Genomic DNA, 72,089 nt, shown 5'->3' with positions numbered 1-72,089 from the left:
GCATTCCATTTGGGAGCAACTTTGAGAAAGTTGGTTGGGTTCCAAAAACTACAACTTTAGCTTTAGTAGAAAAAGGTACCAGTGTTTACACATATCCAAGAAACAAACTGAGAGTGGACACCAGCATGTTTGTTGTGAGATAAATCTTCTAGGATCTCAAAAGAATGTTCTCTAGAAAGATTCCGGGCAGGATTCATGAAGGCTTGCACGGAGTCTAAGAGTAGTGTAAGACTCCATGCAGCCTTCGCGATCCAGGAACAGCCCTAAATTCCGTGTAAGAGACCAGCTAAAACGTCTCTTACACGGAGTGGGCGTGGATATGCTAATCACGTCACTTGCAGCCAAAAGGCACGCAAATGAGGTAGATTAGCGATCCAGGAAGCCCAAAGCAGCCCGTGTAAGAGCCGTTTTAGCTGCAGAAATGTACTCAGTTGACAACTGAGTACGTTTCTGCAAAAAACACAATGGAGCCATGTCAGCTCCAAATAAAGGGTGCATATGTGTCAGGCAGCATGCCAATGGCCAAATATGTGGCCATTGGCAAGGTACCCCGATGCAAATATACAAAATAAATATATATATCGCCGATGTTTAAACGCAGCGCAGCCCTGCGCAAACGGGCTGTGCTGTATAAAACATAAAAATGAAGGTTATAAACCCACAAATGTGGGTTTTATGCAATACATGGATTTACATGGATTTACAATGCAGGGACCAGCAGACCAAAAACAACATGGCCACCGTTTAGTGGTTGCTAAGGGGGGAAGCTGAGTCTAAGACATGTAACTAAGCATTAGTAGGCAATCTGATGTAAATGAGTGTTAGGATACTGAATTCCACTGTCACATAGCAAATGAGCACATTCTGAGTAGTGTAAGAGATACATAAGGGGGAGGAATAGAGTAGGAGATAGGTGACATCACAGGGGGGAATGGTAGAAAGAAATGCAGTTCATTGGAGGTCAGTGTTACATGACAGATGTCAGACACATATTATGGAAAGAGGAGTGTCACAAGATAAGCATAGGAAAGTCAAGAAATGGAAGGTGTACACTGTCGCTTACACCAAAGTTTCTTGCTGGGCGTGCATGCGCACGTGCGCGCGCAATGAAGCGCGAGTAGGGCAGTGTCCGCGCGTGTAAGGCAGACTGAGCATGTGGGAGCCTGTTGGCAGACTTGTAAGACTGCGCGCGTTTTAACCCGAATAAGCAGATTCTGCACCTTGTAAGCCTGTGTGCGCGCATGTAAGCCACTGTGAGCGTGTTTCTGCTGGTATGCACATTGCTCCCCCCTGAGGAAACAGAAAGGAAAAAGGAAGCAACAGAATTAGTAGGAAGCTAGCAGGGAATACTGCTGGAGCTAGCAGGTGAAAACAATTAGAAGCAGGCAATTACACAGGCAGAATAGTTGCTCAGCCAAGCACTTAAAACTCTGCAAACAGCAGTGCAGGATGTTTCTCTCAAGAGACACTGCAAGACAGGAGTAAGCTATTAGAAGTGAAAACTGAAAAAGCTGAACTCAGAGCAGAAATGCTAGGGGCTGCCGTAGCTGTCATAAGGAGACATAGGCTACTTGCTGAGGGTGGTGACAATGCAAATAGTGCCAGACAACCCACAGTGAGGAGACGGAGAAGAGTGTACAGGCCCAGGGTCACCTACCACGGGTTACATGAGCTGGAGATAGTAGAGCGCTATAGAGTGGACAGAGACCTCCTGCAGCAAATTGTCGAGCTGTGCAGGCCACGCCTCACACACAGAACCAACAGAGGGGAACCCATCCCAGTGGAAACCAAGGTATGTGTTGGCCTAAGAATACTAGCAACAGGTACCTTCCAGAGACCAACTGGTGATATGATGGGGATATCACAGGCATCAGCCTCCAGGGTACTACACCAGTTCCTGGATGCCATGTCAGCACATGTCGGTGATCATGTACATTTCCCCAGTGCCCGTGAGGTATTGGCCAGCAATATGCATCTCTTCCAGCAAATAGCGGAATACCCTGAGGTAGTGGGTGCAATAGACTGCACGCACATACGCATCAAAGCACCAGCCGGTGAGTGGAGTAGGGCCTACATTTACCCAAAGCAAAGCAGAATCACTGTTCCGAAAATAACCAATAAGCACAAGAGGGGGCAAAATCCTAGTCTGCAGGCTATATAGTTTAATTAAAACCACGACTTCAGTCCTCCATCAAGTAAAAAACAAAAAACAAGATCAGCCACCAAAATTCCATAGAAAAAAATGATTAAAAGACTTTTCAGTCCCACAAAATTCACATTAACGCAATTCAGCACACTGCATTTTCGTTTCCAAAAACTTCATCAGATGGAGAAAATGCATACCTTAGTAGAGATACTTCTAGAAGTATCTCTACTAAGGTATGCATTTTCTCCATCTGATGAAGTTTTTGGAAATGAAAACGCAGTGTGCTGAATTGCGTTAATGTGAATTTTGGTGGACTGAAAAGTCGTTTTAATCATTTTTTCTATGCGAATTTTGGTGGACTGATAAGTTGTTTTATGCATTTTACTTGATGGACTGAAGAGTCATGTATTAATTAAACTATAGCTTCCAGACTAGGATTTGTGCCCTCTTCAATCTGTTCTGGTTTTGGTGCTTATAGGGCCTACATTAACAGCAAGAGCTTCCCCTCCATCAACTGCCAGGTCGTGTGTGATGCCCAGGGCATAATAATGAATGTGTGTGCTGGCTACCCTGGGAGCTACCATGATTCCCATATCTGGCATTTGACGCAGCTGTACCAGACATTTGCCAATGGGGACATCCCACATGGACACCTAGTGGGGGATGCAGGTTATGCACTGGAGCAGTGGCTGATGACACCCATCAGAAACGCACACACACCTGAACAGGAACGCCATAATGAGGCATACGCACAAACACGTAATGTAATAGAGCGTGTGTTTGGCCTGCTCAAGTCACGGTTCCGGTGTCTGGACACATCTGGTGGAGCCTTGCAGTACTCACCAACTACATGTACCCAAATTGTCATGGTATGTGCTATGCTACATAATATAATCTTGTGAAAACAGCTGCAGCAGGACCAGCATAGGGCCGGGCCAAACAGCCCCCCACCATTGTGAAGGCCATCACAGGCAGAGCGTGATTCGGAGGAGGAACAACCTGAGCCGGCCCCAGTAGGCAGAAGGAGGCGTGCCCAGTATGCCCTGGCCTTGGCAAAGAGGCAACGCATAGCACATACACTGGCTCAGTAGGAACCCTGGGAATGATACCCCTCTCTGACTCACTCATATAATAACAGGGATGCCTAAAATGACATAACCTGCTCTCAAACATGTACAGGGAGTGTAGTATGTGCATCCAACAGAGGCAGCCCTGTAGCACCACCTGAGGCATGAATGCCATGTGTTAAGCAATGTAACACCATGTAGTATATGCACACTTGATGACCCTGACTAACATCCTACCCTCACCAAGCATGATGCCACAATATGATGATGGGATGATCAATTGCAATAAATGGTTGAAGTATTGCAGTTAGTCAAAGGGGATCCAATGTGTACCAGCCTGGGATGACATGCTGAGCATGACATGATGCTCCACCTGTTAGGGGTGGCGTACACCTATCAGTCCAGGCCTTATGGATACTGGCAAAGGCTGTTGTTACCCACAGTGTGCCCTGAACAGGTAAGGCTCAAAACACAAACCCACCTCCATAGGTATCACAAGGGATAAGAACCTAGATGTAATGCTACCCAATGCCAGAAGTCTAAACAGCAAGATGTATGCAGTCTAAACTCCCCCAGTATGGAGAATGTTAATATCTGTCCTGTAACAGAAAACTGGGTCAAGGCTCACAACAGCACCCTAACACTACCAGGTTACACCTCATACTGTGCTGTACAGCCTCAAAACATGGAACAAGCTACAAAAGGAGGGTGACTAGCAATAATTGTCAAGGATAACCACACCCCCATGTTGGTACCACAACAAGAAGCAGCATGGACTAGCCATGGTCAAGTAACAGTGGCTAAAACTGCCTCCCAGTTTATAGCCTGCTACAGACTACCGTCCTAACACCAGGAACTGCACCTGGCCTATGTTGGAATACATGAAAATATCAAGCCCTCCAAACCACATTATATTGTGTGACTGAAAATACCTAGACATAGACTGGGAGCATTATACTAGCTCCAACACTGTAGGACAAAAGTTCCTAGAATCCATAAACCAAAATGCCCAGGAACAACGTACCACTCCCACAAGAGGGGTAAGCATACTGGATGTGATAATCAGCAACATGCGTACTGGATGGCAAGATGAGAAGTGTATCCCTCACTGGTAAGACCAGACCATAGAGTAATCACACTGGATATACACATCCTGACCACAGTCCCTGGCCAGAAAACCACAGTGAAAAACATGTGTAAAGCAAAGGTTGCACTCCTCCAAACTGATGTGGAATCCATTAAAGGCCCTGTGCAGGTGCAAAATATGGGCCACACCTCAGAACCTGTTATACGGGCATTCCATCAACACTGCCAGGAATGCTTGGATTATGCAATCCCAAATAAAGCCAAGACAGAATGCCATACACGCAGGCATCTGGCATGGTGGACTCCAGCCATTACCAAACCATGCAAGAGAATGCGGAAGCTACTACATGATAAAGCAAACATAAAATGGGAAGTAATCACTGATCAGTAGTATGGCAATAAAATATGTCCACACATACAATCCACTAAGGCCAGCTACAACAAGTTGAATCTGTGAATCTTGAGGCAATGTTACACCTGCCCCAAGTACACAGACAACCCTCAACTCCCCCCAAGAAATACAAATATATGTGAGAGATGAAACCAATTATCAAAACCAGAGGCTGAGCTCCCTCAACTCAGTACTGTCAAAACTAGTCAGGAGGAGAAGGTAACCACACACACCACAAACCCAGTCCCACATAGAACTATCACAACTGCAAACCAAAGACATAAACACAGAAAAACATTCCCGGAGGCCCTAATTACAACCACACCAACAGAGGCCTCCAAAGCAGACACCCAAGCAACCACAACCTCCAAACATAGCACATGCAACACATAGTACACAAAGCTGGTGTGCCAAACAGTCACAGGCCAAAAGGAGAACCAACATGCCTGATACAGTTGTAATAGGTGACTCCATAGTCAGACACACTGCTGTCCCACTCACCAGACTGAACAAGGGAAAGGGTACAGTAAGCTGCCTGTAGGCTGCTACAATACGCCACATAACACAAGTACGCAGGTCACCCCAAAGCAAGTAGAAATATGATGCAGTCATTGTCCATGCTGGCGTGAATGACCTGAGATGTACCTCCCCGGACTACATGAAAAGAGACATAGATGAGCTCTCTGATTATGTAGTCCAGGCCGGTATGACACTGACCGTTTGCAGCATCCTACCCTCACCAAGAATTATGCTACAGTACAAACACAGAATGATCAGCTTTAACAAGTGGCACAATTACTGGTGTCATTCCAAGGGGATCCAATGTCTGTCTGCTTGGGATGTCATGCTTGACAAGCCATGCTGCTGTTCCAGGGATGGCTTGCACCTGTTACCCCTGGGCGTCTGGATATTGGATAAGGCTTTTGCCACCTCCATAGAGCCTTTTGTAGGCAAGGCTGAAAAGACTAACCCACCACCCTAGAAAACATAAGTGGAAAGAAACATAAGGGTAATGCTGACCAATGCCAGACATGTAAACCTCAATATGCATGCTCCCGAGGCCCTCCCCAGTATGGAGAACATTGATGTCCATGCAGTGACAGAAACCTACAGCAAGCCTCCTGACAGCACACCAGCACTACCAGGTTATACCTCATATCATCCGTTATGGCCCCAAAACCTGGACCAAAACATAAAAGAAGGGGGAGTATCCATATTCAGCACAGACACCCATACGTCCAGGTAACTGACAATGCACGAAGCATCGGAGACCACCCATGTGCAACTAACCATAGGCTAAACTGCTGTACAGTCTGTAGCATGCTACAGACCACACTCTCACACACAGGAACCCCACCCAGCCATCCTGAAGACACTGGACAGTATGAATGTCCCACCAAATACCAAACAATGTACTCACAAATTACCACATAGGTGGTAAACCATTATGTATGGAAGGATTAATCAGGGACCTAGGGACACAAGTGGACAGTAACCTGCTATGTGACACTCAAATTGCCAATGTGGCTAGGAAGACTGTCTATATTGGACACCGTATCATGAAAGGATTCACATCCATGTCAACAGAGGTCATTGTGCCCCTATACTGTTCTCTTATCAGACACATAATCTAGTACAATGCCTCATTTGGGATGTACCTTATCTGACACCTGCAGCAGTTAGAAAGACCTCAAAGGTACCTCACCAAGAGGATAAAGGGTCTCAAATATATGTCATATGCTGCCTGGCTGTAGACACCCCAGCTGAATGCAGTCACATACTGCCTACACAGAGGCGTTGTATGCCTGTTGTAGAAGGTCATGTCCAACACAGGAGTAATGGACATGCTCCACCCCAGAAAACTCAAATCCATCGGAGTTGTGAGTGAGAGATGTCAACCTCAACACATAATGAAATAGGATGTGCTGGAGGGACAGATACATAACCCAGAGGCTCCCTACACCCTGGAACAGAATCCCACTCCATGTTAGGCAGAGCCCCTCACTGACACTCTTCAACAGGAATCTTGCCAAGTGGATGGATGATCGTAGATGTACACTGGGGGTCTTCACTGTGTCACGTCCAGACAGAGGCACAGTAAAGTAAATCATAAATGGCCATAATATTCACATAGCAAGGGGTGGCGAAAGCCACACACACTCTGGCTAGGCTTATAAATGCCTTAGGGTGGATAGCCTAGTATGAACCTATGAAGATACAAATTGTACAGGACACTAAGGATAATCACAAGGCTTTCTTAACTGATGGTAGGATCCTTGTTGGGAATTCACAGATATGCTCTGAATCACTCAAATATTACAAACAGCATACCAAACACACACACATATTGCCAACATCCAACCTGACAGGTGCAGTGCAACCCCCCCCCCGAATGCAAAATATCTATCACAGCAGACTGCTGGCCCCCTGACATTGCAGATGCTGAGGTAACAGCCAGCATCTACAAAGCAAAACACACAGCAGCAATGGTATGAGATGGTGTCCTGGGCTGAGTCCAACATGGACTCCAAGAAGAATGGAATGCCAAATCAAACTACTGCTCAATGTCAGCCTTACCACAGGATATGTACCCAAAGAGCAGTGTACAACAACAGTGGTCCTTCTCAACAAAGGTGTTGCCTGAATGGATACTGCAAACTACCACCCCAGAATCCTGACAAGCTTGGTCTGCACAGCTATGGAAAGGATCAGCATGTACCGCAGACATAAAGATATTGGGGACCTACTGACACCGGACCCTACCCAGTGTGGCTTTCTTAAGTGCAGATCCTGCCCCTAAACATGTTTGACTCATTTGAAACAGTCATTAAGGTCATTGATGAGGGCAATGTGGTCCACACAGCGTAGCTGGACCTTCCAAAGGCTTCCATACAATACTCCACATGTTCATTATAGATAAGCTCTCCAGCTTAAATATAAACCCCTATGTCAGTAGAGGGGTTGCAAACCAGACCATGGACAGAACTGACATGGTCAGACATGCTGCAGCCATGTCAGACTACAAACCAGATATAACTGGCATCCCACAAGGCTTGGTCCTGGGACCTCCCTCGTTTGGTATATATGTCCCATAGGTACAGGCCAACATGGAAGGACTGTGTCTGAACATGTTTGCAGAGAACTACAAACTGGCCACCATATCTGACCCTCCAGCTGACACAAGCATCCCACAAAAGGGCCACATAGAAACAGACAACTGGTGCCATAGCCATGTTAGCAAGCTAATTGCAGAAAAGTGTATAGTCAACCCTGTGGATATACAGTAAGTGCCCACCAATTACCACATAGGTGTTAACCCATTAAGTACTTAACATGTAATGAGAGACCTGGGGACACAAGTTGATAGATATCCTGCATTGGACAAGCATGTGGCGGTAGTGGTTACAGAAACATACCATATACCCACCTAATCATGAAGGTTGTCAGATCTAGATAAGGGAAGGTCATTGTGGCTCTGCAGTCATTCTTCATCAGCGTTACAATTGACTATGATAGCCCCTGTGGGATGTAACTCAGCAGACACCTCCATCAACTGTAAAGTCCCCAAAAGTACCTCACCAGGAGTATCAAAGAGCTTGAACAGATGCCATGTGTTGCCTGATTAAACAAACTGCAGCTCCACACACTGCCATACTGCCCACCCAGAGGCAAGCTGTGAATGATGTATAAAGCCATGTCCAAGCTGGAATCAATGAACATGCTGCACCTTGTACAATCTGAATGGCAGTGAGCTATGCACATGAGAGACCTGAACCCCAGCACTGACATACATAGGACAAACTGTACTGAATGATCCATAACACAGAAGCCACCCCCACTCTTGAGTAAACTCCCAGTACAGGTTAGCCAGAGAGTCACTCATCGACTCTCCTCAAGAGGAATCTTGATGAGTGGATGGGAGATGGTAGGTTTACCCTGGGTATCACTGTTATGTCACGGGTAGACGGAGGCACAGTATACTAACCATGACATATGTCATGGCAAACTCCACTTACAATGTGCGTCGAAGGACAAACACACTCTCCGACTAGCATTAGAAATGGCCTAGGGCACATCACTAGTGTTTGCCAATGTACACCTATGTTGTGGAATACATTACCAATGTTGGATAAGCCTGGTTTAAGTAGTTCATATCTGAACATAATGCAACATGGTCAGATGTGCACAACTGGCCCCTAACCAGGCTGTTGTGCTCACTATGAAAATGTAAAGCAGTGATAGGACTAAAGCCCAGGATACTGTCCACCACAGTGAAAGTACTGAACCAGTACACTATACGGTACTACAGTGTTAGGTCAGTATGAAAGGATGTTGACAACTGTATGCAAAGTATCCCATGCAAACCCTGCAGGCACAGTATAATCCCTGTTGTGTTCAGACACAAAGCAGTTGGACAGTAACTACACAACATGACACACAACACACAACCATAAACGTGAGATATTGTTGAAGTTCACACTCATCCACAAATGTTGTGGGCTGCAGAGTTCAACATATGGAAAGCTCACACTGGGCATGCTCGCACACTTTGATAAATGAGACATATGTCAGACAACATGCCATGGAAAGCCTGAACTGGGCATGCTCACACACTTAGGCCAAATCTCAGTTTAGCAGTTGGCCACACATATCCGGTATTTGTACTTGTTATTCCAGGAACCAACCACATTACAGCAATCTGCCCAGTGCACACAGTTAAATGACTACAGAGACATACGTGATATAGTGGATCCCTCTCATATTCAAACATCTTCCACAGATACACAAGTTGTTCATAGAAACATGGAATGCTATGGCAATAAAGACCTGCAAACAGTCTATCAGCAACAAATATTGTGCATCTGACAATTAAACATATGGGTGTAGAGGTCATCACTAGGTTGTTTGCCCTAGGGAATGACAGCTTAGCCAGAGTGTGCTTGGTGTCTGCCTCCCCAGTACAGTAGGCTACTGTGCCACTGTAAAGTAGGTCACATAAGGCACCGTGTGAGGCTAGTGTGCTGTGCCTCTGTCAAGCAGGGACACAGTGGAGATCCCAGGGGTTGAATTTGCTAAGCCACATCCATGTTGTTGGTGTGTGCTGGAAGAGGGTTGGTGAGGACCTCTAACAGTAAGTGGGTGTCAATAACAGACTGAGGGAGCCTTATCTGCATTGTCTGGACAATTTCACTGTCAACACTTTGTCGTGATGATTATGAGGGATTGAAGTGTCATGCCAGTACTGTTCAGAGATGTCCTCCCTCTGTGGGCTACTGCTCTGCAATGTATTAGCTCACTCCGTCTGTTGGACAGCTCATATATGGCTGGTGTACACCTGACAGGTGTCCTGTTGTGGAGCAGTCATGGGTATATTTGGGATAGCATGATCAATGCAAACCTTCCACATGCTCATAGAATGCAATTGTCGAGGATTATGCAGAGTGGCCTGTATACTCCCCCAGCATGGGTCCTTTGAAGTCTTCTACCCCAGTCTTCACAAGTGTAAAGTCTGCTTTTGATAAATACACTTTGTTTGCAGTGACAACCTTGCCTGGGGGTGGGGATGGGATATGGATGTCCAGGGAAAGGTGGGTATGGTCAGATATCAACAATGGTGGTCTACCTCTGGTGTGGAACAGTGATTACCCATGTTGCAGATGGTCAGGTGCAATATGTATTCCCCCTTGTGGCTGTGGTGAGTGGTTCTGCCATAGCACATAGACTCACAAATTGTAGTGGCTGTAGTGTAATGTTGTAGAGGCCTGAGTAGTTCCCACACACAATATACCTGTACCTGACGTTAACAACTGGAATGGTGTATGTGAACACCTGCACATCTTGGCACTGTTCCCAGGGAAGCAAAGTGTGTGTCCTGGATGTGGGAGGGGTGGTCCTAACTGGTTGTGTTGTGTGTTACAGGTCCTGTGGTCATGAAGCATGGTATAGAACATAACCTGCCAGTGCGATGTGCATATCTGACCCTGAAGTAGGTGGCTGCAAATGCATATATATGCTATCCCCCACCTGACAGGTAGTACTAGATGTACATACCTCTGTAGAAATAATGATGTCAGCACCCTATAAATACTGCAGGTACAGAACAGATGCCCAGTAATTCGAATAGTGCGCTCTGCTAATGCGTCTCCCTCAAGTGTCATAATATAGTTAGGTAGGGGTTTGTATCCTGCAAATGCTCAGTGTGTGTGTGTGGGTGAGTGGGGTTGGTGTGTGTGCATGTCTGTGTGAGGGAAATGTCCCTTTTGGCAACTGGAAAAACACACTACAGGATGCGCATTCACCTTTCTAAACACTGATGATGTCAGCACCCTATAAGTACAGCAGGAGAAGAAAAACCTCCCAGTAATGCGAATAGCATGCTCTGCTAATGCGTCCGTCTCGAGTGTCATAACATAGTTAGGTAGGGGTTTGAATCCTGCAAATGCTCAGTGTGTGTGGAGGAGGGTTAGTGTGTGTGCAATTCTGTATGAAAGAAATGTCCCTTTTGGCAACTAGGAGAACACACTACAGGATGCACATTCCCCTTTCTAAACACTGACGATGTCAGCACCCTATAAGTAAAGCAGGAGAAGGAAAGCCTCCCAATAATGCGAATAGCAGGCTCTGCTAATGCGTCTGTCTTGTGTTCCATAACATAGTTAAGTAGGGGTTTAAATCCTGCAAGTGTGTGTATTTGGGTAAGGGGGGTTAGTGTTTGTGCAATTCTGTGTGAGGAAAATGTCCCTTTTGGCAACTAGGAGAACACACGACAGGATGTACATTCCCCTTTCTAAACACTGATGATGTCAGCACCCTATAAGTATAGCAGGAGAAGAAAACCTCCCAGTTATGCAAATAGTGTGCTCTGGTAATGCATCCGTCTTGAGTGTCATAACATAGTTAGGTATGGGTTTGAATCCTGCAAATGGCAAGTGTGGGTGAGGGGGTTAGTGTGTGTGCAATTCTGTGTGAGGGAAATGTCCCTTTTGACAACTAGGAGAACACACTACAGGATGCACATTCCCCTTTCTAAACACTGATGATGTCAGCACCCTATAAGTACAGCAGGAGAAAGGAAACCTCCCAGTAATGCGAATAGCGCGCTCAGCTAATACGTCCGTCTTGTGTTTCATAACATAGTTAGGTAGAGGTTTAAATCCTGCAAGTGTGTGTGGGGGGGGAAAGGGTGTGTGCAATTACATGTGTGAGAGAACTGACCCTTTTGCCAACCAGTACAACACACCAGCTGCTGCATATTCCAATCTCTACACAGAAATGATGTCAGCACCCTACAAGTACAGCGGAAGAGGGCAAATCTCCCAGTAATGCAAATAGCATGCTCTGCTACTGCGTCTCTCACTACTGTCATAGCACAGTTAGTTATGGCTTTGAATTCCACACATGCCACGTGTGTTTTTGTCACACAGAATGCCCATGTGTGTGGGTTGTTGTTCACAATAATGCATGACATCGATTAAACCAGTAATGGCAATGGACACAAATGATGTATGTGTGTGCCAAATACACATATGTACCTGTGACCTTCAATAGTTCCCATGTCTGACGCCTGCCACATGTGAATACATGGTATTTGCACTGGATAACATTATGACTGTGGTCTTCTGTGTGGGTGCCGCATGTGGTATGTGTATATACAGTGTGAGATGTATATGGTATCATCCCAGCAGCAAGGGATACACATCTTGTCTGGGGCATATAGTCTACATGTTGTTGGTGAACAGGTGCTGCATGTTTTCACCTGTTGTGGGAGTGGTAACAAGTTGTTCCATAGCAATGCAGTGACTACATGCTAGGAACCTTTCAGCTAGGGTGTTGTAGCTACAGTAATTCATCAGCATTCAGTAATACGTCAGCATTCCTGGTGAGGGTATGATGTCAACCAAGGTCATGGTCATACCAGCCTGTGCCACATGCTCAGAGAACCCTTCCATGTTCCCTATCATGTAGTCCAGGGAGGTACATCACAGGTCAGCCATAGTGGCATGGACAATGACTGAGTCATATGTGTCCATGCCTCTGACTGACCTGTATGCTTGTGTTATGTGGTGGACCATAGTGCCCCACGGGCATATCACTGTGACCTTCACCTTTTCCAGCCTGGTGAGCGGGACCTCACTGTACCGGACAATAAAGGTACCTAACACAACTGTAGCAGTACAGGCTGTGACTGTTTGGCATACAGGATTTGTGTGCTATGTGTTGCACGTGCTGTGTTCCGGCTTAACGTATGCCTGTGTGCCAGCTGCAGACGTGTCTACTGCTCAGGCAGGATGCTATTCTGAGGCTCCACGAATGGCCCAGTGTGTTCATGTGTTTGGATTGCTGTCAGTGTAGGTCTACATCAGACTGGTATTGTAGTCACTGTAGTATTTCATGCCACCTGACAGGTTATGCCAGCACTGGGTTCAGAGTGCTTAGTCCCCAGTTTGGCTATGTGGTTGCATCTCATACATGTGTTGTACATCCATGTGTAGGGGAGAGGGTTGACTGTGTACATGTGGCAGCTGTGACATTGCCACATGACCCACATATTCCACAACTGTACCATAGAGGTGACTGACAAGTGACCTTTGCACATGCTACCATAGTATTGTGATTGCCATGGTGATTAACAGCACATAGGGCCAATGGGGAACAAGGTACATAGGTTCATAGGTTCATACTAGGCTATCTGGCCTAGGGCATTTATAAGCCTAGCCAGAATGTGTTTGGCTTTCGCCACCCATTTTAAATTTATTTTGCTATGCCCTTTTTCGAGGTTAGTATACTGTGCCTCTGTCTAACAGTGACATAGAAGTGATACCCGGGGTAAACCTACGATCTCCCATCCACTCATCAAGATTCCTCTTGAAGAGAGTCAATGAGGGACTCTGCCTAACCTGGACTGGGATTTTATTCCAGAGTGAAGGGAGCCTCTGGGTTATGAATCTGTCCCTCCAGCATGTCCTATTTATTCCAGTGCTGAGGTTCAAGTCTTTCGAGAGTGTAGCTCGATGGGATTTGGATTTTCTGAGGTGCAGCATTTCCATTAATTCCAGGTTGGACATGGTTTTATACGTCAGGCACAGATCGCCTCTGAACAGGCGGTATGCCACTGAGTAGAGCTGGAGTTTCTTTAACCGGGCAGCATATGGCATCTGTTTGAGCCATTTGATCCCCTTGCTGAGGTACTTTTGGGGTCTTTCCAGTTGCTGCAGGTGTCTGTTAAGGTACATCCCAAAAGGGGCATTGTACTCAATTATGGGCCTGATGAGGGATGAGTAAAGAGGCACGATAACCTCCCTTGATCTAGATGTGAATCCCTTCATGATTAGGTGATCTATATAAAATGTTTTTCTAACCACTTTGGCCACGTGGTTGTCAAATGAGAGATTGCTATCAACTTGGGTCCACAGGTCCCTAATTACTTCTTCTGTACTTAATGGATTACCACCTATGTGGTAATTTGTGGGCACTTTGTTTTTGCCAAAGGGGATGACTATACACTTTTTGGCATTTAGCTTGAGGCCATGGCTCTGGCACCAGTTGTCTGTTTCTATGAGGCCCTTTTGGAGGATGCTTGTGTCGGCTGGAGAGTCGATTATGGCGCCCAGTTTGCAGTCATCTGCGAACTTGGTCAGCCACAGTCCTTCCGTGTTGGCCTGTACCACCGAGAAATATATACCGAACAAGAGAGGTCCCAGGACTGAGCCTTGTGGGACACCACTTGTAACTGGTTTGGAGTCTGACATGGCTCCAGCAATTCTAACTATATGGGTTCTGTCCTTGAGCCAGTTTGCAATCCATCTAGTGACATAGTGGTTTATATTTAAGCTGGTGAGCTTATCTATAATGCCCGAGTGGGGTATTGTATCAAAGGCTTTTGCAAGGTCCAGGTAGGCTGTGTGGACCACCTTCCCATCGTCAATGGCCTTGGTGACTGTTTCAAAGAAATCAACCAGGTTTAAGAGGCAGGATCTGCCCTTAACAAAGCCGAACTGGGTAGGATCCAGTGTCTGTAGGTCCCCAATATCTTTATTTATGAGGTCCATGATGATCCTTTCCATAGCTTTGCAGACCAAGCTACTCAGGCTTATGGGACGATAGTTTCCAGGATCCGTTGAGGCACCACCTTTATGGAGAGGGACCACTGTTGCTGTATGCCACTCTTTGGGCACATATCCTGTAGTAAGGCTGAGATTGAACAGTAGTTTTATGTTTGGGTTTAGCTCTTCTTGGAGTTCATGTAGGACACAGCCTGGGACACCGTCTGGTCCCATTGATGCTGTGTTTTTTGCTTTGGAGAGGGCGGCTCTTAGCTGAGCATCTGAGATGTCAGGGGGCAGCACTCTGCTGGGATAGATATTTGCCCTTTTGGTGGGAGGTGGGGAGAAGTTTGCGCTGAACCTGTCAGCTAGGATGTTGGCAATGTCTGTGGGTTCGGTGTATTTTTTGTCATTTTGGACTAATTCTGAGCATATCTGGGAATTACCACCCAGGTTCCTAACATAACTAAAGAAAGCCTTGTGATTATCCTTAGTGTCCTGTGCAATTTTCTCTCAAAGCTGGCCTTAGACAATTTTATGAGTGCCCGTAGTTTTTGCTAATACTGATCAGTGATGCCTTCCCTTTTTGGGATTTTGCTCTATCATTTAGTAGCTTCCTCCTTCTATTGTATAGTTTGTTTATGGCTGGGGTCCACCAGACAGGACGTCTGCCTTTGGAGGATTGGGTCTTGGTTTTATTTGGGATCGCATGATCCATGCATTCCTGAAGGTGTTCATAGAATGCATTTATAAAGGATTCTGCAGTCTGGGCGTATTTTCCACAGGCCCAGGGGCTTTGAAGGATTCCACCTCGGTTTTGAGGAGTGTGAAATTTGCTTTAGAGAAGTTTTTCACTGTGGTTTTCTGGGCAGGGGTGGGGTCGGGATGTGAATATCCAGTGAGATTAGTTTATGGTCTGATCTTACCAGTGAGGGATACACTTCTGGTCTGGAGCATAGAGTCCCCATGTTGGTGATGATCAGGTCCAGTATGTTTTCCCCTCTTGTGGGAGTGGTAACAAGTTGTTCCATAGCATTTGAGTTTATAAATGCTAGGAACCTTTGGGCTAGGGTGTTGGAGCTAGAGTAATGCTCCCAGTCTATGTTTGGATAGTTGAAGTCACTCAATATAATGGTGTTTGGAGAGACCTTCATAATTTCCAGTGTTCTCAGGAAGGCTGAGTGGGGTTCCTGGGTTTGGGAGGGTGGTCTGTAGCAGGCTATAAACTGGAAGGCAGTTTTACCCACTGTTAGTTGCACATGGATAGTCTCTGATGCTTCGTGCTTTGCCACCAACCTGGAGGTGTGGGTATCTTTGATGAATATCGATACTCCCCCTCCTTTTGTGGTTCGGTCCAAGTTTTGGGGCCGAAAAGCATGGTATGAGGTATAACCTGGTAGTGCTGGGGTGCTCTCGGGAGCCCTGAACCAGGTTTCTGTTACTGCACAAATATCGATGTTCTCCATGCTAAGGAGAGTTTCGAGTGTGTGCATCTTGAGGTTTAGACTTCTGGCATTGAGTAGCATTACTCTTAGTTTCTTATCCCTTGTGATACCTATGGAGGTGGGTTTGTCTTTTGAGCCTTGCCTAAAAAAGGCACTATGGGGTAGCAAGAGCCTTTGCCAATATCCGAAAGCCCACGGGTGACAGGTGCAAGCTGTCCCTAGCGAAGCAGGTGGTTCAACAGAAGGTGAGTATGTGAGGGTGTAGTGCCTGTGATTAGTTAGCACTGGCATATATGACTGCTCACGTGGACAAATGCCAGGTAAGTCATATGCAATGTGTCACAGGCAACGTACATGTGAACAGGACAAACAGTGACGTTCTGTCAAGTGAGACATGGACATACATATAGTAAGCTATGCAGATTTCACTAGGAGTCCACAGAAGCTCTGTAACTGCATTGCAGGTGGGATCAGTGTTCCAGGGTAACTGCAAGCAAACATGCATGCAAACAAAGCTACAGTAAGCAGGGCTGCATGTAGTCCATTGTACAACAAACAAGCTGTACCACTTCCAGTAGGTAACAGTGCAAATATGCAGGCACTATACACATGTACAAGGAAATACACAGGTCAGATGGCTAGGGTCCAGTCTCAGCGCACACAAGTGTACAGACCATGTACCGTCAGGATGTACAATAACTGGATGGAAACCCAGGTGCTCATACTTGCAGTAATACACATGTCAAATAACAGACACTGAGCCTTCACTCAGTGGTTCCATACTTAGTAGGATGTATGCTACCTGGCCTGCCACCACAGTATCCCTGACATTTATGGGACTCTCCCTCCTGTGACAGTTAGTTTTGTGTGTTGGGGCTGTCTAGCATGGTATGAGATGTGAGCTTGCAGTGCTAGGATGCTCCTGTGTGTCCTGTACCAGTCGTGTAGTACTGCACACATATCAACAAAAAAAAAATTTTTTTTCGTCTTTTACTATTATGTATTACATATTGAACTACGTAATACTTCCATTCTTCCATATTCTGTACTGAAAGTAGTTAATGCCTTACTTATTACTTTAGTTGGTTTTATTTGTTTTCTTTTTAGATTTGTATTACCTGTACTAAAATCTCTGTATTTTTGCTTATTGCTTTGTCATAAGTGTTTATTGTTTATGTTTATTTTTATTATCTTGCTTTCATCATTGGAGCTTTTCTCCCCGGGCCTCCACTGAAAATGGACATTGATCCAGCTGGACTAGCCCGGTCAACAAATGTAAAATAAAATAAAAATAAAATAAACATCCTCAAACATCCGCATTGCAGAGTCCAGTGTGGGCAACATGCCACTTTCAGTTTACATGTCCATCATTGCGTATCAATACTTTCATTACTTTATCCCCTGTGCTACCTATGTATGTAGCCTTCTGTTGACATCCTTACCACCAGTATGCCAACATGTGCAGATGATACACTATGGTACTTACCATGGGTGTAGACAACAGTACAAGACAATCATACCCTTACTGCATCAGGCATGCTGGGATATACCCACAATTATATCAGCACACAGTACTGTTAACAACATGATACTATTACTACACGTCTATGTAGTCACCCTGTGCATCAGCAACATGTTAACCTGTACCTGCACTGATGTTACAGATTGCAGGAGGTGGCACAGTTTCATCATATGCACAGGGTGTGAACTTGGTATGCCTGAGTCTGCCACTGATACCACTAATTGACATGTATGTGTATGTGTGTTGGTGAGGGACAGCAGTACAATGTGGGGCAATGTTGATGCAGTGTGTGCGTGTATGCGGTAGCCCTAGGTGTTGTCAATTCGCATGTGTTTATGGATGCACACAGTTCCACCTCATGGCTGCCATATACTGGTGCTTGTGGACAGCCACAGACTGTACCTGCCAGGTCATACAGATCAGTGTCTCTGGCCACGGACACGGTACCTGTGCCTTGCAGGGGTGCTACGGACCATATCCGGTACCAATCCAGACTGGGTACTGTCATCAGAAGCAGGTGTTCATTGACTGGACACAGATCCCTGTCGGGCCTGTCCAGAGCCATGTGCACGTGGTCTCCTGGGGCGGTCTGATGACAGCACAGACCCAGCATTGCTGGGGCTGCTGCTGGCACTATGGGGGCGGCCCTGTTGTCGTCCGCGACGACTGCCAGCGGCTGCTGTTGCTGGCATATGCCCATGTCGACGCCTCAACCGTCCACCATCGCCCTGGCTCATGGACATGTAGTTGTGGAACTGGTCTAATATGTCCCCACAACGTCTGTCTATGACATCGGTGAAATTACGGATGGCAGCCGCAATGTCACGCATACTGTCAGTCATGGCTGTGCGACATGCTGTCAGCTCCCTCAGACCCTGTCTGGTGTACCGTTCCATATGTGACTGTGCCTGCATGACAGCCCAAAACACAGCTGAGGTTGTAAGGCCTCTGTGGGCACGTCTGTCAGGGGCAGTACGCCCACAGATGCTCCCACGAGAACCCCTGGACATCTGTCTGTGTGGTACCATCTCAGGGCCATGCCCATGGCTGCTGTGTGGGGAAGCATGTGCCACAGATACCACATTACCCTGGTCAATGCCCACTGTATCCTGTCCATCACCTAGGCACATTGGTGACAAAGGGTGTATTGGCAGGATAATTGTGCGCATTGATGGGGTTGACAGCTGTGTACTGTCAATTGGCTGACCAATGACAGACCCTGGCATACCTTCCTGTGCCATTACACAGATGTCATCATTATCAGTACCCGTGGCACCTGATTCAGGTTCCCTGCTGCATGACACCAGAGCAGCACCAGAACCTGTGGGAGAGAAACAGGAAACACAGTTTACAATGTCTACACAATGTTACCAGTGATGCACACATGCACAGGTGCACAGGTGCACACATGCACTGCGTGCGTGCGAACATGCCTGCGTGCACACATGCACAGGTGCTCCCATGCACATGCACAGGTGCACACATGCACACATGCACATGCACAGTTGCACACTTGCACACTACTCAGTATGCGAGATATCAACACACAGACACAGACACACCTGCATGCATACACAGAGCACTACTCAGTGAGCCTAATATTACTATTACTATCAAGACTATTAAAGGTATTGTTAATACACACTCACCAGCATGGATAGGCTGCATTGCTGTTACACCGGAGGGACCTGCAGAAGTGAGGAAATTAATGTCAGTGGGCACAACTGTGCCATTGTTACTGAGTATGATACAGGTCAGTAGTACAACAGTCGCCTTTCACAGGTCAGCTGCTGATATTGAGAATATCACACTTGCACATTAAATACTATGATGACAGCTACAAACCAAGGACACACCTCACATATGCATTAATTACCAGTGTACACAACAGACAACTATACATATGGCATATTACTTGCACACTCGTAGTCTTGCTGCTGCGTGGCTCCAGCCTCCATCATAATGCAGGTCTGCTGATGTTGTTGTTGTTGGCGGGCTGGAGCCACAACACTTATGAGTAGTCCCTCCAGTCTGGTGAGTGGGGGATGTGTAGTCACCCCACCACCTGTGGCAACCTGTTGCCTGTGGATATCCGACGCACGCTGACGGACATTTCTGATTAAATCACTGCAGTGATGTTGTACCTGCTCATATGTCCTATTATGCGTGCCTATGTCATTTACCCGATGGACCAGGTCTTGCCACAGTGCAGCCCTCTCCTGCTGATTCTGGCTGGTGTGGGAAAAGAGTATTGCATAATCCCGCACCAGGCTCTGGTGTATCTCCTCATCCTCAGCTGCAGAGTACGCTGGATTGCGCTGGTGAGCCATGGTCCTGAAAAAGGAAATAACATGATATCAGCAAAATATGTCAGCAGAATTTGGCACACATACTACACATGCTACTTGACTGTTGTGATACAACATATCTCACATATATAGCATATGTCTGTCTATTGGTGGATACACATGTTAATGGCTGGTATCAGTGCTCAGCCAACAACTGTGCAACAGTACCTGGCACACTCCATACGACATACTACCAAACCCCAGCAGTCAGAACACTGATTCAGGTCCAAAGCACCTCCTCACTCTGGGGGTTTGTATCGAGGTACTGTATGGGGTACATCATCAACTACTGTGAGCTGACCACAAACTAATTGCCCTGGATATACATATCCCACCTCCACCACCAGCACAAACGACTACAGTGAATAACATTTCAAATGCAAACTTTACACTTCGTAACACTGACATGGTATCCTTTAAGCCTACTGGGACAGTGGAAGACACAACCCACAATGCTGACCCCTTCACAAATGATTTCTACGGACATCTCCGAGAATGCATGGATCATGCAATCCCATATAAGACCAAGACACTCTCCACAAAGGGACAGCATCCTGTCTGGTGGACCCTAGCCATAGACAGATTGTATAACAAAGATGGAAGCTACTGCAAGACAGAGCATAATTCCATAAAGGGAAGGCATGTCTGATCAGCACTAGTAAGGAGCTATTTTCTCTCATACAAACATCCATGGGCAACTTTGAGAGGGAAATCAACAGGGGACACTACAGATAACCACAAGGCCTTCTTCAGTTATGTTAGCAACCTGGTCAGAAACCCTCCAATATCCTCATAGTTAGTACACAACAACAAATAATTCACTGAACCCACAGATATTGGCAACATTGTGGCAGACAGGTTCAGTGCAGGTTTCCCCCCTCCCTCTCCCCCAAAATAAGAAATACTTATCCCAGCTGACTGTAACCTCCCTGTCATCACAGATGTCCAGGTGAGAGCCGCCCTCAGAAAAGCATAAAACACAACATGAATGGGACCTGATGGTATCCCTGATTGCATGCTACATGAACTCCAAGAGGAGCTAAACACACATATAAAAGTGCTATGTAACACTAGCCTGACTACAGGATATGTACCTGTACACTGGCGTACAGCAGCAGTGGTTCCAATCCATGAAGGAGGCACCTCTACATACCAATACAATACAACACAATACATTACATTACAATACAATACAATACAATATGCTATTGCCCCTGGGACTACAGCAGCATACTGTTCTGCTACCCTGACCATTGTGACACATGTGATGTGATGGTACCTGCTCCTGTCAAACAGTTACACAGGGTGACTCATATGGCATATTACCTATCTGACTAACATTCAGCAGGGGTATGTGTGACATGTACTCATGGGGAGTCTTGCTTTTTAATGCTGTGTGGTTTATTGCAGGGTATGTCTTATCTGTGGGTAGGAACCTGTACCTCCGCCATGTGCTCTCTACTGCAGTATCACAGATGACACACAGCAGTCATTTAGGTTGTGGATGGTGTGAGGTGTTACTATGGTTGCTGGACATCTGTCATGGGTGTGACAAGTATGTAAATTCAAGAGTGGTAACCTCTAAGTGGGTAGTATGTGTGTACTCTGTGGTGTTGTCAGTCACTGTGCATTGGTAATGTGTTTGAGTGCATTGTCACAATGTTGTACATGTCACTGTGTCCTTCTCCATATCTGTAGCTGTCATGTGAGGTACATACCGTGGCAGCCATTGCGTGGTGTGGAGGGGTACACTGACCTACATGTCCATAGCTGACACACCATGTCTGCTGACACATACCATGTGCAGGTATTCCAGGAATAGTGTGCCACTGTGAATATCATTGGAGGGACTATTGTACACATTTATGACCCTGTTCACCCCTGACACATGCAGTGGTGGGCAGCCAATCACATATCTGGTGGTTACTGGTGTAGGTGATTTGAAATGGGGTATGGTACTCCAGTTTTGACACTGGTGTTCACTCCATGCCTTTGTCACCAGGCACCTGTTGCAATACATCTGTACACATGTGCCTCACTCAGAATATATATACATCTCTCTCTATATATATATATATATATATATATATATATATGTTTGTATACATATACACATATATATATTGATGTACATACATTGCTATAGATATGGAGAGGGGGTGTGTGACAGAGAGGGGGTGAGAGTGATAGAGGGGGTGGGACAGGGGGAGTGTGAGATCATCATATACAGTCATACCTGTAGATAGTCAGATCTGTCTGTCTATGTATATGTATCTACATATATCTATATCTGTATGTGTGTGTTACATATATATGTTTGTACATATTCTATCTATCTACATCTATATATTCCTACATCCCTCCCTATGTATGTATACATATATGCATATTATATATATATTGACATACATACGTATCCATATGATAGATAGGTATATCAACATGTTTGTTTACAAAACTGTATACACACACTAACATACTGCTAAACATACATAACTGTGAAACCTACTTTGTATATTGCACTACAACCTACATTGATATGTGCACATAGATGCCCTCACATACATATGTATGTACAGCCTTCACTGATAGTTGCTGCATGTCCCCTGCCCTATGCACATCTTCATATACATATGGATACAGACCAATGACACATATCGAGGGTTCACAGTATGTAGACTTTTATAGTATTACTTTACATTACCTGTGCTTGTCACAGCTGCTTGTGTTGCCATCTGGTTTCATGTCCTGCTGCTTCACTTGCCAGCTGTCAGCTTTCGAGTGGTTGTTGCTGACTGGTTTTGTTTGTGTATGTTTATTTATTTATTCATTTCTCTCTCTCTCTCTCTCTCCCTACCTCCACAGGGTGCAATGAAAGTATTGCATTTGTGGACTGGGAGTACAGCATGCTTTTGTAGGTATCTGCATATGTCCATGTGATGGCCTCTGCACCAATTGTTAGCCAGCATTTGCTAATTGCATGCAGCCAGTTGTGTACTGATTGCAGTTCTCACTGTGATTTCAGGACAGTGCTATAAAAAGGTATGTGAGATAGGCGTAGCCCTTTCAGATTTTAAGGGCAGGGACCATGCTGGTATGCTGTGGACACTGTTCTGTGAGTGTAAAGGTTAGTATCTCTCTCATATTTCCGGCTGTGTTGTAGATTAACATTTCTCCATTCATTTTTCCAGTTTCCTGTACTAAGTGAGTATGTACACTGACACCTAAGACTACTACTACTGTTAATGTGGGTGTGTGTGTGCTTTCCTGTGGGACATGTGGTGTAACTGGTGTATAGCAGTGGCTCTTGCACTTTGTTGCTATGGCTTCAATATTTGCCCTTTACATTCACTACTTGTATGCCTGCTAGGTGTCTTGACTGTAGTGTGTTGCTGTGGCTTTCCTATTTTCCATGTACATTCACACCTTGAAATGCTTGCTATATCTGCTAGGGTGTTACTGCATGCAGTGTGGTCTGGCCATGGTGGGGGCCTTGACATCTATTAGGGTATTTGAGTATGCTGCTGAGCAGGCCCCATAGACTCTCAGGTGCATCTTTTATCTGCCTCATGGAATGGTACATATCAGTGGGGTACACCCATTAAATTGTCTGGTATTCTGCAGTTGTGACTGTGGGATAGCATGAGCATATGTATTACTACACTATTTCTGCCGTGCAAGTTGTGCATACTTTCAGTACTTCATAGTTACCATTGCATGTGTTGTAACACCTTTCTGCCTACTGTTTGTACATTTCACAGGGTGTCTGTGGGGCATCCCTGTAACTCAGTCACTGTTGCTATGTCTAGGCTCTTAACTATTCAAATATGGCAGTGTCAGACTCTCAAGTGTACAGATATTTGCAGGTTGTCCACATTTTTGCCTCATATTTTGGTCAATATCTCATAAACAGCTTTTTCTGGCAAATCACTCTGGGCTCAAGTCAGACTATAGTGACAAACATTTAAGTTCCGGACTTCATACCCTTCCAAACATCCAACAAAATGCAGAACCTGTTACTCTCTGAACTGTCTAAGTTTTTTGTAGCATTATTTGGAATGTGTCCCTGTTTTTGGCCCTTTGCTCCACATTTTTATTACTTAGTCCGTATGTGTTCCTGTAAGAGGTTGTGGGGTAAGGGCAGTGATTATCCTGCTGTGAGTATGTGTGTGGCTTGCAAGGTGCTACAGTGACATTATTACCTACTAGCTACCAACTAGCATGGCTGTTTCTGTTCACACACTACTATTCTAGAAATCCACTACATTTGACAGTAAATATACATGACATGCTTTGTGTACTACACATCCTATATTCCCTTTACATTCATTGCTACTATTACATGATATATTTATTGTAGCACAATGTTCTTATATAACAGTCACGGCTTAGTGGTAAGTCATGCAGACTACAGTTTGCAAGGTCCTGGGTTCGGGACTGACAGTGGGACTTTATTTTGCTTTTGAGCAGACTACAGGACTTGTCATTCAGAGTGACTAAGGCACTTTTAAGCAGTTGTAACCAGGTTAGCGCTGGTTTGCGCGGAGCTCCCGCATGCGCACTGGCGTTCAGCTCTGCGCACACCCGCTTACAACTGCTTAAAAGTGCTTACTCTCTTGACACCAGCGCTATTTTCTTTGAAAGAAATGAAAATGGGGAGACAGGAAAGTGGTGAAAAAGGGGTCACAAAGAGGGTAAGACAGTAGGGAAACAAGCTCGGGTTTTGCAGGAGGGATGTAGGTAAGGCCCATAGCTGCCCATTTCTTCATCAGCAACAGCTGTGCATATGTTTGTAATTTGGTGTGACATTTGAAACCTTCTACCCCTGAGAGAGGTGTGAGGACAACAATAATACTTGTTGTACAGCCAATTGTAATTGACAGTTTCCATGTCCAGCAGACATGTGTGCGAAATGGGCAGCTATGTATGGGGCATAATTTTTTGTGGGTACAGAGTGCCCTTTTTTTCAGGTGAGAGTGGTATGTCAGGTACAGGAAGTCGGTATAGCTGGGGAGGTAGGTTGGGTAGGTCAACAGACAAGACAAACAAGACGCATACAGTGGCGGTGTATGACACATGTGGGGGGTTACACAATTGACGGGGACGGATGTTTGTATATCTAGAGCCCATGAGCCCACAGATGGCAACAGTGGAACTGATATCCCCACCCATGGGCAGTTGCCACTGTGCCTTCACAGCCCAGGACGGGGCTGTGCTGGGGGCTGTGTAGGCCGGGCAGCAGGCACGCCCGTTAGTTGTGCCACCTGTACCTCAAGCTGGTGTAGGGGCCCAAGAACAGCTTCCTGGATCTCCCTACGCACCACAGTCCGGACACTACGGAGGGTGAGTGGTTGTTCTCCTCCGGCCACACTTGCAGAGGGGGGACGAGCCCCATCCCTTGCAGCGCTTCCACCCGCAGGTTGCACAGGGCCACCGGAGGAGGGTCCGGACTGGGCACTACTGCCAGGTGCACTCACCAGCTGAGGTGGGAGAGGTGGGTCCGCTGGAACCCGCCTTCCCTGTCGTCCTATGGTTTGCATTATGTCATGACAGTTTGGGTTAGTAACGTACAATACCATTCACAATTAGTTGTAACAGCATGCATTAGTATTCCCATTAACCAAACACCCAGATATTCAAACCATTGAACAGCAAGCATAACACATGCATATTTTGAACAGCAATACACAGTCCAACAACATGCAGGGTTGATTGATGGCAACAGGCCATCAGGTTTGGATGTATGAACAGGGCAGATGCATCAACGTACATGCAAATATGTATGAACCAACAGGACAAATGTCCAGGGGTGTTAATTGTGATTGACATACCAATTTCACTTGGAATGGATTATATGTGGTTATAGGGTAGGGTGAAGAAAATTTAATTAACAACTTCAAATACCAATACATATGCTGTACATTTCTAATAGCTGCAGATATATACACACTACAGTTCTACCTACAGTTTCCTATGTGATAACTACTTCAAGTTGGTGATAGGAATGTTACTGCTACATCAATATACATTTTCATTTTTATTCATACACATTCATACCTGGCTCTGTTCAGCTACATCATCCTGCTACATTTGCTTTATATAGCTCTAGACAACTGTGGATGTTTGGTATTTCAGACAACCATACTATCTGCATATTGCAGACTGAGAGCAACATATTCAGATTTTGGGATACACATTCCAGCTGCAGTAACATTTTCAACACATTTTGCAGTTTGGTTCTGCTTGTCACATTCATTTCATTCTGTACTGACAGCAGTATACTTTATTCAGGAGTTATTACTACTTTATTGGTGGATTCATAACTCTTTCTCACACTCTCTCACTTGTTTTATTTTTACAATTCAGGATGGTACTTAATTCTAGGCTTTAGTGACATGTTTTACCTGTAGTTATTACAATCGTTTCCAACAGTCTCACTTCTGTCATGTTTCTGTATTTCAACAGGGATATATTTCACACATGTGTTTTACTCAGCTTTTGCAGCTGTACTTTTCAGCCTGCTGCAGGTTATGTACTATTATATTACAGGTGGGACATCTTTATTTCAGACTTTATTTCAGACTTTTTCATTTTTCTGTTTGGATTACAGACTGCATCACACTTTTGTAATCAAGCAATACTTGCAAACCCTCTTACACTGTTACTTGCACATTTTATTACTTAGTGACTACACTACACTCTTTTGCTAACTGTCATACTTTTATATTTATTTACAGTTACAGGGAGAGGATTACTGACCTGGCTGGTGGAGCAACCGCACCAGCCTATCGCCATAGGCTCTACAGTTCGCAGAACGGACACCTGCAGCTGTAATATAAATAAAGTAATATTGGAATACACATCTCCATAATATCAGCTAGGTTAATTTCTTACATAAATAATTAGATGTAACTTACTCAGTAGTGGGGCGTTGGGCATTTTCCGGGTCTCCTGGATCCAACAGTTCAGTTGGTCCTGCTTCCGTCTCTTCAGGTCCGCATGGTGGTGACAGACCTGCTCACCAGTCCTTGGTATCCCTGTGGCACTGGTAAGATCATGAGCCAACCGGTCCCACGCCTCAGCCCTATATGCTCCCCACAGGACCAGGCCCTGCATGAGTTGGGCCTCATGATTGTGGACAAGGAGCCAAACCATATATTTGGACTCCTCAACGCCCCACCTCTGTGCTCGAAAGCAACTACCCTCACCTACACCTGACATTCTGGCTGCAAGTTGGTTCTACAATCGGTTATGCTGTGTATTCCTGCCTATGGGGCTTATATATGCCGTTTTTCCCGCACTTATCTGTGATTGGCCAATTTGGAATTGTATCAGCTTCACAAAACCTGCTTTGTCATGCTCCTCTTCCTATTCATTCCTATATATTTGCTATTACTGCATTTCTAAGTGCAGCTGTCATGGCTTAGTGGTTCAGTACCTTGACTATGGTGCATGGTATCCTGGGTTCAAACCTGGCCACTGCTTTTTATATTTTATGACTGTCTACACAGGCTAGGAGGTGTGTCTGTGTAAAGGCAGTTTTGTTACAGCTTGCTCAACGTTGCTCGTCAGCTTGTTGGCGCAGCACGCAGCTCCGCGCAAACGGGTTATGCTGGTTTACGCTTCATTTGGCTGTCAGCATGCATATTACGCTCAGCTCAGCAAGGAGCACACAGTTTCAGCGTGTTAAACCACTGCTCACCTATAAGCACTCATTTTACACCTGTTAAACCACTGCTCACCTACGGGCACTCATTTTACACATGTTAAACCACTGCTCACCTACGGGCAGATGCACTCAACTTGTTAAACTGTAGCTCAGCTATAGGCACATCTGGCATTTTTTATTATTTTATCTCACATTTCTTCAAAATAAATGGCCAATTTCATTACATTTTACATAAAATATAATTTTATATGTGTACATATATGTCAGGGACTTGTTTCGTGCTTATTTCACTAGAAATAAAAATTGATGTTGGGGGGCTCGAACCATGACTGCCTGCTCTTCAGCCAACATCTCTACCCCTACGCTATTGCTTCTTGGCTTAGTTTGCGTATGTAGTTCTTATATGCTTTTCCACTGACTGCTAACTGTGGCTAAGCTACAGGCATGCCCGCGCAAATGAGCGCACTCACGGGCAAACATCTTTACAATTTAAAAAAAAATATGACATATTCATTTATATATTTTATGTTCATAGTCTGTGGGGGCATGTGTTGTGTTTATTCACATTTACACGGGCTCTGTCATGGGGGTTTACTTTCGGAACTTTTACTCTTCTGGGGGTGTGTCCGTTTGCAGGGCTCGGCCTACGGACACGCCCCCTACTGTCTTCCACAGACCGTGTAAGCCTTAGGTGTGATTCAGCATGCCCTCATGCATATGCATGACATGCTGACATCACACCGTTTAACTGCAGCCTCCGTGTAAGCCTTGTAACTCTTACACAGAGGCTTTGTGAATCCTGCCCGTAGAGTTATGCAGAGTTATGCAGGTGCATTTAATAAAATTGTTCACCAGTTAAAGAAATTAGCCATGTGACCATTAGATATTTAAAGCTGTACTAAAAATATACTTAAGAAACACAGTAGCTGTCAAACAAATCCATACATTCACTCACCAATAAAATGCAGTAAAGAGAGCACTATCTGTATTAATAAAACCTTGATTTCACTTCATTGGGGAAAAATGCTGCCTCCAATTTTCCCAAGTATTTTTAATGCATGCTCCTAATTATCTCTCACTAGTACTCTTAATTTGTCCCTATTGTTGGTCCTTTCTCTCTCCATTATTTTCTTTGGCTTAGTCCAGATTTCTTGTGCATAAAAGCTTGAGAGGTATGGCACACTATCAGTTTCTTCAAAATAATCATACAAATGAAGTAGCCCATTAAAAAAAAAAAATCATCCCCGTGTCCCTCATTCTTCTGTGGAAAATATCGGCAATAAAACAGTGTAACTATTTGTTTACCTTCATGCAGCATGATCCAAAAACTGTTGTACACCTTCAAATAATAAAGTAAAATAATTCCTTCCCATCAATAACGACAGCTCAGAACCTTCAAACACTGGTCTCCAAAAAGTCCGTAGCAATGGTCTAATCCGATAGGAAAATAAAGCCGTGCATCAACAGTTATCTGCTAGAGAAGTTCCTGCCTTTTGTCGTGGGCATTTTTATGCTAATAGAAAGACCGGGTAAAGGGCCCGATTGAATGTTAATACTTCAGGGGGCATGCATAATTAAAGAGTGGGCGTTTCCAGGACAAAATCAGAAGAGGAGGGCATGTATGTTGGAATAATACAGAAATATGCAGTCTAAATGATGGGTGACTTGTCGAAGGATTATGCGAGCGCGAGAGTAGGGTTTTTTTAAACATGTCTTGCAGTACCAATAGTTGCTCGCTCACAATTGTGGAAACAGAGAAAAAAAAATTCTTATTTTATGTTTAATTTTGTTTTTGAGTTGTGGGATTGTTGGATGGGGAAGAAAATGTATTGTGGAGAAGAAACTATGTTCTGCTTCCCGCAGTTGTCCTTTAATTTACGAGGGGGGCCCCCCTGCAGAAATGTAGTAGAAAGTGTGTTTGTTAGTTAGGGTTTGTTATAGGTGGAGAGGATGTTATTTACATATGCAGTGTAGTTTTCAATGTCATGAAGCACACTTTCAATGTTCTGAGTTTTCAATGTTTTGGGATATAGATGTTTTGGTCTCAATGTTATGAAATTCAACATTATGAAATTTTAATGTTATGAAGTAGGCCAATATATATATATATATATATATATATATATATATATATATATGTGTGTGTGTGTGTATATAAGTCAGAGATATAACTCTACATTCCTTAGGAATGCTCGGGTATATGTAGGATAGTGATACTTATTGTAGGGATCCACTAGCTGCCTCCAGACCTCAGTGACCCTCCATTGAAGCTCCTTCTCATCCCTGTGATGCAGGTCATCATAGCGGTGGCAAACCTACACTCCAGTGTGGTAGATCCCACTTCATCTTCGATTCCAGTGCAGTAAATCCTTGTTCGACTTTGGTGCTCCCTTGAGATCTGGTTCCATACGTCTATCATGGTGAAATTCGTTTGCCTGGCTCTTATCCTATGCTCCACTTTGGCATACACAGTCAACATCTAGGTGGTCTCCTCCTCGGTTTAGTTGGGCATATGGAAACTTCTCAGCCACCTCAAAGTGGCCATCACGATCTGCCAATGGAAAAAGCCTGAAAAATGCAAAATTAGTGAAATGCTCACTTTGGTCTCACTCAGTTTGCAGTTAGCAATGGTCTGATCTGTAAATGCATCAAAATCCATACTTGAAAGTAGCACTCATGTCATGTTATCAGATCAATGGCAAATAAGAGGCATGTGCCACATATGGTACAGTTTATAGATACCTATTGGGTATTTACGCAGTACACCTGGGTGTTACAAACCATAAAGCCCTATTATGCGGAGGTGCGCAAATGGGATTTCAAAACCTTGACTTTTAATGAACCTCATTTACTATATATGGCACAAATGGTAAAGGTATACAGGGAGGCCTGCCTTTCTTTCCTACTGATGAGCAAAAATGATTAGTACATGTGTGTATATGTAGTCAAAGAACTGGGACACATGATTGCTTCTTATGAAAGCATTAACCTATACACCTTTAGTTTGCAACCATAGAGTCCACATCTCTAAAGAGTAGCTACAACAACAAATCAACACAAAACCTGCAACAGCTAAAGCACATGCAAGTTAACATCTGAAATCTTGCACCCTAACTTAAAAAGATGGACAAACCTAGCAACTTGCATTCGAAAGAAAGCCATTCTGAATTTTTTTAATTTACATCCAAATGGCATACTTTTTGCATACTTCTCAACCTTTTAGCACAAGAAATCTGAACCATGCCTAAAATAATTGGGGGACAAAGGCTCAAAAATAGGGCCAGATTTTAAATATTGCTCTTATAAACTTAGAAAGTTGCTAGAATAACACAATTTGTGTTAGCATACACTTTCTCGGGGATATGAAGCCTGAAACTCAGATATATGACACTATCTAGTGACTTCAATTCTCAGCGATTTATTTTTTTATTTTATATTTGTTGACTGTGAAAAGTCCGACTGAGCCGCAAAATTGCTCTTTTTCAGCAGAGGCCCTGGGAGAAAAGCTCCAGAAACATTATACAATACAATAAAAACAGTTACAGATACAACAGCATTTGGTTTTGCATTTACAACATTATGCAAGTTTAGACTATTTATACATAATCATTAGTAATGCAGAATATATGTGAAAATGGAATAGAAATATTCCTTACAGTCTTAAAGTATTAGTTTTATATAGACATTGGTTACTTTTAAGAGGTGATTTAGGGGGGATGTAGAGAGGGAAGAGGTTAAACTGAGGCATATATAATATAAGCTAGAGAGCACAGATAGACATAGTCAGGAATTGGAATAGATGTGTTAGTGTGGAAGGGTGTAGAGCAATGTTTGTGGTATTGATTAGTTTATGGGTGGATACAGTTTATGGTGGTTGAGTACAGAGGCAGGACCAGAGTGTTTTTAAGTGTTCTTTGGCAGCTGCTTTGAATTGTTTAGGTTGTTTTATTAATCTAATTTGAAGTGGAAGCTTGTTCCATGCAATGGTAGGATGATGGCTATATAGGTTACTACCCATTTTAGTCCTAGGTTTGTGGATACATAGTAAGTCTTGGTCAGAACTGTGAAGTTGTCTAGTGGGAGAGTAGTGAGACATAAAGGAGGATAGGCTAGGGCAGTAGTAAGGTTGATATAGTATAGAATGAATAATCTGAAGCTGAGATGGAAAAAGCAAATTGGCTAGAAAACCACATCTTTTATGAGAAACAGACCAAAAATATGAGGCAAAAGTCTGGGCAATTACAAGGTGTGACATTTTGCATTGAGCCATATTAAGGATACAGCTATGCTGAGCAACCCCTTAACCTTCAAACGTAATCAGTACCTAAGCAAGCAATAGTGCCCAACAGGGTATGTGTTATTGTGGAAATAATGCAATTCTAGGGGTGTTCTGAGGCCCAACGCCACAAGCGGTGTGCCTATACACCCCTGGAAGGGCATTATTCCCACGATAACACACACCCTGGAAAGCATTACTGCACTTAGAGAATGGACTGTTATTTTATTTTTTAAATTTTATGCACATATATATATGTAAAATAGCTCCTCCGTCTAATGTTTCAGACCTGCTTTAATATATGTAATTGTTGAAGGAAGGGTTATATTGAGGATTAGAAACCCACCCTTCAAAGGAAATATTTTACGTCACAAAAAAATAAGTATTTAATGTCCACAAACATACAGCTATATACACATCCTTACAAAAGCATGCAAACACATTCAGAAACAGAAAAAGACAAAACAGACACACACATATACGTAGATGGAAACACAAACACACTACTTAACGTTCACTTTGCTATTAATGGAACACATTCTCATATATCTTGTTTTGAGCCAATGAATGAAAAAAAAATAAGGCATTGGAAGTAGGGTTGCCATCTTTTCAAATGCCCAAAGTGGGACAATTGTGGTACAAACATCAGATTTTGCAGGCCAAAACATACTTGTGGCCAGTACAAGGGGCAGAACTTCACTTTTTTGCCTAAATAAAGGCTTATTATTGTAGCATTTTAGTTGCTTATTCTGTTTCTTATAACATTCAGGTGTTTCAGATACAGAATAACTGTTTAATGCAACTATTACATAAAATGTAGGAAATAATTTTGCCCCAATATCTCAGGACATTTGCCATTTTTACAATTTTATTTGCAGGACACAACTGCCCAAAGAGGGACTGTCTCTCGCAAAGTGGGACAGGTGGTAACTACCTAATTGCAAGTACACCCCTTCGCCCCTCTTCCCCCCTCCATCTCTAGTTTTGCTGCTACATGTTGAGCATTCAGTTTTTAGTTTAAATCACCGAGGATTAAAGTCACTCAATAATGCCAGACATTCACGTTTCAAATGTCTTAAAATTCACATTGATGCTTGCTGATATGAAGTGGCGGGCAGATGTTGTAGTGTTATCAGACAGTTAACAGAGCATGCTTGCCAGTTCGTTATATAGAGTTTTACTTCAGCCCAATCTAACTTTTAAAACACTACAAGAATGGGGTTGCCCCCCACCACACACACACCCTACTTCCATATACCAACTCTCAGCTTGCAGTCCACTGAGAAAGAATTACTTGAAATAGAAACTAATCAACAATCAAATATATGCCTGATGTCAATAGCAAATCATCATGGCATGCCAATCAACCATTATTTGCATACGCCATCGCAGGCATTAGTCCTGTCAATCACGCCAGCCACGCTCATTCCAGCGCGAAACGGCCAGGGATAAGCCAATATACTACAATACGCTGCGCACGTACTGTATTTTATTACACGACAATTGGTCACAACCCGCCCATTATTTTTGGCTTAGTCCAAAGTTCAGGAGCAAAAGAGTTGAGGGGGTATAGTGGGGTACGTCTTTGAAATAATGCCCGTACTTATCACAAGAATCTCCTTCGAAATATTTTAAGGAGGCAATACATTAAAAAGGCTTAGTTGCAATGAAGTTAGACAATGACGTTTAAATCTTGAGACAGCAAAACACGTTGTGTCATACCTCAATGCCTGTTCTGTTAGAGGAGCAAGTCATCGGGCTGCGGTAATATAATTGCGTCACCGAGGGTATAAATACAGTGTACAGGAAGGCTTATCTTTCTTTCCTACTGACGAGCAAAATGGTTAGTTCATATTTGTATGTGGTTCTCTTAGTGGGTTGCCTTTTTTTGTGTAATGATGAAACATGTCTCCCTATTAATGGAGAGTTTATACGAGTTTACGTTTCTTAAATGGAATACGCATTTTACAAATTTTAGTCTGTTTTTAGAAGACTTAAGGTAGTGGTGAGAAGTTAGAATAGTGGCACTTTTGTACTAGATTTATTAGTTTTTTCCTACACTTCTGCAGTCGTTTACTATTGCATGTATTTATACTGTTGTGTATAGGGGGATCGTGAGAGTTATTTGGTGGCGATATGCGAGTCGAGTTGTTGACCACGTTGTATAGTGCAAGGCCTAGGCGCCATATTAAGTGCAGACAGTTTTTGTGCAGGTGTTAAGATTGACGTAAGGATCTTTTTGTGGGTGATATTTAACGCTATTTTGACACTTCAAAATTTTCCTACTTAAGAAAATGTGTGACGTCTCACTGCATTGTCCCCGTTGGCATGATTAAAAGTGAAAAGGAACCTGTACTATGCGTCTTAACGTCAAAGTGGCAGTCAATTGAGCTTTATGGCTCCATTGGAGACTTTTAGACTTTTTTTTTTTTTGCTCAAGTACTTTGATCGTGCATCGACGCGTAACCACGTGGCCTCTGAAAACGGAGTTAGCCGTTTGTATACTTGGTACTGTGGTGGTACTGCGGTAGCGTCGTCGCCTCACAGTAAGGCAATCTCCGGTTCGACTCTCAGCTAGAGCGTCTTCTGCGCGGAGACATGCGTGAGTGGGCGTACCTTCGTTGAAGGTGCGTCAGGGCTGGCAACTCGACGCGTAAAAATCTAACTGCCAATCATTGGCGGACCGGAGTTGTAGCTACCCCTAACCGGGAAAAGCCGAAAGACACAACAACAACATACATACTTTAGAGACTCCTCATACATACTTCAGACTCTCCTCAAATCTGGAGGCCAAAATGTTACGCCTGTTTGGGGGGGGGGGCTATGGGGAAGTGGACGTCTTTGATATAGGTGTTTTATATTTTTGCTCTGGTGTTGGGAGTGATTGGGCTTCTTCACGAATGTTCAGCATTTTCTTCTCGCGTCCACCACATTGAGGGTATTATTGTGTAGAGGGCTATTTAAATGTCTTGGTGTTATTGATCTATACGTGTAGTTATTAAAATATATATTTTTTTAAAATATAAGACGCTAGATGGAGAGTAAAAAAAATGTGTAACTGGTCATTTCATTCTGAGTATTGTGTACCACTATTCTTTTGTATTCTAGTTGGTGCATTGTTGTGGTTAAGCTGAGTTTGCCGTACTGTGGTTCGGATGGAAAGAGTACATAAAAAAACACCTCCAAATCTTTGAAGGTTCATGTAAAGCTAACTGTTACTAGACTCCTTAAACTCACTATTTTGTGATGGTAACGTAAAGCGTAGTGGGATTCAGCATTCATTGTTTACATAAGAGGCAGGGCAGTCAGTCTTGGCTGACTTTAGTATGTTTGACCCCACTGTGAAGAGAATTACTTCCAATCCTAACCCAGAACTTCTGATTTATGATAGCGGAAATGGAAGTGTTATACCTTGCTTGTATGGGTGTTCTCGTGGGTAAACTGGCTATTCAGTTGAGACTGACACACCACTTTAGGTTTACTGTAATTCATGGCTAATGTGTACTCACGATGTACAGAAATGCCGTGCTTTCCTATAGCTTGGTTCTAGGCTGCTTCAAGTTTGGGAAGAGTAGACGTACATGTTTTACTGTGGAGGGTTGTACACAAGGGTGAAACCCCTTGGGAGCTTTGATCTTGTCAAGGTCCTCTGGCCGCATGTGTAGTCTTTTAATTGGGTGAGTTCACTAGGCTAATGTCTAGCACCACAAGTTTCACTTGTGACTGTTGCATAACCAACATTCATGATGCATTTTGTTTCTGTATAGAAACGGGCACTTAGGTTGTATTGGTCCTTTGCGGGTAACTGAGATTGAAAATGGGCATGGTAAAGCATTTAGGAAGTGGTATCTAGTTTATTTGATCAGTAATATGGGTTGCCATTGGTGTGTGCTGTATGTGGTTGAATTTGGTCTATTTTGGAGACCCCCCCCCCCCAAAAAAAAAAAAAACTGGCTGATTTCTGTACAAGACAGTGGCCATTTTCTGTACTCTGCTCCATAGAGCATGTTAATGTGCTGGATATCTGCATGAGTGGTGCACTTGCGCTATTTCTGGGATAGTTTGAGTGACTTTTCCCCTCCTTGTCATATGACTGAATTTTATAGTACATGTCCAGTTGTACTAGACAACATAACTGCCACAACGTTTGAGAAATGGAGGCCACAAACTTATTTTGTACAGACCCGGGTAAGCTGTTAAAATTGATATAGTTAAGTTGCTTTGCAGAATGTGAAGATTGCTGCATAGTGTATTTGGCAAATAAGTTTGAGGCAGATATAAATGTTTGATTAATTGAAATGTGCTGTCTTTTGGTGGGGGTGGCCGCTATTACTAAAATGTGGTTGCTTTAGTACATTTGTAGCCAGGAGAACTACTTTTAGCTGTGGACTTGATTTGAATCGTCTGAGTTTAGACTTCGGTTTTAGTGCAATTTTTCTTTTCTTGTCTTTAGTCCCATAGGAAATTTTCTGCTCCAAGGCATGGCTCTCTGGGATTTCTACCACGCAAGCGCAGTTGCAGACACAGGGGAAAGGTTAAGAGTTTTCCCAAGGATGACCCCAGCAAGCCTATTCACCTGACTGCTTTTCTTGGATACAAGGCAGGCATGACCCACATTGTCCGTGAGGTTGACAGGCCTGGTTCAAGTAAGTTTGTCTTTTCAGTATTTAAATAGACTTTGAAGTGAGTAAAGTAGCTTTGTGTTTTGTAATGTAATCATATTGCATTTAAGTTGGACCAGTCTGTGGACTGTGCAGTAACCTATAGTGTACAAAACTATTTTGCTGCATGGTGGCACAAGTTAAAATTGGCATTTCATTGTGCAGGTTTCCAGTTTAGCTCAGTGTTTTGGGAGAACTGCCTCCTCTTGGGTTTAGATGTGTGGTTATTTGATGTCGTGTGACCTAAGGTGGGTTGCCACTTTTTTCAGAATGTGGTTCTTTCTGCTTATTTGAATTTTCCTGAATTGTTTAGTAAATGTATCTGTATAGTCATTTAAAAAAAAATTTCAGACAGTAAACTCCAAAGAAGGTGGTGAATCTTAAGGCTTGTAGGATAGTGATTTCTTGTGTGATCGCATGAGTTTATAGTTAAAAGGATGGTGAGTAGTTGGTCATAGCATTGACCAAAACTACTTCTGCACATTTCAGAGAAATCTCACTGACATTTTTCTTATGTGGTTGTAATAAGTGATTTGGTGAGCACAGTATGATGATACACTCGACGGGCGGACATAACCAACTTGCTTTGCAGTTGTTGCTGAATGTCGAGTTCTGAATATAGCTCATCTTTTCGGATGTATACTGGACTTTAGTTTTTAAATAGTAAGGCAGAATGTTTTTAAATAGTAAGGCAGAATGTTATCACTTCATTGTGGGTGTGGCTTGTCCAGTTTTGAGTTCTAAAAGCATGTTGAGTTTGAGACTCATTATTTTAAGTGCTGCTCTGTCAGAGCATTGCTGTGGATGCTGCCTGTGTCTGAACACTGCGTATCCAGCTGTGTAAGGCAGAATTTGAGTCTTAAAATTTGCAGGCTGATAGCATATTGTTTACCTGTGAACAGAATGATAACCCTTAAGGCATGAAGACAAAGTACAGGGTTTTATCCTGTTCTCGGGATGTTGGCTAGGCTTAGTATTCACACAATATATATTTTGTGGTATAAACAAATACTTGATCACAAGTTCAAAGGTCGCACATGGTTTTGTGGTATGGATGCAAATGTAAGTTCTGTAGAAGGCACATGATGGGTTGGATTCTTGGCAGGCTGCATGCACCTCTCCCTTTGACTTAAGATTTGACAATTTGACAACTGTTTTCAGCAGAGTGCCAGGTAGAAATCCCCAGACTCGCATCTGTGTGGGAGGAAACTGGAGCACCTAGAGGAAACTCACATGACCGCAGGGAGGCCATGCAGAACTCTGCACGCTCTGCGCAGAAGGCACCCCGACTGAGAACTGAACCAGAGAACCTCTAGCTGTGAGGTGGTGACAACTGCTGCACCACTGTGCTATCCAAAATAGCGGCTGAAGGAATCTAACCCTGTACCCCATGAAACGTTTACATTTTCCTTTAGTAGATTAGAAGTGAGGGTGTGTACCGCCTCTTGTGCAACAATTTAAAATGTCACTGCATTGAGGTATGTAGATTGCTTTGCTGCAAAGTTTGATTTTCAATTTGCTTGCTTCTCCCAGAGGTGAATAAAAAGGAAGTCGTGGAAGCAGTTACCATTGTGGAGACTCCTCCCATGGTTATTGTTGGAATTGTAGGTTATGTCATGACTCCACGCGGTCTCCGAAGTTTCAAGACTATTTTTTCAGAACACATCAGCGATGAGTGCAAGCGTCGTTTCTACAAAAACTGGTAAGTTAAAATTGTGTAATTTTGAGCTGGTCTAGTTTGAAGGAGCCAAAGCATGTTGATGCACACCTCATGGATTGACCTCCCTGCTTTCAGGGGGTGACTTGGGGAGATGTGTGGTCAAGGTAGTTGGGAGTAGTGAGATGCACCATGGCTGCATGCAGTATTAGCAAAGGAAGTTTTTAAACTCTGCCAGTACATTTATTCTGTGGTGATGTATTGTGGATTTGGTGTGATCTTCAAAAATGGGAGTGCTGGTGCAGTGGAACTCCATTACATCCACTTGGATTGAAGAATGAATAAAGCAAGGCTTAATTGTGGGAAGGTTTTCAGCAGTTATTACTGTCTAGCTTTATGGCAAGACTTCAAAAGCGGATCCCTGCATTGTAAGCTTTTTTCTGGTGTGGAATACACTGAAAATGGCACTTCCAAGAAAGTTTAATATAGCAGTAACCCAAACTTGATTAACTGTGAAATGGGTAAGGGGTAACTTAGTACTAAAAGTGACATTAGCTTGCTTGCAAGATAGTAGTTGGAAATTGCATCACTACAGTCTGGGTTGTTGTATTGACCCCGGGGGTACATGTGGGTACATTCAGAATTTATTAATGGGTTGTAATCTACTTCAAAGGTTACTGTCCATATATTGCATGAATTGACTGTCTGGTGAATTGACAGTCTGGGGTGGTATGAAGTGCCCATGGATTTGTGGCCCCACAGATTTCTGCTTGGTGTTGCAGTAATGTTTTTGAAGTATGATGGGGCCAAATCTTTTATCCTCTTGGTAGGAATTTTGAATGTATTTGGTCTTCCGTGTGCTGTTTTAAGGTAGCAGAGTGGGTCTTTTAGTATGGGGGTAACCTTGCTTGTTTGCTATTAAGTAAGCATGATACTTTTGTAGAGGTATTTGTTGCTAAAATTTGGTGTTATAATAGGTCTTCGTGTTTGGTATGTCTTGTCAAAATGAGCCTGTTTTTTGATATTCCTTTGCATCTTTTTTTTTTTTTTTCAATAGTTTTCCTGTATATTAACGTTTTTGATTGTTTAGCAGTTCCGCTCAGTCACTGCTTGCTGTGGCCTGATGAGCTGCTGGCTCCGCTTGCCAGTGGAAAGTTGCTTTAGAAGCTGGCAAAGAGCCAAAATGTTTCGGCGTCAACACCTTCCACTCGCACTGTGTGTGATGAAGGGTTGCGCAAACTTTTCAATTTTTATATTGAAGGTACAAATCCAAGAAGAAGGCCTTCACCAAATATTGCAAGAAATGGCAGGATGAGGAGGGCAAGAAGCAACTGGAGAAGGACTTTGCTTCCATGAAAAAATACTGCCAAGTGATCAGAGTCATTGCGCACACTCAGGTAGGTTTTTTTTTACTAAGTGCTGATTTGAATTAACTTAGTATGGTTAATAGTTGTGCTTGCAATGTGTAGTGTACCCAATGTATAGATTGGGGTAACTGAATAAGACTTGGAAGTACATGAGCAGTTGGTAAAGCTATGGGGGGTGGGGGCAGCATTTAGAGCCCTGGAGTTTTTGGGCTTTAACTATAAATTATGTGCGTGTTTAAACAGGGAAATGCCATGTATTAGTCTAAAACTATTCATAGTGACATTTAGTTTAATTTGCCTAGGTAGCTGTGTTAGTTAGTGGGAGCTCTTGTTTTTACTGCTATGTCACAAGTGATTACTTTGTAAATTTGAAGTTATGTTACTAATAAACGTAGTTGACGTGGTGTATACTATATAAATTCAACCTCTTAATTACCTCAAACTGCATTTTACATCACAAACCATACTGACACTCCAGTTGCAAACGTACATCACTTGTCTACCGAATCATTTTCAGTCTAACATTACATGGCTCAGTTAAGTTATGCCTTCATTTTCAGCCTCATTCCTCCCCTGTATGCATCTTTCCCACAGTTGCTATTTTTCCTGTAGTTTGCTCCTTTTCTAAAGTTCTAAATTCAGTTTTGCCTTGCCTATATTCACCACTGTTGGTTTTGCTGGTTTAGACATCCATTTTGTAGTAATTCCTTTTTTGGCAGCTAGCATAAGTAGACAGCAAGGCGCTACCATGTTTAGGCAACTCGTTTCTGTATCGCATCTCCATCCTCTCTCATCACACCACTCCAATCTGCCTATACAGCATCGCTGGCAGTGCATACCACACGGTATCTTAAAATCCACCAACTCACCCCAGTCAGGCAAATGTTCCCACTTAACACCTCTTCCCTCCAATATTTGGGAGACATGCTTGTGTCCTCCTTTTGTGAATTGCTTATCCAGTCTCCAATTTCTAACCACCTTGGATTCATTCGTTTCCTGTACAGATCAGCCCTAATCTGCAGTGCAGATCTTCCCATTCTTGTCACTTTTTTTCTTATTTGGTCCCAGTACCTTGGTTCCTATGCCAGTTTTCTCTAATAAATTCCACCCCCCTCCTGCCCTGTTCGTATCCCTAACTAGTTGTCCCTACTGGCACACTCCTTTTTTCCATTTGTGTTTTAGTTCTTGGAATACTTTAATATTCTGCATTCTCCTTAAAGGCCTGTGTCCTGAATCGGTCTCTCCTTGAGTCCCCTCACAAAGTTCTTCGTCCATTTCCACTTTATAGTTTACAGCTTGTAATGTGTGTAGGAGCCTTAGTTCTGAAATACCCCTGTCAAATTGGGTAATCCCAGTCTTCCCTCTTCTACTGGAAGAAGTCTATCCCACTTGACTCTTGCCATCTTTCTGTCCCAGATCTTAATTGCTCTCCATAACTTCTCTGATAAAAATGCCTGACCTGTAAGACTAAACATTTCTGTATCTTGCTGTCCATGTTACTGTCCTGTCCATAAAGTCCCAGCTTACACTCCATGCATAAAGACCCACCAACAATGGTATGCCCTAGCTATGCACAAGTAATTTCTGTGCTCTTTGATGGCTCTGAATAGTCTCCACTACCCATTCAGTAACTTCCTCAACAGGTGGGTGGGAAAGCACCAGTCTCTTTATTTCATTACTTTATTTTGCGTGTTGGTGTGCATGATCTGAAATTGTTACTTGGTGTGTATCAAATTCCCTTTTTCTTGTGAAATGTAAATTCTGTCTAGCCTGGCCCAGTTGTGTCTTGGGGGAATATGTAAATTCACTCAACTCTTGCTAAATATTGTCATAACGATCTTCAAAAATCTGTCCTATATTTTCACTTTAAATCCCCCTGACACACTGCGGCACACGAAATTAAATTCCCACCTGTAAATAATTCCTTGGAAGTTGGTCCATTATACAGTAAACTCTTGGCAGCCATAAATTGGTAGAGGCAGTTAAACTGTAGATGTTGTTGTAAATCTTCATTTCTTAGTAGTAGTACTTCGGTTCCCTCCTCTGAACCGACACGGCAGTTTCCAAGCTCGCGTCAGCCAAAAAACTTTCAGCTATGACCTACCAGTAATGCTCATCTCCAGATCTAATTTGCAGCTTTCCTTGTCAGATGTGCCTTCTCTCTGTTGCGCTTGATCCCACACCACCAAGGTGGTAGCTCAAGCTGCTGCATCAGGCATTGTCATGAGACGTCTTACTTGGATGCGTTTGTGATTTCACAGACCCCTTTAAATCTTCCTTAACATACCTGTTGAATCTGCACTTAATATGAGACACTAGCACAGAGATAAAATGCCCTGTCTGATGTGGGCACATGTTCCCAGGTCCTACTCCAGGAATCAGAGGGGAAGGAAATTGTGGTTCAAGAAATCCCCAAGGATCTCTTCGTGACCCTCGTGGTGAGCAACCCCCCCCCCCAGGGCAGGGGGGGGTAACATCTCATCTGGAAGACTGTCCCTTTCAGGGTAGAGGGGGTTCACTTAACCAGGGTGCTAGAGATTGATTCTCTGGCCAACCCTACCAGCACTCCTGAGCAGCAGCCAGATTGCTTTCCTCTGGAAGCAGTCTGTCATCTCTGCACCTACCACCCTGGCAACTTAGCCAATGAAGAATAATATCCAGAGGCTACATTCGATTTGACTCCCATACCAGTCAAATGAATCCCTGATGTAAATCAGAGGGGAGGTGGCAGCCTTAGAAATGGCAAAGCTGCTAGTCATCCAACCAGTCCCACCAGAGAGGATCCAGGTTTTACTCTTGGTTCTTTTTAGTGCCAAAGACAGGGGACTGGAGACCAATCCTGGATTTCAGCCTATTGAACAAATTTATCAAACCTCAAATTCCGGATGGTCACGGTACAGTCCATTCTTCCCTTTCTAGGGAAGGACAACTGGATGTGCTGTAGATCTCCAGGACTTCTATTACTGCATAAAGATGGATCAGTGCTCCCGGAGATTTTTCCACTTCCAGCTGGGAGCCGATCATTACCAGTTCAGGGCACTGCCATTCTGTTTCTAGACAGCCCCCCCCCCCCCAGTGTTCACCAAATGTATGGCAGTTGTAGTAGCTAATCTTACACTACAAGGATTCCAGGCGTTTCTGTATCTAGACGATTGGCTCTTGCCTTGACCAGGAATCTTCTAACCCACAGCCTCCCTTACACTCAAGGCTTCGCTGTCTGCTTGGGGATTACGATCAACAGGGACAAATCTCAAATGTTCCCAGCAAAAACACAAATTCATTGTGGTCTTCAACATCCTGTCACTGTCTACCACAGGGTTTGTCTTAACCCACCCACTCTGTGGACAATCTGAGCAGGAACAGACAAAATCTTGCTGTAGGTAACAATAAAGGTTGTCCTCCACCTATACGTATATAAGAAGACTGACTGACCATCTTGCAAACTCTTTAAACACACCGTCTCGATTTAAAACAGATTGAGCGTGCTTTGTCAACAGATTGAGCGTGCTTTATCCTGAGACTATCAGAATCTACAGTTAAACACATTAATTCTGTTTAAATTATATATATATATGTGTATATATGTGTGTATATATGTTAAAAATATATAAGAAACACTTATTTTATTTTACATTTGTAGTACAGAACAATATTTTACTTAAATCAAAAAATAAAACAATTCAAAGTTTAACAGGTGGACGTACCATATAAAGTTAAGCTATTTTATGCATGAACGAACATATTGGAGTAAGTAGTTTAGTAAATAGTGTTCAGTTCAAAACACATTTGATTGTAGTATCTTATGTTAAGTATTATGTTGCATAGTAGGGAGACTTGAGTCATATGATATAAAAGAGAGTCCAATCAATTGAAAGGCAAGATATAATTCTGGTTTTCATTAGGCAGTTAGATTATACAGTCATTAAGACTTAGTAACTTAGTGAGAAGAAGACGTGAGAGGTTAGTTTGGGTTCTTCATACTTCATATAAACGAATTCATATACATAAACCATAAAATCTTTAGGGCAGTTAATATGGACAACAATTTTCTTCATATTGATGTGCATGACCCTATTACAAAAACATATTGTTTACTTCCTAAAAAAAAAATCTATATATATAAAAAAATACCTTACAAATTTTTGTTGGTCACCTATGTTAAATATGTTGGTTAACTATCTTTTAAATAGTAATTATAATAAAATCAAAAATTATATAAATATACCAAATATCCTAAAATGTTTCATAAATGAATTTTAAAAACGTATGCAAGAAATAAATATTTATTTTATATATTGTGTGTGTGTGTGTGTGTGTGTGTGTGTGTGTGTATGTATCATTTCTTCTTTCTGACATGGCTGGATGCCAATATTTTTAAGGCAGGTTTGATTGAAATACAATCATTCATTCCTGGATATCCAGTCTAATCTGCCAAATCCTCTCTCGATATTCCAGGAAAGTTTCCCAATCGCCTCTCCTTTCCTTTTGTTTCACTACCTCTAGTACCCAAAAATCCATATTCTGACAAGTTGTTGAAAGCCTATAAAGTGCATTATTCTCATTCTTTTCGTTAATGTCCCTAATATGTTCATATATACGGGTTTTCAGATGTCTTTCTGTCTTGCCTTTATAATATCCCCAGCATGATTGACAACAAGGTAACCCCAAGCTACCATATAGGTGGCAATCCACTAAGCACAGATAAGCACAGAAGAGGTTATCGGGGACCTGTGGACCCAGGTTGACAGTGGCCTTTCTTTTGACACTCATGTTGCTAAAGTGGTTAGAAAGACCTTCTACATTGCCCACCTGATCATGAAGGGATTCACATCCTGATCTAGTGAGGTCATTGTTCCCCTGTACTCTTCACTTATCAGATCAATGATACCTACAATGCCCCATTCGGGATGTATCGCACCCGACATCAGCAGCAATTGGAGAGACCCCAAAAGTTCCTCACCAAAAGGATAAAGGGACTCCACTGTCATATGCTGCCAGGTTGAAGAAACTCAAGCTCTATTCAGTTGCATACTGTCTGCTCATAGGTGACATGTGCCTGACATCCTGCTGTGGAATAAAATCCCGGTCCATGTGAGGCAGAGCACCTCGCTGGCTCTGTTCAAGAGAAATCTTTACCTGTGGATGGGAGATCGTAGGTTTATCCCGGGAATCATCTGTGTCACTGCTGGACAGAGGCACAACAAACTAATGGGCACAGTATTTTTCATATAAGGGGTGGCGTAAGCCACAAATTTGGGCTAGGCTTATAAATGCCTTAGGGCAGATAGCCTAGTATAAACCTATGAACCTAATAAGCTAAATAAACCACTCCTTTTGTATAACAACTTGTATAGGTATGACTTTTAATTGTAAAATGAATGCTGGGTATATAAATATCCTTTCTACAGGCAATGTATGAGCATTGTGCATACTTCCCACATTTGTGCCCACCTTTAGTAATGCCCCTTTTTCTTGTACCTTTTTCTCTAAGATGTATTCTCATGGGCATTGTTTTAAACATATTCCAAATCCCATTAATGCCCTTTAACCAACCTATGTCAGAATAATAAGTTAAAATTAACCGGGGTATTTCCTTATCTATTTGTTTCCATATTATCCTTATTGTGTCATACTCATTCATACTTGTGTCCATACTGGTGGCATTATTGAATACCCCTTTATCAAACTGTCCATTAACCAATAATGGCCTGTATCTACTATTACGTTAATTATTTGTATTTTCCACCATATTGGGGTAACCACTCAGCATCTGTACAACATCTAATTCATTTATAAATTCACAAAACTGTCATTCTGGATACTCTAATTTGTTCCTTTACTATATTTCTTTTTATATGGCAAGGATGTTCACTTTGGTAATGCAGGTATGAGTTTGAGTAACATTTTTTTCTGAATTTTTGATTTGTATGCTTTTTTCATATAATCTTTAATAATCATTACATCTAATGTATTTCATCCTTATTACTCTTATGTAAATTTCAAATTGTACTACCATTTACATATTCCATAAATTGTTCAATTAGTTCTTTTCCTCCATTCATGTAATTAATAATGTCGTCCAGGAATCAAATGCCTTGTGTTGAAAATTTGACCCAAAAATGTTTTCTCCCAAAACATTATTATATTTGCATAAATGGGTGCACATGCTGAACCCATGGCAACTCCGTCCAGTTGATGATAAATATCTCCTTGAAAATAATATTTTAAAACTAATTCCATATTTTCCAAAACTAACCTGAATTCTTCTGGGTTCAGCATGTTGAACTCTGTAATTTTTTCAAATCATTCCATACCTTCCTTGTGTGGAATTACAGAAAAATCTTTTACATAAATTGTTAAAAATAAAATATTCTTTGTGAAATGGTATTGTACTGAATTTCTTCAGGAAATCCCAGGAATCAATCACTGTGTACATAGTTGAAATAAAACCTTTTAATTTGGTATCCACATATATGCCAAGAGGTTGGGTCTTTGATCCCCTAGATGTAACTATTGGTCTCATTGGGGGATCTGTTGTACCTTTATGTATTTTAGGAATACCAAAGATTTCAGGTATGACTGTTTTTAAGAAAATTGTATAATTCCACATCTATAAGCCCCTGTAACAACAAGTTGATGCCTCTGGTTCCTCAATCCTGTAATAGCGGATCGGAATGCAGAAACTACCCCCCCCCATCCGGGGGGGTCGCCAAGGGACACTCTAATGCATGATTGCCCCTGGGTCTACTGTATGCCTTCCATTTCCCCTCCTCCTGAAATTTGTCAGGAAACGAGGTGATCCTCATCGCCCCTTATTGGCCCTGTCAACTGTTTCCTATGGGCTGATCTGATTCACAGCCTGTGGATCCTGGATCAGTCTGAAGGTCTGTTTCATCCTCTGATTTACTAGTCTCCACAGCCTCAAGCTCACAGCTTGGTTCCTCCACTTCCAGTGATTGCCAGGCTGCCTGATATATCTCCTCTCCTGTTTGAGATTCTTCTGGCTTCACACAAGCCTTCCACCAGAAACATTTATTCTAGTAAATGGACTAGGTTCTCTACTTGGGCCAAAGACCAAAACGGACCTTTTTCTCTGCCTATTCAAAAGACCCTACAATACCGGACTACTCTTCTACATGCAGGAGCCTTAGCAGCTTTTTGATTCATGTGGTGATAAATTTTTATCATGGAAGACTACTTCTGGTAGCACTTAATCAGCGAGAAGAGTTTGAGTTGCAGGCCTTGAGTGTCAAGAGACTTTACTTAAATTTCCACAAGGATAGTGTCCTTTCGTACTGATCCTTCTTGCCCAAGGTAATCCTATTGACCTGCTGGTTTTCTTCCCTCAGCATTCAAACCAAGGGGAGTATCTTGCACACCCTTTATGTTCATAGGCAGCTTCGTTTTTATTTGGACAGGACAATCTTTCAAGAAAACTGATCTAATTGTTTTTAGCCTTTGCAGGACCCAAATAGTCTCCAAAGTGACACTGTCCTTGCTTAAAAATCTACCATCAGAATAAACTATCCTTACTTTGATAATGACAGCTCATTCTACTAGGTCGATGGCTACTTCTATGGCGCTTCATTCCAGAGCCTCTATGGATGAGATCACAGCAGTCACTTGGGGCAAGACCTCATACCTTTTTATCACTCATTACAAATTGGATCTAGTCTCCAGGGGACAAGCATCTTTTTGGTTCTGTGGTGCTTGGGGATATCCTTCCTTACAGCCACCGAGGACTAGTAGCTGGGGACTCTGTATTTGTTATAAATCTATTCCTTGAAGTAGTCTTACCATAACGTTCCATCTGTGTTGTAGATAATTATTCATTACGTCATGCCCTCCTTCCCCCTGCCTGGACTCCTGGTGGACTTTAGAGCTCCTGGTTAAGGTATTTGCTCAGAGCCTTCTACTGTTTACTATCCCTATAATATAGGGGTGGCCAAACTCTGGAGGGGCATTATGGGTATGGGTCAGTCTTAGTTTTTGGCTGGCGCGAGCTTTGAAAAGGCAGTGTCAGTTCAGAGGACTGAACCGAAGTCCTTTCTGTAATGAATGAAGATCTACAACAAACAGATGAAACGTTATGGTAAGACAACTTTTTTTCTGGTTGCTTGAGTTGCTATTAAATAGGCCTGACCAATTGTTTCCCCTCCGGTTGCGTGAGTTCAGTTAACTGAGTTTATTGTATTGGTTTTAGGTGGAATATAAATGTCAGTGTAATCCTCCATTACCAGTTAGGCCCTTGGCACTAAAAATCTGTTTGGTTTTTTTTTTTTAGCTATTGGAGCTCCTGTTGCAGTTAAGCCCCTCCCTTTTTTCCAGGGTGGTTATCAAATTCACATTTTCAGTTCTTTTCAATTCTTTCCTGTAGTCACCAATCTGTCCTCTAAACCAGCCAATTTCTCTTTATTGGATAGTCCCTGTGGAGACAGGAGGGCCGGATACAGAATTGCTACTAAGCATACATTTGCCAAGGGATCACTCCATGCAAGAAGTGAAAAATTTTCTTGGCATGCTCTTAACCTGGCTTTTTACATTACAGTGCTTGCATTTCTTAAGTGAGCAAGAAGGGAGAAAGGTACCCATTTACAGTCCCCATTGCACAAAAATAGTTCTTTATAACATGTAAAGAACCGTAAACCACAAATAGTACTAGTTAAATGTTTTCTTAACTTCCCAATATTTTTTCAGTCATTTCACAAATATGATTATTGCATTGTAATCCCACATTAAGTACACCACATATATTGTAATCCCACTAAGTACACCACAGGTAGTACTAGTTTTCTTAACTTCCCGCAGAAGTCCTTTTTTCAGCCTTTTTGTTTGTTTTACTTTATTTAAACGGGGTCTCTGCAGTTTTGTATTTTCCTGTAGGTTACTGAAAGTAATGCCTGGAGGTTGCATCTTTTTTTTCGTGGCAGCCACGCAATACACTTTCTGTCCAGTTACTGTATTTGCACACAAATAATGTAGTCTACTGGCCTGAGTTTTTCACACTGGGAGAGCTAGAGTTAAAAACTCCTGAATGACCACAAGAACCAAAAAACTGGAGGATGCAGAAAAGTGAAAGCCACATATTAGCACTACTTTTAATCCATTTTTTCGTAACCAAACTTCAGAATAAAATTATGTTCTCTACATCACATTTAAAGTTTTGAAATGCCTCTGCACCAGTAAACAAGTCTTTCCACCTAGTTACGTAATAATTTCAAAACTCTTGTATAGACTCTATACAGTCTTTCAAAAAAACATTTAATGTTAACGGCCTCATACCAGGTTTGTCTGAATTTAACCTGCTTTTGCCATAAGGCCTCCTTTTGTTAAAGATTTGTTTTGAAATTGACACCCCTAAAATCATCTTTTGCTCCAGCACAGAAAACAAAAGGTTTTTGTACATGGGACAGGTGATAGCATTTGTCTTGTTTTCTAATATTGTAGTAATGTTCCTTTATTCTAGTGCATAGGGTTCTTGTAGTCATACCAATGTAGAATGCACTACAGTATGCACACAATGTATACAACTCCTTTTCTCTGAGTTCCAGGGTATTTTAACTGAAGTGTAAAGCAAATGTTCTAAATTTTCGGAGATGTATCTACATATGTTAGTTCCCATTTTGTGTGATGTTGGGACAATGTTTCTTTCCAGTTGTCAAATGTTTCTGATTCCACTATCTACAGTCATGTCCAAACAATTATCAGCTTCAGATGTGTTCCAGTCATGGTTCTGCTTTGTATTTTGGAAAGCTCATGCTCAAGGATGGCTGGAAAGACTGTCCCTAGTCTGACATTTCAGCCTGCTCTTTTCAACAAACAAGGTAGTAGTAAATTCTATTTCCTTCAAAGTCTCCCATTTCACTTGTCATTCGACTGATGGCTCTTATGAGCTGTCCTTTTTGGAATATTCATGTAACGGGTGCATGCTGGTATAATGCAAGTTACTTGTTAGTAGGATTTTCAAGCAAGAAACTTACACTGACTTGTAAAGCTTAACATCGCATTCCAGAATCTCATCCAAAAAATGGACTTTGTCCCACATCCCCTCCAGAAGACGAAAGAACAAAAATTCGAGGGAACAAGCTGCTAAGCGTAAGGAAAACAGATAAAGTAAAATCCACAGTCCGGTAAAACTGTTCCAAAGAAGGCAACAAAAGTCCATGCGCTGTAATATTAGAGCTTTTATTAACCACAAGCACTTTCGGAGAGACTCCTATCTCTCCTTCCTCAGACAAAATGAAACAACCAGTTGTAGTAGCAAACTTTCTTTAAAAAGGGTGCTGTTAACTAATTAACCAATTAGAAAACAAATTGCCAATTACCAATTCAACAGCTTGTGAGTTTAAAATCATACAGAACCAGCAGCTAAAATATTAGAAACAAAACAAAACTTCACTTTAAAAATGCGAATTATTTCGCCATTTAAAACGCAAAACTTCCAGCCTTTTCTATCATAAAGGGATATAATGTCTATCAGTGCTCATATACGTAATATACACTGTTCTTATGTTGTATAAAAAGTGTGTACACAAATACGTAAATTATAAATTACGTAATAATTGCAACTACATCCAAAGGCTAAGCCTTAAACATTTAAATTTAAATTTAGCTCATAATGCTAACATTTAAATGATTGTTAGCATGGAACTACAAAACTCTCATGAGTAGCTTTCCAAATATTAACACCTATAAGTTTAAAGTTTTGAAATTTAAAATTTTAAAACAAAAACTTCTATACTTTTTCAAATGCCCTGTTATAAATATGCTCTAAGAAGAACCAATTGTTAGTTTTAGTGTTTAATTTTTATAATTTTTATAATACCTGCAGCTTATAATTGAGCGAATGTGTAAACCTAATGTGTTTCAATATTTATGACGACGCTAATAAGTTTTGTGGTTTGTTAAAAATGGATACAAACCACTATGTCCATGTGGCGTTATGTTGTTCTCTTAAATGCAATACATGCGTTAAATAGTTAATCAATGTAAAATCCTATATAGGTCAACTCAACACTTCACTTCGTAAAGTCCCCTATGCATTTGTATCAGACGCTAGATGCAGCGTCATTCAAAGTGGAACCAAATCAAAAAATATGACTTAGCTATGCATGGAGAGTTTCCAAAAGCTCCCTGCTGAGTCAAAAGATGTTACCTTTTACAAGCTAATAGTTTTAAAATACAAGTGAGCGATATTGCTTCATTTAAGCCAGGGTGTGTGTGTGTGTGTGTGTGTGTGCAGATGTCCTAAGCTGCCATAATAGCTCTTCCTTTTCTAACAAAAATTGCCATGGACCTGAAAACATTTGTGTCCTAATTTGTTTCAGAACCATAAATCTGAAACTATGTTCTTTATTGTCCATAACATGGAAGGCCAGAGCGTTGTTAGTGTCGCTCTTAGAAATAGCATATAAATGCTCATACACTCTTTTATGCAGTGCCCTCTCAGTCTTTCCTATATAGAAAGCAGGGCACTGCTTACAGCTTGCCACATACACCACTGCCTTAGATGAGCAGGTAAAGTTACCTGTTAATTTGTATTTCACATTGTTGATAACCACATAATTACCTTCCTGCATGAATTTACACTGGTTGCACAATCCACATTTAACCATACCCTTAACTTTATTAAATGAACTATTTTTGTTCATTTCTAGCAATGCCTTTAAGTTAAAGCCTTTCCTAAAGGCTATACTGGGTGTTGTACCCAACAATTGCTGTAAGTTTGTATCTTCTTTTATGTTGGCCCAATTTTTCTGCAGGATTCCCCTAATAAAATGGTGATGAGAACGTGCACAAGAATCTGACTTCTATATCAGCTTCTCCACCCTTTCTGTTCAGGCCCCCCACAGAATCTTGGTTAGTCATCAAGTTCGGCCCTGCTCTATTAAGGATGGGTCTAAAGTAGCCGGATTCCCTTTTGTGTTTCACTTCAGATACAATCTCCAAAATGAGAGAATTGGGATACCCCCTCTTAACAAACATAGCAGTTAAATTGGTACATTCATAATGGAAATCCTCATCTTTGGTTATCATCCGCGCCGTCCTAACCATCTGCCCTTTAACCACAGCTCTTTTTTGATGGATAGGGTGGCAACTACCAAAGTGCAGGAATCCATTAGAATATGTGGGCTTTCTATAGATGTTACTAGTAAACATAGCCAGTTTTCTATCTTTGGTCAGATTAATATCTAAAAAGCTAATTTCGCTCTCGTTCACTTCAAATGTGAAATCCAAGAAGTGGGTCATGGTCTTAATGTCATCAATAAAAGGAGCCACCATATCTGAGGAACCCTTCCATAGCATAAACATGTCGTCCTGGTATCTTGTGTACCAGGCGACATGTTCTTTAAATAGTGGGTTATTAAACAATAATGTGTTTCCCCATTGTGCCATTACACAGTTGGCAAAAGACCCCCCCGCATGGTGAGCCCATTGCTACGCCAGAAACTTGCCTATATATAACGTTGTCAAAACTAAAAAAGTTGTATTTTAACACCATTTCTAGCAACGTTTCAACTGTGTAGACAATGTTTTGTTCCACATTCCTTGTCTCTAAAAGTCCCTTACCCACTCCAATCCCAACTGTTGTGGAATGACCGTGTAAACCTTCACATCTACAGTTAGGAAGCTTAAGTCAGGGTCAAAGGGTATTTTGTTTATGTTCTCTAGAAAGCTCCACGAATCCTTACAGATCTGATTTTCTTTTTCTAAGTATGGTTTTAAGACAACATCCACATATTTGGCACAAGACACCAACATAGACCCCCTCCCGTCTACTATAGGTCTGAAAGGGGGTTCACAGATTTATGAATTTTTGGCGTTCCAAAAAAGGAAGGCATTCTAGGTGCTGTGATCTTAAGAAAAGAGTGGATGTGAATGTCTATAAAATCTTCCAAGAATAAATCTTCAAGCGTAGCCTTCACCCTATTAAATGCTGTAATAACCTCATTAGTGCTAGTTTTTTCATATGGGCCATCATTTAAGTGGGAACTTAACTTGTTAATATAATCCACTTGATTCATAAAGATGAGCCCATTACCCTTGTCTGGTTTCATAACCCGAATTCTACAATCCTGTAGTAATTTGATAAAATCACGTTCCTCACGTGTTATGTTTAACCTATGTTTATATTTGTTGTTAAATGAGCTTTCAGCCAAAAACCTTAAATCTAGTTCACAGGATTTTTCAAAGTTTTTAAATTTCCTATCAAGGGTGGGTTAAATAAACTAGCAATTCTAAAAGGTCTAATGAGGGAAGAGCTTTTGCCTAAGACAGCCAAAAGGTTCAATTTTGGACATAAAGTTTAAGGTCCACAAGAGTTTTAGATAAGTCCATACGGGTATCAGGGACAAAGGACAGTCCTTTTGAAAAAGTCAGCCATAGCAGGAGAGATGTTTAATGTAGTATAATTAAAGATCTTAAAGTCTCCTTCGTTACTGCAAACAATAACAGGCTGACTAGGCTCCTTTATCATCTGTTGTTCTGGTTCTGTTTGCTCCTCAGGGCCATCCTGTTGGTGTTCGACCTCAAGTTCCTCTCCCGTGGGTTCTGGGCCTGGCCAAAACCCTGTTGATCTCCCCGTGCCTGAACTGCCCTAGTGCTCTGCTTTCTTCCACTCCTTTTATTGTTGACCACAGGTACGAAGACCTGCTGTTGTTCATCATCCAATTCGACATCCTCTTCTTCATCAATAAGGGGATTATTACTGTTATGTCCATCCTCTAAAAAATCATCCAACTCATACATATTGTGAGCTCTAGTACCCAAATTTTTCTTATTGGCGTTAGACGATGCCCCTCTAACTTTATTACTGGTTGAGTTGATCTGTGGGGGTTTAGGGTAGGCTTTATTGTCAGCATATTGCCTCATGTCTCGTGATTTTCTTTTTCTTATTGTCACAGAGCTTATTAATAGAGGCATCAATGCTGGAAAACACTCGTGAATAATCATATTTGTAGCGCAAGAAATCAGTTATTTTTGATTTCTTGTTCTAGACTAGCCAAGTCGTTCCTGTAAATCTCCACTTGTGCTGTGTAATAATCTATCAGCATCGCCATGTATTCAAAACAGTGTTTATCAAATAAGGCCAGAAGTTGTCCATGAAGAAACTTACACTGACTTGTAAAGCTTAACATCGCATTCCAGAATCTCATCCAAAAAATGGACTTTGTCCCACATCCCCTCCAGGACAAATTTTAATTTTCCTGCTCTGGATTGGAGGTATACAAAACTTTGCACTCTTGTATGTTCCCCAACCGTGACAGTCAAATCTCTTAAATGTAATCTGGTATTCCACAACCAGTGGTTCCAGCACAGTACACTCCCAGTGACCCATCACAATGTTCGCAAAGGATGGTGTAGCTACCCCTCAAACTTTTGTATTTTAAATACAAAAAATTTAACATCTATTCACAGAAGTCAGAATTACTAAATGTGGAAAGTTTAAGTATTTTCCAACTTCTTTCTTTTGTGTTTTCCGGAACATCAAGACTAAACCTTACTTGTGTGGTGGGATCAAAAGCTGTAACTTGGTGTATTCCCTGATAAAGTCCCATGAGTCCAAGTATGAATTCATTTGGTGAACAATTGAGTCCAACAAGGAAATACCCTCCGATATAATTTGGGGCAGATGGGTCTAAATGGAGGACGTGTGTTAGGAATTCCAAAAGAAGGAACCCAATTTATGATTGTCAAATCATAAAGGTCCTTCTCTAAATTGCTGTTCATTTCTCAAGACTCCTGTAGCTCTTGGCTGCTTCCACCATGTCTGTTAATCTGTATTCTATACAGGTAACCTATTCCTCTTGGCTCAAAACTAAAAGTATCCTGTTACTGTTGTATTGACATTCTTCTGTATTTTTTAGGGCTTTCTTTTCTTTAGATAAATGGTGATACATTTTTTCTTTTTACCCCCTCCCCCATGACATTTCTTTCACAAGCGGATTCAAAAACTTTAATAGTATGCAGTAAGTTAGGGTTGTAGCATTGAAGGATTTACATATAAATAGATAATTCAAGTTGAAGGACCTAGTGTACTTTTTAGGCTCCACAGTGTTTGCTATGTTTGCCCTCCTTGTGGCTACAACGTTTAAGCCCAAATTCAAAACTTTCAAATGGTCTTCATTCAAAACAAAAGTAGACACATTTATAACATTGTTTATTGGTACAGAATATCTGTTTTGTCCATTGAAGAATTTGACACTGTTCATTCTCTTCTTAATGTGCACATTCTCTGGATTCTGGCCTCTGCTTAAAAAAAAAAAATTTGGTTCTAGCCCCATTTTCATAATTGGTGGTTGCAGGGTTAACAGTCCACTGCCAACACTAGGAAGTTCCTGCTTCCACAATATCCATTAGAGCCACTGGTTCCTTCCCTGTTTAGCTTCAGGAGGTGCTAAGTTTAGTTTTAGGGGTGTGGACTTTGTTAAAGGGGAAACATTTTGGTCTGATTATTTGCTTTGAATTTATCCTGGCTTGTGCATTAAACACAAATCCTATGCTGTAATTTTCATACAAAGCAGCATCTCTCGCTTTTGATTTTTATGGCTGATAACATCTTCATGTTGTACTTGAGAAGAGTGTATGGCTTTCAACCCGTTCCCAAATCTTGCTGATGGTTCTTAAGCAAGGTTTCATCTGTTTTACAGATCTCTTCCCTTAGCTCAGTCATAATTTTACAGTTGTCCAAGCAGCTTCAGGAACTACCAGCATTGCTAAATTTTGTTTTTTAGTGTAATAAATTATAGGTTTTTCAGAAGATGAAAAAGGATCCGATTTAGTACTGAAGCTGTCAGCATATTTCTTAATTTTAGAAACCGCTTCAAAGCTTTTACCTTCAGCAGAATGTTAGTTTACCACAGTCTCAACATCTGAGCTGAACCAGATCAGAATGATCTTCACCTTCTCCAGAATAACGGTTACAAGGTCTGATTAATATCTTTCATAGTGTTCAGTAGTTAAGCCAGAACTTTCTGTCCATCTTCACCTGGTGTAGGGTGAATGCTGACATCCATCAACTAATCTCCTTTCTGCCATAGGAACCACAACACCAAAAAAGTAGAAATACTCCTGGATGACCACAAGAACCAAAAAACCAAACTGGAGGATGTCAGAAGAACCATGTTAAATCCACACTGTTGGCATAAACATTTTTAATCCACACTTTCGTAACCAGACTTCAGAATAAAATGTACATTCTCTAAATCGCATTTAGAAATACCTCTGCACCAGTAAATCTTTCCACTAAAGTTACGCAGTTTAAGCTCTGGAAGTTATTTCCTTTTATATAGACTCTACGGTCTTTCAAAAAAAACAATGTTAACAGCATCATTTATTTTTTGTTTGAAATCTAATCTGATTTGCCTTGCACTTTGGAAGTTCCAGGGCATTTCAACTGCAAGAGTAAAGGAGTTGTATACATTGGTATGTGCACTAAGAGCCCTATGCACTAGGTTAAAGGAACATTAACATTACCAGACCAATGCTTTTTATAAGCATATTGTCACCTGTCCCATGTACAAACATTTTTTTTTCTGTGCTGGAGCAAGGAAGTCATGATTTTAGGGGTGGCAAACTGGCTTTTATGGCAAATCAGTTAAATTCGAACAAAACCTGGTATAAATGATGCTGTTAACATTAATTTTTTTTTTAAGACCGTGGAGCTTGTATAAGAACTTCTGAGCTTTGAAATTTTATTGTGTAACTTAAGTGGAAAGATGTATTGGTGCAGAGGTATTTCAAGGCTGTCTTTAAATGTGATGTAGTGTGTGCATTTTATTCTGAAGTTTGGTTACGAAGGGTGGCGCTATTACACTAACATCACGTGGAAGTAGCTCTCCTGCATCCTCCAGAGCTAGAGTTGAGCTGTTCCTTTGTGTGCAGCAGCCAGCCGTCTTGGAAGTCCCAGCAGCTCTGAACTTCATGTCACTTTGTGGGATGCAGTTTGCTTTTGAATAGTTCTATTACAGGTTTTGGTTTGGATTTTCTGAATTTACTACAGCTTTTCTAGTCTGTCCTCACCAGTGATGTGACATTGGGGGCTATATTGCTCTCCAGTGTTGGCAAGTGCTACGTCCAGTATGTTTGGTCTGTAGTGCCCCTGGGGAATGTTGTCAAGATTTGTATATTTCAAGTCTGTAGAAGGGTAGCAGGTATCCAGTGAATAAATAGGGTATTGTATAGCGAGCACCCCTAGTATGTCTAGGTAAGTTTAGCTTGGTGGGTTAGTGACCTGTAGCTGCCAAAGAAAAAGGTAAGGAACATTTGTCTAAAAGATGCCCTGGTTCATCCATGTCCAAATTTAATCAACCTGGAGTTGTATTTGCTAATGTAGAGGGAGACTACTCCCGCCTCAGTCTGCGCTGCTTTTGGTCTGTGTGGAAGGCACTAGCTTTCCACTGGCTGAGCACTTTCTGTGGCTTTAAACAAGTCTTGGTGATAAAGGTATCTTCATCCTCCAGGCTGTTGGGGCTTGGGAGTTTCTGGCTCTCAAGCATTGAACAGCATCTTTAATTTCCAAGGGGTGGTTAAAGTCTTGGCCAATATGACTGTGCATCTTGATCTGTCCAGGGCCTATGACACTAGTTTCTTTAACAAAAGTTAAATGCTTTGCAACTTAAATGAGTCTCTGGTACCTAAATGTCCTGAGTGAAATTTTCCTGGTGTAAATTCCACTTAAAATGTGTTCAGACTGGATGCTAAACAATAGTATCACTTTATAGTATCACTTTAATGGACGTTCTCTTTAAATAAAACTTAGTATTTGGTCACTGTTGTACTGGGCCTCCTGAGGAAAGGAGTTCCAGTATTATGGGAGGGGCTCTGGCAAAGCATGAGTGGTTTGTCTTGGTGTATGAAATGGTACAAGTTGTATGTTAACTGCAACTGCTAAACTTGCTTTCCTACTCGTATAAAGTGACTTTCCGTTTTTCATCTAGATGCGTTTGCTGCCATTGCGCCAGAAGTCTGCTCACCTGATGGAAATCCAGGTTAATGGCGCATCAGTTGCTGAGAAGGTTGACTGGGCTCGGGAGAAACTGGAGCAACAAGTCCCAGTTAATACTGTGTTTTACCAGGATGAAATGATTGATGTCATAGGTGTCACTAAAGGCAAAGGCTACAAAGGTGAGATTGTGTGCTACTGTGGGTTTTGGGAAGCATAATGGGGAAGAAATTTGTCTTGTTATATATAAATGCAGTTTAGAAAGTGAGCTGTTGCAAGCTGTGTGCAGGGAAATGGGGTGCTTTTTCATACAGACCGGGGTGTTAAATCCACAGCATACTGATGTAGTCCCATTAGTCAGCATTTGAGTGTTTTGCATTTCTGTAAATTATAATTGGCTAAGGTGTGTGATTTGTGCTTTTGTGGTGGTTGAATAGTCTTATCATAGCAAAAAAAAAATTTTTAGGTTGTATAGGAAGAGACCCTGGGATTCGGTCGTGTTTTTTTTGCATGCTCTGTCTTTGTTATTGGTAGTGCTGCATTGCATTTGTTCTTTGAATTTTGGTGTTTGCATGTTTTTGGTTATGATGCTTTTGAGTTCAGAAGTATGCTTTCTGATCAGGCAGTATGCCCTCCCTTAATATGTGTCATCTCCATGTGGTGGTGGGGTTATCTTGGTCTACCCAATGTAAACCCTGTTTTGGGAAAGACGTGGGTGGAGAGGAATAGTGTAGGCTTCACTGCTATCAGGTGTGTACACTGGCATGTCATGCCAGCTTTGGCAGCTGGTGAATTAATGTAACTCCTGAACTACAGAATGTTATCTATGTACATTGTGGCATGGGCAAAAACTCTGTGGGAGACTGAAGTACATCCTCTCTCCTGGAAGTTTTGTTAAGTAATAGTTGTGGAGTGGGGACAGCCTTGCATTAAATGCTACAATTCTGCAAGTGTACAGAGTTCAAGCTTCTGCTTTGGCAGGAGTCCATACAGTGCTAGAGGGAGGTTAGGGGGTGTAAGGGAAAATTTGACATACTGGTTATGGATGGTACCTTCGTCCTTATGGTAGAGGCTTCCGGGGTAATTACTGTGCTACACACACGAATTATGAATTACTGCTGAAGTATTCCATTCTGGTAGCCAGGCTCCAAATTTAATGGAAATTAATCCGGATGAGGCAGGGATGGGGGCTTTGTCAAGGTCCTACAAATCAGGAGAGTTTTGACCTGCTTAAAACGTTTTTAAATTTGTAGTTTTTAAATTTGTAGTTCATTGCCACAGTGAAGTGTTCAGTGATGAGACCAAGGAATGTGTGCCAATCATGGTATCTGATCCCCATGAGGAAATATTCCATTGCTGCCTTCCTTCTGAGAACACTATTTTACACCTTCACAGATGCTGTGGCCTTGGCACTCAGTTTGCATTTAGCAGTCTATATTGCAGAGTAATGTTTTTAATTCTTTCAGGTGTTACTAGCCGTTGGCACACAAAGAAGCTGCCTCGCAAGACCCACAGAGGATTGCGAAAGGTGGCGTGTATTGGTGCTTGGCATCCAGCCCGTGTTGCCTTTTCTGTTGCTCGTGCTGGTCAGAAGGGATATCATCATCGTACAGAAATCAACAAGAAGGTAAGGCATTGTGGGTTTTCATTTAAATGAGGTTCTCGTAGCACTGTATGCAGTGTAACCATACCGTGGGTGCTTTGAGTGTGCATTTAACAATGCCTTGAATGAGTTCATAGCTTGAATGTTTAGTCATGGCTGCTAATTCTGCAGTCTCTTTTAAAAGAAGTTATATTACGTAGCCATTTTAGCCCTCCCAAGAAGAAGTCTGTATACTTGTGTATCTTGTTGGCTTGTATTAATGACTTGTTTACAGGTGTGATTAAATCCTGCTCCATATCCTACTGGTGATGTGTTCTGGATCCCCACTGTTGTCTGCATTTTTTCACTTTCCTGGTAATGCTTGATGCTTTTGGGAATATCTACAAGTTTGTCTTCAACCGGAAAAAAAAATGGCAACTGATTTGGGGGATACTGTAGTCTGGCAAAATCAGGGGTGTCAAGCATACATTAGTATTCCTTGTTGCATTCTGTGTTCCATACTGATCCTCATCAGGGAATGAGATGCTGAATAAAATTTAATGAAACTTTGTCCTAGTTCAAAGACTAGTGTAGCACGTATAGCCTGTACTGATGGAAAGTACTGTCATACCGTGAGAGCTATGCTACCAAAAGGTTTGGGGTGGGGGATCCAGATGCCTCTGCTTACTCTTAATGAGTTCCTTGGTTTGCGTTTCCAACCTTTGCAGTGTTTGAAGAAATAACTTGGGTTGGTTGGTCGTGGTATGAGTCTTGGGGAGACTGCTTAGCTAGTAAATTGTTGGAATTGAGTGCACTAGGTTAATAGCTGCATAGTGCATTCCGGATAAACTTTTGATATCCATTCAGTCTTGTAGTTGTGAAGCTTGTAGCGTTTGAGGCTTGCAAGTCTTGGGTGCTGGATTCATTTGCAAGAATGATTGGCATGATTTTAAATGTGCTTGGCAGTATAGTGGTGTGGCTTTGCTCACATCTGGACATTAGTTCTACTTAGCCTAGCTAAAAAGGGTATGCATAATGTGCTGTGTAAAACATTAGCTCCTCCATACTGGCTGGTGCAAATGCATGAACGGACTTGGAGAGCATTAAAACTTAGAATGCAAAGTTTTATTAATTCCTTGTCTGTGTTCTGTCATGATACAGATGTGATCTAAAGGCCATCCATTTTGCCTGGGGGCATAGTACTTTAAATTCCTTTGCATACTTTGATGTTTTGCCAAGCATTTGTTAAAGCTCAATATCGCAACTAGTTAAGACAGTTTCCTCCATGTAGTGGTGAAAAACCTGCATCTAGTACCAAAAAACCTGTGGCGCATAGTCTGTGCCAGTACCACATTTGCACCCAAGTTATAACTAGTTTCTAATGTGGTAATATACTGGTATGTTAGCTGTCATACGATACAATTCTACATTTTAAGCTGGTCCTTTTTAAATTAAGACAAAATGGTGCTTGGGTTCATGAGTTATTTTCTCGTATGGTAAGATACAGGTTCTGCAGTAAGGACACCTGTTTCTGCATAAAGATTCAATGCAGTGTCAGTGCTGAGTCCCTTGTGAAATTGCTGACTTTGCAATAGAAACACTTGCAGTGGTTTTAGGAGCTACATATTTTTTTCTAGATGGCAATTCTGAAAAATAGGCAACACTGAAATTCAATGCATTTTAAATGTTTTGCACAAATGGAGGACTGTGGTGTTGCAGGGGCTTGCAGGTACTGTTTGAAGAGATTAAGAATTGTATTTGGAGGAAAGCTCAGGTGTGAATGCCCAGAGGTTGAAATGGAAACCTCCGATTGTTCATGCCAAACAAAACGAGCTAAAGCCAAGCAGGTGAGAAGGTTAATATTTGCTTCGACAAGTGTGACCATAGCCAAAGTAGTTTTACAGTCTGAACGAGGACTTTCTGTAGTAAAATGTGCAGAAAAAGATGCTTCAAGGTTTTCAGTTTAGAAATTCATCTCCTGCTGAAGTCTTCCCCTCAAGTTGTCAAATCTTTAACTGATGTCAAAGGAAATAGCTATACAAATCTGAAGGGGAGGGTTGATTTTAATGGAATGTGTGATGCATTTTCTGGTTTATGTATTGGATTGTGTACTAGTCTGCATGAAATTTAGCAGTTATACCTTGACTATTCTGTCTAGCCCCAAACTTGGTTATCCTAACACTAAGCTGGGCAAGAACTAATTGCATTGATGCACTCTGTTTACTCCTGTTGACAGTTTGGAAGATAGAAAAGTCCTTTGGGGGTATATGAAACTCCCTGTAAAAACTTCAGAATGCGCTGCTGGTTTTATAGGTTCATAGGTAGGTACTAGGCTGTTTATAGGTTCATAGGTTGGTACTAGGCTGTTTATAGGTTCATAGGTTGGTACTAGGCTGTTTATAGGTTCATAGGTAGGTACTAGGCTATCGGCCCTGGGGCCCAAGTAAGCTTAGCCAACAAAGTTCCCTGGCTTACGCCAACCCAAGAAAGTTAATTTCCTGTGCCCCTGTTAAGCAGAGAAGTGATCCCCAGGGTGCATTTCCCATTTCCCATCCACTCAAGAATTTTCTTGTGTTATTGAGGAACTTTGACAGATATGGGTAGCCTGTTAGAGTATGGGAAGTCTCTGGGACAGGAATCTATCCCTCCAGCAAGTCCTGTTTGTTGTGGTGACAAGGTTGTAGGTCCCTAGACCGTGCAGCTTGGAGGGATTGGGATTTCTTTAGGTGTAGCATGTCCAACAGCTCTGGGTTTGACACTGCTTTATATGTTAAGCAGAGATCACCTTGGAGTAGGTGTTATGCTACAGAGTAAAGCTGGAGTTTGAGACCATCAATGTAGGGCATCTGTTTGAGGCCAATACTTCTGTGGCCTTTCCAGCTGCTGCAGATGTCTTGAGGTACATTCCAAAAGGGGCGTTGTACACTCTAATGGGAGTGTAGAGTAGAGGGGAACAATGAACTTTCCCTGGATGAGAACCCTTTTGTGAGGTGGTGTGCCATGTAGGATTTCCTGACTACTGTGGCATTCTGATTATCAAAGGAGAGACTACTGTCCACCTGGGTCCCAAGGTCTCAAAACATTCGGTGTTGATACTGCTGCCTTATGTGGTAGTTCATGGGTACAGAGTTTTTACCAAAGGGGATAACAGTGCACTCTTTGCATTGAGCTTGAGGCCATGGCTGACACCAGGCATCTGTCTCAGTGAAGCCCCTCTGTAGGATGTCCACATTTGGGCACTTAACTATAGCTCCTAGTTTGCAGTTATGTGTGAACTTAGCCAGAGGCGGCCTGTTGTAGCCTGTACTTCAGAGAAGTAGATATCAAACAGGAGAGGTCCCAGGGCTGAACCTTGTGGTACTCTACTTGTCACTAGTTTGAAGTCAGATTTGAAGTCTGCAACTTTTTACAGTGTGGGTTCTGTCAGAGCCAGTTTGCAACTTATCTTCTGACATGGGGATTTATGCCTAGTTTAGTGAGTTTAGCTATAATTCCAGAATGGGGGGGTGATGTCGAAAGCCTTTGCAAGGTCAAGATAGACTGTGAACCACCGTACCCTAGTCTACAGCTTTGGTGACTACCTCAAAAGAAGTCTACCAGGTTCAGAAGGCAAGATCTCCCTTTCACCAACCCATACTGGGTGGTGTCCAGAGTTTGAAGGTTACCAATGTCAGTTTATGAATTCCATGATAAGTTCCATGGCTTTGCAGACCAGTTTCATCAGGCTAATAGGGCGATAGTTCCCAGGATCAGTGGTGGCTCCCCCTTTGTGGACTGTTGCTGTGCACCATTCAGTGGGCACAAAGCCTAACTTGAGGCTATGATTGAACATGGTGCTTAGATGGGGAGCCAGTTCGTTATGAAGTTAGTGTAAACCGCAGCCTGGGATGTTCGGCCCCATGGATGCTGTTTGGCTAGTGCTGCTTTTTGAAGTTGTAATTGCAGGGACTCTGCATTCTTCCTTTATAGATATGGGCTCTTTTAGTGGGTGAGAGGGGGGGGGGGTAAATCTGCTAGGATGTTTGCAATATCAGTTGGTTGTTGGCTGTGTAATTTTTGTGCCATTGTGCTATAATTCAGGGCAGATCTGGGTGTAGCCATTGAGATTCTTAACATGGCTATATAATGCTTTGTGGTTGTCCTTGGAATCATTGGCAATCTTGTTTTCATAGCTAGCTTTTGGAGGACTTTGTAAGGGATCTCCGCTTCTTGCTGAGGCTGACCAGGGAGCTCCTCCACTCGTGGGATTTTACTCTTGCAACAATTTCTTCCTTCTATTGTAGAGTTTATGGCAGGGGACCACCAGATTGGCGCTTATTTTGGGGAGGATAGCATCTTGGTTCTGTTTGGGATAGCACGATCCATGCACTCGAGTGCTTTATAGAGTGCATTTGTGTAGGATTCTGCAGTCGTAACTATTGTCCAGCTGCATGGTTTTCATGAAGTTCCCCGCTTCTGTCTTAAGCATGAAGTTTGCTTTGGAGAAATTTTTTACTGTGGTTTTATTAATGGAGGTGGGATGTGGATATCTAGGGTTATTAGCTTATCGTTGGATCTGACGAACGAGCAGTTGAGTTGAGGTGTGGAACACTAGTCACTCATGTTGGTAATCACTAGGTCTAGGATATTGTTGCCCCTGGTGGGGGTGGGGATAAGTTGATCAGAACATTGGAATTTATGTATTCCAGAAAGCGCTGAGTGAAGGAGTTGGTACAAAGTAGTTTTCCCAGTTAATGGGGTAGTTGAAATCGCCCAATATTAGGGTGTTTGGTTGAACCCTGATATCCTCCAGTATATCAAGAAAATGGGAGTCCTGGGGCATGGTGGGGGATCTGTATCAAGCTGCAATTTGGATTAGTTTTGCACAGCGTTAGTTGCACTTGGATAACCTCTGCTGCATTATGCTGAGCAACTAGCATGGATGTGTGGATATCTTTAATGAATATGAACACACCTCTGCCTTTGGTGTTCCAGTCCAGGTTAGATGGCCGAAAAGTGTGATAGCCTGGTAATGCAGGGGTACTTTCTGGAGCACTGAACCAGGTCTCTGTTACTGCACAGACATCTATGTTCTCCATTTTAAGGAGTGCCTCGAGTGAGTGCATTTTGAGATTTAGACTTTAGCATTGAGTAACATTATTCTCAGTTTTTGCTTGCCTGTTCCAATTTGTCATTTGAACCTTGCCTGAAAAAGGGACTATAGGGACAGCAAGTGTTTGGAATCCCAGGGGTGACCGGTGCAGGCCATCTCTGGCAAAGCATCGTCTGTTGACAATGTCGTTCCAGGCAGACATACTGGATCCCCTTAGAATGACCAGAAGGTTAGCCAATTGTTGGAAGTCAGTCATTTTGTCCTTGTACTGTGGTATCATTCTGGGTGATGGCAGGATGCTACTCGGGGCCAGGGTCATACCTGCCTACAAGATCTGAGTTCTTCCATGTTGTCCAGGGAGGTATGTTTCAGGTCATTCACACGACAGTCATATTTGTAATTGTGGAGTTACCAGAGTACATGGGTTGTGTGGTGGATCCTGGCACCTGACAGGCAGCTGACTGACATTCTCCTTGTTTAGTGTGCCTGACTATAGTCTGACTGTTGGGTATGTTTTGCCTTATGGTTTGGCACACAGTCTGTGGGTTGTCTTGGTGGTGGGAGGTTGCTTGTGTTTCTGCTTTGGAGGTCTGTTGCTTGCAGACTATTGAGCCTCCACAAATGTTTTTGTATTTATGTATGGATTTTGGTGGTGTAGGTTTAGTGGGACTTGAGTGTGGTGCAAGTATTTACCTTTTCCTCTTGACTGTAGAGTTCAGTCTTGGTTGGAGAGCTTTACCTCCAGTTTGGCTAGATCAGTGCATCTCTCAGGTTGTAGTGTTGGGTGGGCGAAGGAGAGGGTTGTCTTGTGTACATGAGGCAATTGCTACACTGTCCCAAGATGCCCAGATTCATCAGATAGGAGAAAACACTGGGAGCTGACCCTTGGACATGCCTGATTAAAATATTTTCCTCTAGACGAGTGAGGAAAGTGGGTACAAGAACTGTTTTTCCTCAAGTGAGGAAAGTAAGTACAAAAATCCTCTAGATAATGAGGAAAGGTGAGTGCTGTAGTAGTTTGCTTACAAGTTCTGAACAAGGGCTGAGCACGGATAAGCAAATTGAAGTGCTAAAACTAAGAATATCTGGATCTTGTTGTAGACAGGCGAGAGAGAGATGTCTTAAAGTTCTCTATTGGAAAGAATGAGCTAATGGCAGTAGCAAAAACACTTTACATGCAGTACAAGCTAGCACACTTGTGTAGCAGTATTAAGGCAAATACAGTTTTAAATGCAGATAAGTTACATGACAAGTTTATGAAATCAAATGAGCACTTAAAAGCACACGACAGCAAATTAAGAATATTAAAGTAGAAGACAGTTCTTGAGCTGCACTTAAGGTGTCTTTTTGGGAGGGAACAGAGCAGATTCCATGTATACATGCCAACATCACAGTAATAAAATATCCACCATTAGTTTGTTATGGAAAAGGTTGTGTAGATGATGCTGTTGGCAGGTTTGGATTCTTACTTCATGAAACTACTCCCACTTCCTGTTTAAACTGTCTCTTGCACATAGTGCTTCCATATATCTGCTGCAGCTCAAAAATTTTTTGGTCAGTGTTGGTGTGTGGGAATGCTGTAGAGATGTCACCTGAAAGATTTTAGTGGATATAACTATTGCCCAGATGGGTATTGAAAGTTAGTCTCCATGTTTGAGTATTCATGCTTCAAGTTACTTGAAGTGCTAAAGCGGCATCTTTAGTTGACTAGATGCCAGGGTCACTTGGGCTTGAATAAAGGCATCCAATTAATAGTGTAGAAAAATTAAGCACAGCCTTCAAAGTAACTTGCTGATGTTTAATTCATATTTTTCTTGCAGATCTACAGGATTGGTCAGGGGTACGTAAACAAAGATGGGAAGCTGATCAAAAACAATGCCAGTACAGAGTATGATCAGTCTGACAAGAGCATCAACCCTCTGGTAACTTTGTTTTACTTTGAGCATGAGTCCCTCTGGTAACTTTGTTTTGCTTTGAGCATGTAGAGTTGACTAGTTTGTCTTCAGAGGAAATTGTTTGTTTTTTTTTTTTTTTCATTACAATTTTGATCACTTGTGACAGATGGCAAGCATGTTTATGGTTTTTCACTCTAAAATTCTGTAGAGTAGTGGACCCTATTTCAGCTATTTCAGCAGTGAAAGTAAACATTCACTTACTGTCTGCATTTTGTATGTGTACAGTGTGAACTGTTGCGGGTCTTGGACACCAACAGACTGCAGGAAGCAATGAATGTTGTACAAACATAACAGGTAGTCTTTCTGGTATTTCCTTGTCCCGTGTAGTGGGTCTGCTAACTACACTTCATCCTGGTTGGTTTGTAGTGACTAGGGGGTTATCAGTGTTCACTCCCCACTGTGAACTGCTGGCCACACTGCATTTACTGCCATTGTCTGCATTACTGTATCCTTGTAATTCGCACTCTTTACAGAAGGGCCTAGTTTTCATGTTGGACTCTAGGCAGCCATGCATGACCACTGCAATACTTTGATGCTGTTTAGTCATGCTTTCCCTCCCAGTATATTTGCTATCAAATTAGTAAACTTGCTTTTGCCAATGACTCTCTCTTTCTCTCTTCTCATAGGGTGGCTTTGTGCATTATGGTGAAGTGACCAATGACTTTGTTATGATAAAGGGCTGTGTGATTGGTACAAAGAAGCGGGTTCTCACACTGAGAAAGGTGAGTTAATAGGATGTGGTTTACAGATTTCAAGTTAAGTTTATTTGCGATACTTATTTTTTTTTTTTGTCGCTTTCAGTCTTTGTTACAACAGACAAGCCGCCGTGCCTTGGAGAAGATAGATCTGAAATTCATCGACACTACCTCCAAGTTTGGTCATGGGCGGTTCCAGACAATGGAAGAGAAGAAAGCTTTTATGGTAACTTGACTGCTTTTGTGAAAAGTCACTGGCTTTTATAGTGAGACTTGTTTAATTGTTGGCAAATTAAAATTGGCTGCAATACGTGATTGGCAGGTATTGATTTGCCATGCATTCCATTTTTTTAATGCAAGACTTGTCCACTCTTTAGTTGCTGCGTACAAGTCTCCAGGTTTTCAGCCTTTGAGAGTATGTCAGTTGCTTTGTTTGGCGTATTGGTCAGTCAGTTGTCCAAGGAAGATGCTTTGTGGGGAACCTGGCTAACTTTACAGTTGGCCAATGGTAAACTTAATTGAACCTGGACTAAACTTAATTTAACCTGGACTTTGAAACACAAGTATTACTTTATGGTGTAAGATGAGCTTGTTCAGTTATGATGTAAGATGATGATCAGTGTCTTCTAGTGGGAAAGATGAGCTTGTTCAGTGTCTAGTGGGAAATTTGTCTCCTGAAGCTTCTCTAGTGTCCTGGCAACTCTGCTGCAGACTTAGAATTTCTGACTGTGTAGTATTTACTGTTTCTTGTCAACCCACTTTCAGCAGGCATCAGTTTTAAAATGTAATTGCCAAAACCATTTTACTGAACACTGTAAGCTAAAGACTACGAAGCAGTAGGTAATGGCCTTTTGAGTGACCTGGAGTCTGCAGGTCAGGGGTTTTAGTACCAATTTACTGACCTACTTTCTGGCAAGTTGAAATTCCATTGAAGCATCTGATCTTGTGTGGCACCATTTACTTGGCATATTTGCTAGTATTGTGCAACTGCTACTACTGTAAGCGGTAACAAGGTTGTAGAGGGGACATCTTGAAATGTTTACAGCATCGGGTATAATGTATTACTGTAAAACCAGAGTTGGAACAGTTTACATTTTCCTTTAGTCATTGGCAATTCTGCACAAAGCAAGCTTGAGAAATAGTTTCTCTTTGTAAAAGAGTCTGTTTTGCACTGGCTACTTATTGTGTAACTCCACTCTTGAAACTAAACTATTATAACACCTCAAAATCATAAGTGCTTCACTTGGAATTTTAGCCTGTTTTCAATTTTAGCCTGTTTTCTGCAACTTGGCTACAAATGGGAATTTATGTATCAACGTTTGACTTGTGCCAGACGTCCGGAAGTAACTGAATTCTCATGCCATTGCATATGAGATTTGTGAGTCACTTATTTTCTTTACTTTCTGCAAAAGTACTGCTTTTCTGTTTCGATTCATTTGTTTGGTTTGGACCTTGTTTTACACTATACTTGTTATCCAGCTACAGCCAGAAAAGTAACCAATGCGGGTCTTGTTCAGCTTTTGTAGTTAGAGGAATTGAGTCCCACCCCCCACACTACTGCAGATATGTTAACTGTCACTGCACTGAGATACCCTTGCAGAATCTGTTCCTCTTGGACTACAAAAGTGTAAAACCAGGTGTGAGCCAAACATAAATGAGGGTGATTAGAGACTGAAAAGCAGTCTACTTTTACAGAAGGTAAAGAAAAGTGACTCGCACATACTCTTATTCCAATGGCATTGAGAAACAAGATCATGTTAATACATCAAGCCCCATTGGGAGCAATGTTGTGAAAAACCTGTTAAAATTACAGGTAAAGCACCTGGGAGTAGGTTAGGAAACTGTGAGAAATGTTCATTTGTAAGGTGGGGTTTTTCTTTAAGCCATTTTCTTATAATCCACTTTCATCTGTGACCTAGTCAATGCCTTAAATGCTGGGCAGAGGCATCATTTGAGAAAATAAGCTTTTGAGTTTGGTTTCAGTGTATTAAGTGCCAAGTAGTAGTTCTCAGTGTTTACATTTTTTGTTTTTATTCTAGGGACCAGTTAAGAAGGACCGGATCGTCAAAGATGAGACTGCTTAAGTCCAGCTGTCTGCTAATAAACATTGTCCTGCACAGTGTTTGGATGTTCAATAAAAATATTAAAACAAACTGGTGAAAGTATTTTTGAAGTATTGGGACTGCAGGACTCCAGCTTCAGATTTATGTTGTAATTTTGGTTTTAACTTTGTTGTGGCAGCAGGTTGGGTTTGCTGGTTCTAATACTGATCTTGTACATGCAAAGGCACTGGAATAGGTGTGAGCTCTTTTTGGCATGCATTCTTCACTTTTCCTTAAGTGACATGCTGAATCTTATAACAGCCAGCAGTTTTTGAACTGCTTAGTCTTGTGTTTCATGTCAGTTGAGTTGGATTATCATGGGAAAAATTTAAATTTTCCCTTTGTTCCCACCTTAAGCTGCACATGTCATTGAAACTCTGTTCAAGTTATGTGCGCAGTGATGGATAAAATACACACCTGTTTCTCCCCAAAACCACAGAAAGAACAAAACAGCTTTTCAGAGCCCCAAATGAGGTGCAGCTCACAGATTGCACTCCATTTACTAAATCTCAAAAGCAAGACATCTGGAGCGTTTCTTCGTGGGCCTCTGAAAATTGGCTAGCAAAACATTAAAAGGCCACCATACTACCACTTCATGTATTAGATGCCTCTTGTAAGTAGCTGATGCCTCTTGTAAGTAGCTGTAGATTTATTTGGTGCTTCCACCTACCATTACTCAGCAGTTTTTTAGTGGCTGTAGGTGGTAGCCTAGTCTGAGTTTAGGGGGGTATGTAGAGCTGTAGGTAATTTTATTGGCCAGGGGACTTCAAAGCTGTAAATTTGGCACCTGTTCCACTGGTCATGCAATTGTGCATAGTAGTACTTTGTGTAGACATACCTAGAAACCACATTTTCTAAAACCACTTAGTGTACAATAATGTGGGTTTAGAGCAACTATTGAGTAGCCTTGCAGCTGGTCTGAGCACTGAAGAGTTCTGCCCCTTGAAACAGTAATGTTCACTGATTATCCCTTACTCAGAGTATGCAAGAGATTTAGACAATGAGGCCAAACTAGTGTGCAAAATTGTTACACACCATAATAACTGGCTATCAAGGCCAGGGTCCACAAAGTTATGCATCCACTGCACGTACCAGTATGATTAGGTCATAATGCATTTCAGGTGTAAATGACCTGAAGCTTTCCTAACTAAAAGTATGAAGAGGAATATAGTTTCAGATTGTCGCAGGCTGGTATGTGCTTGGCATTGAGCAACATATTCATCTTCACAAAGGATTATGTAACAGTACATATATTTTTAATGTTTTACGTTGGTTAACCAGCTGAGCTTTTACTTTCAGCAGAGACCTGGGGAGTAAAGCTCCTCTAGTCCAATCAGCTATAGGATCTGACAAGCAGAGACCTGGAGAGAGAAAGCTCCTCTGGCAATTCAATTGTACAGAGTATTAACAATTAGCAGACTGGGAGTTGTTACAAACAAGGTTTTAAGCAATTAGCAGAAAATGTGACTAGTTACAATATTTTAGTTGCTTAGAGCAAAATGAAAAGTTTGGCAGAAAGTGGGTAGGATCTAGTGGTATAGGAGTTTGGTAGGAATGGCTAGTAGGCGATGTAGGGGGAGGTAGAGTATAGGGGACTAGATAGGTTTTGAGACTAAGAATATAAGAGTGGCTGGAGATAGAGGAAGGAAAGGGGCAGGGGAGATGCATTGAGTGAGGTGGTGAAATGGGAGGATGGTGGCTTCAGGGTGGTTGGCTACAGTGGAAAGACAATTTTGTGTTTAGGCATTTCCTTTTGGCTAATTTGACACACTTGCTATGCTGGAGGGATTTTATTTCAAAGGGGAGTTAGTTCCAGGATATTGCTGGGTTATAGAGAAGGCAGCCTATTTTGGTTTTTGGTTTGTAGATGTCTAATTGATTTGAGTTGCGTAGCATCCTAGCAGAGGAATATTTAGATATGATAGTGGAGAGGCTGGAGTAGGAGGAGGGGTAGATAAAGGGTAGTGGATGATTTTTATAGTTGGAGCAGCTGAAGGAATTCTAGCCAGTCTAGTTGCTGCACTGCTAAGCAGTGGTGTGACTTGGTTAGCTGCAAATCTGGCGATCTTATAGGTTGTTTCAAGCCTGGAAATAAGTGTAGAATTCACGTTTGTGAACGTGGCAGCTTTACATGTTGGGCGTAATAAAGCCTGGGAGACGGTTATTCGGGTAGTGTTGTATTTCTTGCTATGGAAAAGGTGTCAGTTTTGAGTTCTTTACAGAGTTAGTAATATGGAGTTCAAACTTAAGCTGATCAATTGTAACACCTAGCAATTTAGTACAAGATTCGGCTGAGAAGTGTTGAGGATAAGATGGTAAATGTACGAGTGTGGTCGTTTTAGGAGGGAATAGTAGGATTTCTTTTTCACAAAGCAGTGTCTCAATGGTGTGGAAGGATGCCTGGGTAGTTGAGTGGAGGTCAGTTGGGTTGTCAGCAATAACAGCAGAGTCATCCGTATATTACACAAGAGATGACTGGAGATAAGAGTAGTAGAGCAAGTTGGTGAACCAGGAGGTGGGGGGGTATGTAAGTTAGTGAGTTTATCTAGGAGTGGGTGCGTGTCATAGGCTTTTTAGAAAGGCCAAGGAATAGGCATGAAAAGTTTTATTGCGAGCTAGGGAGACTGAGTGCAGTAGTTGTACTATGCTTGGGACAAACCATGCTGTGTAGGTGTGAGGTTTTCCTGGTGAAGTTAATGCATTACCTGAATGCATTTCTCTAGGAATTTTGTGTGGAGTGTGGCAGTCTGTCTGAAGTTGGATATGTCTGAGGAGTTGCCCCATTTGTGAATGGGTAGAGTAAAATTTATTCCACACAGTGGGGGCATAGGATTCAGAAATTAATACAGGATGGGCAAGAGGTTCAGAGGCAATCTGCAGGAAGTAAAGAGGGTAGCTTGTCAACAGATGGGGAAGCAAGGTTTAAGTTTGGAGAGTAATGCCTTTTACATAGTTGATGCTGCTTTTAGAGAGAAGGAGTTGGGAGGGTTTGGAAGAGGTATAGAGTTTGTGGGGGTGCTGGTGTTTCTGGGGGGATTTAT

At 42.2% G+C, this 72,089-nt stretch overlaps 1 protein-coding gene and 1 non-coding gene across 3 annotated transcripts; both read left to right on the top strand.

The window, feature by feature from the left end:
- The first annotated feature begins 33,706 nt into the window (after nt 1–33,706).
- On the top strand, nt 33,707–69,099 carry RPL3 (ribosomal protein L3). Of its 2 annotated transcripts, none has more exons than XM_044066373.1 (10): nt 33,707–33,836; nt 36,447–36,639; nt 38,188–38,356; nt 39,573–39,708; nt 57,618–57,804; nt 59,089–59,249; nt 66,117–66,218; nt 66,878–66,973; nt 67,053–67,172; nt 68,986–69,099. In XM_044066373.1, exons 1-10 carry the CDS (start codon nt 33,834–33,836, stop codon nt 69,028–69,030), a joined length of 1,212 nt encoding a protein of 403 aa, XP_043922308.1. In that variant the 5' UTR covers nt 33,707–33,833; the 3' UTR covers nt 69,031–69,099. The 2 variants fall into 2 exon arrangements, with proteins under 2 accessions (XP_043922308.1, XP_043922301.1); XM_044066366.1 differs by lacking the exon at nt 33,707–33,836 and adding an exon at nt 36,068–36,181.
- Nucleotides 58,907–59,000, top strand: LOC122802454. The gene has a single exon (XR_006364932.1). It is a non-coding gene; the product is annotated as a small nucleolar RNA U83B (small nucleolar RNA).
- Nucleotides 69,100–72,089: the final 2,990 nt, after the last annotated feature.

This window comes from Protopterus annectens, chromosome 1.part0 (assembly GCF_019279795.1).
Source record: "Protopterus annectens isolate FY-2018-M chromosome 1.part0, PAN1.0, whole genome shotgun sequence".
NCBI lineage: Eukaryota > Metazoa > Chordata > Ceratodontiformes > Protopteridae > Protopterus > Protopterus annectens.
The sequence above is the reverse complement of the archived record's forward strand: the minus strand, read 5'-3'. Positions and strand labels throughout refer to the sequence as shown.

Coding starts and splice junctions, on each gene's coding strand:
- RPL3 (XM_044066366.1), top strand. CDS start 36,083: ATGACTGAATTTTATAGTACATGTCCAGTTGTACTAGACAACATAACT. Junction 38,357..39,572: donor CGTCGTTTCTACAAAAACTG/GTAAGTTAAAAT, acceptor TTTATATTGAAG/GTACAAATCCAAGAAGAAGG. Junction 67,173..68,985: donor AAGAGAAGAAAGCTTTTATG/GTAACTTGACTG, acceptor TTTTTATTCTAG/GGACCAGTTAAGAAGGACCG.